General features: G+C 41.7%; 1 protein-coding gene across 1 annotated transcript; it reads right to left on the reverse strand.

The window, feature by feature from the left end:
- Window positions 1-6,405: 6,405 nt before the first annotated feature.
- On the reverse strand, window positions 6,406-28,057 carry ADAM28 (ADAM metallopeptidase domain 28). The gene is made up of 24 exons (XM_059831539.1): window positions 28,000-28,057; window positions 25,115-25,215; window positions 24,404-24,480; window positions 22,422-22,500; window positions 20,585-20,661; window positions 19,317-19,512; window positions 18,791-18,853; window positions 18,298-18,369; window positions 17,549-17,718; window positions 16,703-16,787; window positions 15,335-15,465; window positions 14,337-14,514; window positions 13,714-13,803; window positions 13,098-13,293; window positions 12,336-12,438; window positions 11,607-11,763; window positions 10,871-10,951; window positions 10,180-10,258; window positions 8,838-8,928; window positions 8,359-8,458; window positions 8,013-8,078; window positions 7,608-7,685; window positions 6,540-6,602; window positions 6,406-6,438 (listed from the first exon to the last, which is right to left on the reverse strand). Exons 1-24 carry the CDS (start codon window positions 28,049-28,051, stop codon window positions 6,406-6,408), a joined length of 2,418 nt encoding a protein of 805 aa, XP_059687522.1. The 5' UTR covers window positions 28,052-28,057.
- Between the last annotated feature and the right edge of the window lie 44,032 nt (window positions 28,058-72,089).

Raw genomic sequence — 72,089 nt, forward strand, 5'->3', positions numbered from 1 at the left:
TCTTCCTTCCCAGTGTCTCTGGGACAGGGTGTGTTCACTTTAACTCACCTGTGCTTTGGACAAAAAGGAAGCAATTCCACTAGGCCATCTAAGGTTCTCTGTCCTCATTTGTAGATCTTTTCCTGCCTGCACTCTGCAGTGGATCATTAATATTTCAGGTTTATTTTCCATTCGGCTACGTGCCTGCAGCACACAGCTGATTCTAGCATGAAAAATTCACAGCAAATTACAGCTATCCGGAGGCCCGGTGATTGCCAGATGAGTCAGGCCCAGGGTCCCACTGCGGTTTCTCCCTCTCCTCTTTTTTGGGTGCTGGGCTGCTGCAGTGTACTTGGACCTGTTCAGGGTTATTTGTTTTTCTTTGCAGGGCTTCAGCATAGGGATTGTCAAATAAAGATCAATCCCAGCAGAGTGGTGCGTCGGTAGATTGTGTGTTAAGAGAGTTGGCGGCATCAGAGGTTTTTAACATATGCTTTAGTGTTGTTGCTGCAAGTCATTCTTGCTATTATAGTCTAGAAAAGACCCAGTACAGGCCTCTTTGTGTGGGCTACTATAAAGGCACAAAAAAGAGAGTGGGGATCCAGAAAGGTACACACAGTGTGGAGGTTAGATAACTGGTGTCAATGGGCTCGGCCCAAAAATGGGGTTGGGCATCCCGTCTGCAGCCAGCCGAGGCAAGTGAGGGCCTTCGAGTTTTGAGAGATGAGGCAGATCGGGGGAAGAGGAGCCCATGTCCTTATTTTGAACATGCAAAGCTGAAGCACAAGGAACTTAAGGCTGGAATTGAGTTTCCAGGGGAGTGAGCTTAATGTGGTGGGTGTATGGAAGATGCTAAACTCTTCTGAAAAGCCAACCCTTGATTGCAGCTGCTAAGTGCCAAGAAATCTGACCGCTGGCATGAGAGTCAATCCCATAGCACCGTCTGAGCATCGAAGAGGGACTGTTGCCTTGAAATCTGGCTCGAAGCTACGTGAGCAATGTCACCTAGGCAGTGGGAATTTTCTTGCTGTTCTCAGGTGTGTGTCTTGGGACCGAAGGCGTTGTAAGCAGAGAATGGAGAGGGGTGGACTCGTAACAGAGTTAGATGCCTGCAGCAAAGCATGTAGGCGCTCAGTTGGTGTCTCTGAAGGGGGTGAATCATGTTCTTCTGTTTCAGTACCTTGACTGGGAGATCATGCTATGATTTTTTTTTCTCCTCTGTTCAAGTCATCTCATGGGTTTTTTACTGTTTTGAAGCCTCATCACAGAGTGGGGCTGGGTAGCAGGGATTTTTGGATGAGCTAATTTATAAAACATGTTTAGCAATTCACTGCAGCACTTTAACGGGATGTACCCACTGATGGGATTTAGGGACACGTCTTTCAGTGATAGCTGCAAAAAGTAACATGGAAAATACATTACTCCAGTGCACTTAAGGACATGAAAAAATAGATTCAGTGTGTGGCAGAGAGCAGCTCATTTTTCTCTTCATGAATGAACAGATGTAAGAGAGAACTTTTCTGTATTTGCAGCACAGACTAAGTGCACCTGAGCTCTGTCCTCACCGGTACTGAGGCTTGCTAGAAAAGTTCTCCAGTCTTCCACATCAGTTTTTGACTGCTGAAGTGAGATGTCTCCATTTCTGAAGTCCTGCTGAAGCTGTGTTATTCATTTATCCTGTTTCTTGATGCTGTGCACTCAGATCTATTTTGTCAGGCATGTGACCAAAGTTTCCCTCTGGTCCTGGGTGCAGTGGCTCAGACCAATCCCATGGAAACTGCTTTTCCTTTTTTAATAGCTCTTGCAGACACATCTATCAATATTTCAGCCTCTGCTTTTTTTCCCCTAGACCTTCTAAAGGCCAGGGCCATGCATTATGTGGAATTATTTATGGATCTAATGTCAGTAACAGCCTGTTAATATCTGTGCCACTTTTCTGAAGATTGCTTTAAAGTCATCTGGGGGCCAGGGCAATTGCTGGCAACCCGACAGACACCCCTGCTCCTTTCCCAGGGCCTCCCATTTCCTCAGCACCAGAGGAAGATTAGAAGCATCCAGCAATGCCGTACTCAGGAAGTTATCAATAAACTGATGATTAAAGATTGGCACTTCTCAGCCACTGGTAAATAACACCAAGTAGCTGATGCCTGAGGTTCACATTTACTGATATTATCAGCCAGCGGCAAAGGCCATCATAGCAAGAGCTGTTTGTTGTGTAGCACTGGAGAGCCATTAGGCCCAGCTGGGTGGTAGACAGACAGTAGGGTCTGAATTCTTAGGGTCTGTCAGCTAGGAAATCTTCAATATTTCCATGAGTTTTCACTGATTTGCACACTGCAGCCTTTCATTCACTTACTTGTTAAGATGGTAATGATTTACGCAGTACTGTGAGGCTATGAGAGATCTACTGGCGTAAGGAAGCAAAAGGGGAAGAAAATTCTTACTTTCAAATTGCAAGTGATATTTATTATTCATTTTGATAAAGGCTGGTAGGACAACGTCTTGTTTTCTGGTCAGTAAAACCTGAATCAATTAGGACTGCCTCTTGCTGTGTAGAGCTTAAAGCATGTACTGTCTATGGTGTCATGTTTGAAGGGTTGGGTTAACCTATTTATTAGTTGTCTGGTGCCTCTGTGTCTGAAAATCTGAATGTGCTCCAGTCTCCCCACTCTTCCTGGCTGATGGCGTTCTTGTTAATGTCTCCTGAATCTATAGCACAAGGTCAGAGGATGCAGTAAATTCAGAATTGATTCGTTTGAGGTGATAGCAGTGATCCGATAGCAAGCAAGAGAAACTTCTTTATTGTGCCCCATTGCCCTCTAATGGCCAGTGTTGAATTTGCACAGCAAAGTGGACAATTCAGAGGGCCGGATGGGAACTACTGAGGAAATTGGTCTGGTGTGCTGCTCCAGTGTGTGCCTTATTTTCAAGAACCCCCCGAAACTGTTCGCAGTGAAGATTGGTTGGGGGGTGCAAAGAGCAAAAGGTTTGCTCTCTCTTGGTAGCACCATCCCTCATAGATAGATGGAGGGAGGGAAAAGAGGGATGAAGGAGGGTGGTCAATTCAGAGACTGAAAAGAAACAGAAAAAAAGACATTTTTGTTTTCCCATGGAGTAAGGGGGGATGGGGGAGTGGAGTGCTCACTCCATACTAAAAATCCCCACCCCAAAACCAGTGGTAAACTGCTTTGCTTTTGGGCTGGGAGCAAGACTAGGGTCTGGCACGTGGCTCCTGCATAGCAAATGCAAATTCAGTCAGTGTCAGTTCACTGGTGGTGATTCCACGGTGCCAAAATCCCATCTGTGTCTTACGATATGATGCCAGCAGGTGGGCTTGCTGCTCTGCCGGAGAGTGTGGGTGGCCAATCATGCTGAGCAAGGGACCTTGAACCAGGAGTAAGGGAACAGCTGGACCCGGATCAAACTATTGCAATTCAGTGAAAAGTGTGAGACTACAGGGGGAAAAGCATCTGTTGCTGTACTAGCCTTCTGGGGCTAGGTACGGCAGGCTCTTGACAACTGGGGTGCTGAAGATGTCTTAAGTTTTCTTGGGTTCACTTTCCTCTTGCAGTACAGGCTTTTTAACAGTAGATGTCACGTTTGCATAATGGAACAATAGTTTGTACCTACAGTCGCTCCTGTTTGTGCAAGGCCTGGCTGGAACCACAGAACATGTGCTCCATCACAGGAGGTACTATCACCTGTCCTATGGATGTTGGGGCCAAGAAAAGCTGCAAATCATAAACTGCTATAGGTGTGTGCTCTTACATATTTTTCTTAGGTTTCTACCGCAAGTCACTGCTGAAGATGGGTGCTTGGTCTCAGTACAGCACCCGCAGTCTGCTTGGGTGCTGGGAGGCAGGTATTGCTTACTGAAAGTGTTCAGATATTGAGGACGTTTGAGCCCATACAGGTCAGACAGAGTACTGGTTTTCTGCAGGAGAAAGTAAGCCCAAGCTCCATGGTTTGGGAGTTGAATCTTAGAAAGGTAATTAAGAAAAAGCAAGTCTCTAGACTTTAGCTTGCTTCAAATCTCTATATCCTTGGAAAATTCTTGAGTGCTTACAAAGTGGAAAAGGTTGGAAACCATGAAAAAATAGGATTTTAAGGTGGCAGAAAAATTGAGATGTAGTATCTTGTCAACCCTTATTATAAATTGAATTCAGCTTTACTGGCTAACTTGGCAGGGTTTGGCAACACCTGTGAATGATCTTTTTGGTCCAAATTGGGAGTTTTAGGGATTTGGCAATGTTATAAATGCTCCCACTTTACGCTATTGTCCTGTGTTTCATGTGCAAATGATGATCTTTAAAAAACAAAACAGCTACCTCCAGTTTAGATAGAATACTTCTAATACAGAAATCTTTGTAAATACATTAATTACAGTTCATAAAAAATAAGTTCTGAATCTTTATACCATAGTCGAATACAGATAGATTAAATTCCATTTCTGACTCAAATAAAGAAGCAATTATCCAAAGCGGAAGAAAAATATGCTCTTCCAATAAAATCTATCCTAAAACAAAAAACCCACCTCACTCCTCAAACTGAAGACTGTAATTTCATCACATCTGTGTTTTGCAGAGCATACAGCACTTGATTGGTAACCTCAAAGCAAACCTAGCCCTAAAGAAGTTGGTTTTTTATATGCATTTCTGTATTGGAGATGATGTATCCGTAGCGTGCAGCTGCAGTAACGCTCACTGTAAATAACAAAGCTCTGCATTTGAAAAGTGACTACAGTTATGTGTTCAGTACCCTAACAAGATTACATGGATCAGGATTTCAGCAGGTGTGAGCTGGGTCACGAACTTGAGCAGGAGGTTTCAGGTCCTCTGAGGATCGGGCTTTTTTAAAAGTCCTAATGGGCCCTGATCAGAACCAAGTCCAGGTAAAGGTTAGCATGCGCTATGCTGGCCCGAGGCCCCGGATCTTGTTTTGGTAGTTTGGCAGCCATCTGGTCTTCTCCAGCAAAGCCACTATGCCCAAGGGCTGGAAACTGCCTTCCTGAGCCACAGTGTAATCGATTTGGATCTGTGTTCTGATTTTGATCCTGATCCAAACCCGAATGCAGCTCAAGCTGGAACCTCTGTAAAATCCTGAGTACTTTGGGTCCAGGGCAATTTTGTTTCTCTCTCTTTTTTCTTTTTTTTTCCTGGTAAAATTTTTGTTCCTTGAAAAACACTTCTGTGCGCTTTAACTTTAAAATATTGATGCCAACCACATGAATAATATCAGTGCCAACAGTAACAATAGCCTCAGTGCCAGCACCCTCACAGTATTATTAACATCAATGCCAACAGTATCATGCAGATCTATGCCAGCAGGCCAATAGTGTCAACAATGCTGATGCCAACAGGCCAGAACGAATGAAGAAGCCCTCAGTAATAAACCAGTGTGCAAAGCCTCGTGCTGCGATGCTGTCCCACAATAACAACCCCTGCGCCCAGCCTAGTTCTCATTAGCAACTTTACAATAACACACCCTGGTGCAAGAGCAATTAAACGAAAACACCAAGGTGTGTATATCCTGGAAGGGAGAAATACTCAGATGTTTCTGGAGCTGAGGGGCAAATGAAATAAATGATTAAGGATTTTGTTGACGGTGCTTTTCTAAATTTTTCTGTCCAAGTGCAATGGTGGCAGCTGGAGTGCTTTTTAAACTGGCACAGCCTGAGCTCTGGGAGCACTTGCAAGCAGCAAGTGGTTTGACTCCTGCATGCTTTGCTTTTGAGCATATCTCCAGTTCTACCTACTCAACAGAGGAATCTTGTTTAACAGGTAATCTAAGGATTAATGAGAGAATCCGATCCAAAAGGATCTTTCCAGAATCAATGCACTTCCAGTGTGTAATCTTATTATTCCAAGGCTAGTTCAGGCCTGAGGACACAAACTTTTCTCCAAAGGGTAGGAAGGATTTTTCTTTTTCCAGAACTTGCAATTTGCAGATGAGGGAGAAGGTCTGGTCTGATGCTGAAGAGTGGGCTGGCAAAGATCTAGAAATGTAGCCAAAAGTTTACGACTTACAAACATATAGTAGCCATACTTTCCCTAATCTTCTCAGGTCTGTACCCAGAAAAGCAGTGTAGATGCAGGGCATCCGAGTGCAGCCACACCTTGCGGTGGTGGCCTAGGAGCTAGGATGTGTTAAGCAGCTTTCATAACTTAGTCCCAGTCTACATCTCAGTGCAAGTAGCGATTCTGCTTCGTTTGCTTTTGGACAGTAGCTTGATGTCATCACCAGAGTTCCTCGCTGTTTGAAAACCAAACTTTTCCTTTGCAAGCAGCTGTCAATCAGTCGTTCTTTTTTTTTTTAAGAGAACAGGAAGACTATCTTGGTTGCCTTTGCCAAAAGTGGAGGAATCAAGGGACAAACAAATTGTCCCTGAAAATTTCAGGTATCTTGATCAGCCCTACTTCAGAAGCTTCATACTCTGGGATTAACTGGAGGTTTTAAAGCCTACATGAAAAAGAAAGAGTTAAACAAATTACAGCGTGCCCAGTGCAGTTCAAGGAATTACATCCTGAAAGAATTGCTGTTCACATTCAAACTCGGGTTACCTTTGGTGGAGGTGGAGGTTTGCCTTTGGGAACTGGGAGATGAGCAGGTTTTCTCTCTGGTGCCTATAACAAAAATGTAGTTGAAATGTCATTAGGCTTTCCTGTCTGAGCAGCTGCAGAACCTCCTCAGAGCTCAGCTGCTGCTGCTGCTATCTCATGTATTTACTACAGCATTTTCCTAGTGAAAAAACTAGGGGTGAATTAGATTAATCTGTCCACATACAAGAAGGCACAATAATAGAAATATGCAAGGGGTATAGATCTGTTTCAGAAGACCACTGAGCTATTCTCAGTGTGTAAATTCATCTGTATCTCAAGTAGCCATGTTCAAATAGACTGCTTAGGAAGCTAAAGCTGATCACATGGTCAAGGTGTGTGTTGAGGAAAGCATCTCTAAAGACAGTGGGATTTAAATGTGCCTTTATAATCAAGCTGATATGTGGGGGGTTTTTTATTTTCTTATTTAGTCCTGATCCATCATTCTTTATGCAGGCAGTACCATGCAGTTAGGTTGCTAGTGTGAAAATGGTTTCTGCACCCTTGTATCAGGTGGGCAGGGGGCTCAAATGCTGAGATGGTAAATATTTGAGGGAGGCATTTTCAGTTAAGAGGGTGCTTTGGGTTTATTAATGGCAAATATTTGTATTCTTCTCGTTTCCAAATTTTTTAAAGAAATATATATATACACACATACATACATGCACATTGATGGAGATCCCCTCACAGGTGTCATCTTTAGAGACTACCAGATCTCCACAATACAGGGACCATTGCAGACATCTGTAGTAGCACAAGCCAATCCCTGTTGGTTTGGACTTTGTGTACTATTGCTAAGGAGATGTGCTTGTGATGGCGTACAGGACTTCTTGGCACAGATTAAGAGTATCTTGTGCAGTTTAGGATTGCATAGCAAAAAAGGTGACTCCTACCCTAAAGAATATGTGGTTTGAATGTCTGTGATTTTTTTTTTTTTTTTTTTTTTCCCCAGAAGCTGAAAATACTAATTGACAACTGATAGTCATTTGCAACTCAGATGAAAGATGTGAAAAGCCGCAGGGTCATACTTACAAAAATCTGTTCTGTGTGAGAAGAGGTTGGTTTGGTGGAAGGAACAGGAGGTGGGGGACCTTTTGGCCTTATGGCAGGCTGTAAAAGAAGAGAATATAAAACACATTGACCCTATATACATATTGCATATGTGTGCATCCACATGTTCCCATGGGAACGTCCAGGCTTGTGTTCTATATAAAAAGTGCATTAATAGGGGTAAAAGGATGCATTCATTTCAGAAGCAGGGATACTTTATGCTATCTGGCCCTGAGAGCACATACAGGGCCTTATCCTGCAATGCAGTGATTTCCCCAGCCTTTGAGATCAGATTGTCATCGCGGGTCTCCACCATGGCATGAGCCGGTATATGCTGTCTTCCCCAAACCCAACGTGAAAGGAAAGAAATTCCCTAGAAGTACTTACGCTGTGGAGCTGTGGTTTGTTCTCCTGCAGTGGAGGTACAGGAAGGAGAAGTTTCTTATCATTTGTCTGAAAATAGGGAACAGTTAAATCGGATGGAGCCCTTATCTCGTGCATTATCTTTGCATGCCCCTTTACTGCAGACAGATTACTCAGGGACTTAGTGCCATGTGTTTTCCCCACTCTCTCCTCACAGTGGGATTCACAGCACTGTTCTTTCAGCCCTGGACAAGCATTTTGAAGCCCTTCTGGAAATGTAGAGCACTTTGGCTGATAAGTTTTGATGTTTCAACCTTGCGGTTACACTCCCAGGGAGACTACAGCTGACCCAGTGCCTCCCTGCTCTTACCTTCTGGGCAGGTACTGCCAGGACAGGGTGTTCTCTGCGTCTTTGTTCTTGATCCACAAAGACTTGGTTTGTGGCTCCAGGTCCTCTTCTGGTCTGGCAGCTATGTAAATATTACATATAACTGTAAATCTTACCCTGATTGAAGTAAAAAAACCTGCTGAAGTTGAACGCCTGCCTTGCTCCTATTGGTGTGTTATATAGTCATGTCCTTTCTTTCTTTCTTTCTTTCTTTCTTTCTTTCTTTCTTTCACCCCTTTATTTTAATTATTTAGGATTATTCTTGAGAGCTACAGTTTCAAGTCTTCAGTCCTCTCCCAACTATGGGATTTCTGAAACAGCTTAACAAAGGTCATGAACCAACTTCCTTGGCTTTCCAGTGTCTAATTCCCTTCACCCTCTTTGAAAACCCCAGCTTAAAACCTTTCCAGAAGTTGCTTGGCTTAAGGTGTTTTTTTCCTCAATGGGGGTAAGCATTTTACCTCTTCTTGAATACTCGGAAGCGGATAAGTAACACTGCTGCAGTTGCTGTGACAGCGAGGACAACCAGCACACCGGCAACAATAGCGAAGCCTGTCAGGGACAGAGAACACAAGTTGCTATCTCATAGAGTCATCGACTGGTTTGGGTTGGAAGGGACCTTCAAGATCACCTCGTTCCAACCCCCCTGCCAGGGGCAGGGACACCTTCCACTAGACCAGGTTGCTCAAAGCCCCGTCCAACCTGGCCTTGAACACTGCCAGGGTTGGGGCATCCACAGCTTCTCCAGGCAACCTGTTCCAGTGCCTCACCACCCTCATGGTGAAGAATTTCTTCCTCATATCTAATCTAAATCTACCCTCCTTCAGCTTAAAGCCATTACCCCTTGTCCTATCACTACAGGCCCTTGTAAAAAGTCTCTCTCCCCATTTCTTGTATTTCTTAAAAGATCCCCTATTACTAAGCAGTTTCCCATCATGACCATTGGCAAACTAATTTTTTCCACAAGGTCTAGACCCTATTTGTCCTCACTACTGCTCAAGCTTATGGCTGCTGCTTCTGCCACAAACGGTGATGGAAAGGAATGTATTCTTGCCATTTTTGCCGTATTTGAAGACTATGGTTATTGCCTGAGCTGTCCTTGCGCTAAACAAACGTAGCCGTTTCCATCCATCCTCAAAGATAATTTCATTGTCATTGCTCTCCTCTTTCCCAAACATTGTTACCCAAAACTGAGTACAGGCCTTTGGCATTGTATACAACGCCAGGTTTCACGATCTTCCTTCAACAAAGCTATTCTAAAGCTTCAACCAAGCCACAATGATGAGAGCTGATGGTGCTCTAGTGAGTGTGGAGAGGGGACAAAAATATTTAATAACAAAGGCTTAAAATTTTGTTCCCAAACACATGGAAATCTGTACACAAAGTATTTTCCCTTCAGAGGAGATCAGTTAAAGGCCAGCTCCATGCAGATGATAAAGAAATGAACTTGCCTGCCTCCCTCACAGCAAAGCCTCTGGGAGCTTGCCTCCACTCCAGTTTGACAGTGAGCTAATATGGTGTGCTCGTTATCTCAGGATGGAGAAAGGAAAAGCCTGATACTTACTCTAAATAATCTCCTGGGTGTATCACTTCTGTCAGGTTAGAAATTAAAATAGTGTGCTCTAGTCATTCATACAAGCTGCAGCGACTTAAGGATGTGCAGAAATCAGAGACCTAGCTATGCAATATTTGCAAAGAAACGGTCTGGCACCCAGTGCGAGTTAGGGCTGTTTCAGTGGAGTTAAAGCAGCTCATTTCAGCCAGCGGATGACAGTACCCAGCGTGTGGCCGTACAGCACTTACTGGTCACTGCTGACGAGCTGTCACAGGTTGGAGGTGCCCATCCTTCTTCACACTGGCATTGCAACTCATGGTCGCACACCTAGGGAAGCAAAAAGCCAGGAATATCTTTGACTTGGAAATAAGAGTGAAGCTGTGATGTCATAAAGTTTCAGTGACTCTGGATCAGGGTCCTGATAAGCTTATTGAAGTTAGGTCTGGAAACCCCCTCTTATTTCAATTGGACTAAAATTTAGCACAGAGAGTAGCAGTTTTGCACAGTAGAGGACAGGCCTGGCTGTCTGCTATCGTGTGCCTTTTGCAGGTGTTTCTGCAGCAAAAGCTACAGTACAAGGCACAAAGCAGCAGACTTAGTCTTTACATCTGTAGGTTTCTGAATGCTCAAATAAGATGAGCACAACTGTCTTCCCAAAACAGGAGATGACCTGAAAAAGAATAGCTGTGATAGTGTGGCTCAGAGACAGGGCCAGACACAGAATCTTTGTCCATCTCCTGTCATCTCCTTAGCAAAAATATTGATGCTGTATCAGGTTAGATTTGCTTTCATAAAAATCTAGGAAGCTTCTGACTCCAACTTTTGCAAATTCCTATCCCAATGACTTAAATACTGTCATCAATAAGGTCTGTAGCTGATATGCATAATTTTCTTTCTTTTTTTTTTTTAAGTTAATAGCATCAAATGCTTATATCTTACAGCATGTCCAGTACACTTGGCAGAGCAGTTGGTTGATCTAAAGACATCTTCAGCATAAACACATTCTCCATTGCTGCACACCTGAAATGTACAGGGCAAATGTTACCAAAGTGATTTATAGCTTTCAGAACATGCAGAGCTTGCACATTATTGTGTAAAGTGATGAAGAGTAAAAGGGGGCACAGAAACAGGTCTGCAAATCACTTAAACCTACATTAGGAGTTTGATATGTGGATATAATTTGTCATTTGACCTTTGAGTATTTTATAGCAAAGGGGAGTGACAAAGATGTACAGACATCACTGCTTTCCGCTCCTCTTCAATCCTTCATCCTCCCTGCCGCCCCAAGTAGAAATATATAGCAAAGAAATTGGATATAGCACTCAGTGATGCCTTACACATCCATTATGGAAATACTTAAAAATAGTAATATATGTATGATCTTTTAACCCTTCATACGAAGGCACCTGCCTGCTGCCACATATATTTGCATCACTGAAAAATAATAAGACAACAGTCAAGCATAAGGAAACCAGAACAATAGCAGTTCCTGTTTGCTTTGCTGCTGATTTGCGATAGATGTAAGGCAGAAGGTATGGGAAATCAGATCAGTGGAAGTTTAGTGTCCACTTCAGTCTTCCCTGTTTAAAATCTTTCTTGTCTGCTAAAAGAGCTAACGATACAAGGAAGACTGAAAGAGGGGAAATAATAAGGAGAAAATCTTCTCTCTACTAACCATCCCATTCCCGCACTTTGTTCCATCGAGAATCATCCCTGGGTCTACTTCTCCATTTCTAGGAAAACTTGCTTTGCAGGACTCAAAAGCCACCAGGCTCCCATCCTGAGGCATCTCCTTCCCCCCAGTACAGAACAACTTTCCACACATTATATCTCTGGAAGAAGAACAAGAGCTGCTAGAACAATGGCATGGCACAGCAAAACTGAGCTGGTCTCTCCTCCAGCTTGAATTTGTTCTGTCTGTACAGGAACTCCAAAGAAATAGCTGCAGAAAGGAATTTTGGTTTGTGGTGTTTTCAGGTTGGTTTGTGAGTAGAAGGTGGAAGGTTCTTAATTCCTCTTGAGCTTATTAGGGAGCCCACAGTAATTTGCAGAAAAGAGTATTTGACCCTGTCCTCAACTTCTCAGGGTCACCTGAGCTTCAAGTTCCCTATCTAAAAATCCCTTCCCTGTACTTACCTGCCCATGCATGCACACACATGCAGTCATCCTCACAAGCAGGCTTGCTCATACATATGTACGCACTTGCTCTTTCTCAGACTGATCTCAGGATTTGGAAACTAGTTTTGTCAGAGTTGTCTTTACCACAATATTCAAACTGAACAAGAAGAAGGGACACATGGATGTATGTGCCATCTAAAATATTGCACTCTCTGCTTCTGTCTCTTAATTTGAATAGAAATGGTCTTTTCCCAAATCCCAACAAATTCTGTAATGCAGTGCTTACTTTTTTTTACACGGGACGTGACTACCTTGTTCTTTTCTGCAGTATCCGTAATATACCCCTTTCTCGTTCATTCGGTAACAGGAAGCTGCACCTTCAGTAGCCTCTGTGAAAGAGGAGAATGCAATGGGATTAGTTTAGGTTCTCTGCCTGTGAAAACTGACAATATTTCATTTCCTTTACCTATTTAGGAAATGGCCTTTCCCAGTGAAGTTGCCTGTGGGCCTAAATGTCTCTCTCTGTTACTTCATGCATTAATTCTGCAATGTTACTGTGTACGCACAGCAGAACCTATCCTGTGTGTTCTCTCTATCCACTACAAACCTATAAACCTTGCCTAGGAGAAGGGACATAGTCAGAACTGGAGATGATTTAGGACTGGGAAGAGGGTAAGGCACTACACACCTTCAGAAACATAAAGGCATGCTCAATTTGGACGTTAATTTGAAATACAGACATTTCCTCTTCCTATTAAGCAAGGAATACTCACCCAGCTCCATTCCAAAGTTATCTTAAAAGCATTGTGTGAAAGAGGAATACGCTTACCACTTCCCATTTCTCTAGAAATACATTGCATTGTATGCTCTGAGCTTCAGCTGACATAAAAATAATAAAGTGTATGCTACAAACCAGAACTCATTTATATAGATATTCTGTTCCTGATTTACAAAAGGTCTTTGATGATTTGCTAGCAGACAAAGCCTACCTCTCTATCTCTCCTTTGACTTAGGCAATCTTATTTTTTCAATGCCAACTTGTACTCACGTGGTCCGAAAGCAGCTTTGCACTGGTTTTCTCGGGTGGGACAGTTTCCCATGTAGCAATAGCCTTCGCCATAGTTGCAGGGATATCCGTTCACACGGAATCGATCTGCTGGGCAATTTGCAGAAAAGCCGGTGCACATCTCAGCCAGGTCACAGTCATGCTTAACTGCTCGGCAAATAGCTCCTGATTTTTTATACTGAAGTGGGGGGAAAGCAATGCCACAGTTAAGACGCTGCTCTGGAACTAGAGGGCTAAAATTAGGGGAGACAAATCCCATCCTCGCTGTACAAGTTGCATGAGGGGCGAGATCCGTATCGAATGTAAAGTTGGTTATGTCAATTGACAAGATTTTTGCCTGGTTGTGCCTCAGCTTTTCTTTCCAAGAGAAAATAGGTGATGAAAATGCTCATTTCTGCAGGATGTTGAAAGACTGAGTGAATTGATAGTTGTGATGTAGTTTGGGATGGACAAAGTGTGCTTGTCTTTACAGTGCTATGTCAGTAATTACGAGTAAAGAGGATTGGTTCTTTTGGAAGGTGTATTACTGCTTTTTCATGGGCAAACAAAAAATATACCCTGGAAAATACGAGAAGCTAGAGATTAAAAGGAGTCTTACTTGGCAGTTTTCACAGCACTCCCCGTGCGCACACATGGAACCTGCCGTCAGTTTGCACGTCTCAGGGATGCAGCAGTCGTTTGTGCACTCCTGTGACAGAATTGGCAATCAGAGCTCTGGCACACTGCTTCAGGGTTTGGTCCCTCTGTACTGTGCTCTCAACGAACCATCCTGTACTTGGTTATCAAGGGAGGGAAGGATATCTTGGACCTGTACTTTGCTTCTCTGAAAACCATTTTCACTAGAAGCTATGCCAGCCAGAGTGAGTGAGCGTGTAAAGAATACAAAGCGTGTTTGATTGTGAAAGTGCTGGTAGAAGTTGTGCAGGGAACTTGCTTATTTCTGCTGAGATGATTTCCCATGTATGGCTGTTCCTCACTCTCAGTTCCTCTGTTCACACAGCATGACAAACCATGCAGTTATCTTTTCCACCACTTGGTATGCACATTATAGGGCTGACTACACTGCAGATCAGCAGTTGGATGACCACAGCTTCTACAGAAATATTTCAGCTAGCTTTGAACTAGCTACCTCAGAAACTAACAGAAACCAGCTACTGTACAGCCTGAATAAAACTCTTTGTCTCTTCCAAGTATTATTTTTATTCCCGGTTACGCAGATACCTCAGGAGTACCACAGTCGCATTCCTCTCCTTTTTCCACAAAGCCATTTCCACAGGATGGAGGTGCTATGATGCTGCTTACATCTGGGATGTTAGTTAAGCATTTTGGCATGTCACTCAACATGTACTTCTCAAAACTTTGGAGGCTGCAAGAGCTGAATTTCTTGGGGACAATGGAACTGTATCGAGAAAGCAGGAGGATTTGTGTTAGGATTTGCATAGGCAGGAAGAAGCAATACCCTTTACAAGAGAAATGAAACAAGTGACCATGCCCCAAACTATTTGGTGCAGCCATTTTAAAAAATATATTAATAAATACAATGGCTATCTCTTACTTATAGCAGGAAAAAAAAGTGGAAACAAGCAGATCAGAAGAAATTAATGTACTACATGTTAAACACTGTATATAATAAATCCCACATCTCAAAGGTTTAAGCCTGGTCTACATAATTTGTGCCTGGATGCTTCAGGCATTAGGAGTTTTCCACTGGGCTGTTTAGCAGAGGTTCAGGGTGTTCAACTGGAGGTGTGAATTGAACTAAATTCCTATTTAATGGGTGTTTATTGAAGGTGCAAGCACTTTGTGCGGTTTTCACAGGAGACGTCTGGGTAGAGAACAGAACTATACTTTAGGTAAATCTTGGGGAAGCTCTGTCATCTGAGATACCACAGCAGTTTCATGCTGTCGTCATTTTAAGGAAGAAATGATTTATGGTTTAACGTGAAGGCCCCCACCACACATGCAAATCTAATGTTATGCAAAAGTGACTGAAGTTTTTTTGTTTCAGTTTGGTTTTTTTTTGAGGGGGATCCATCTGGGAATATCTTACAAGGGCCTGGAATGTCTTCATTTTTCTCTTCGTTTTGTATAATTTGAATGGAATAATCTCAGAGGACTAAAATAATTACTACTTCATTTTGGAAACTGGCAGTTTATCCAAAGCCCATCCTTAACTGCCCTGTGCATGAACGCCCTCGCCTTTTCGTCCAAACTCCTACCTGACAGTGTCTGTCATGATACAAACTTTAGCGCTACACGTGCAGGCTTTGGTGTCGTGACTCATGCCAAGGTTGTGTCCCATCTCATGTGCCATGGTAGCTGCAACTGCAATTTCGTTTCTGTTATGATCCTGTAGAGATAAGAACAGGCTATTATTTCCATGAGTATTTTAAAACAAGTTGGAACATCAGAGAAGCCATGTGGCTAAGAAATAGGACAATTTTTCAAGTGAAATTATCCTCACTGCTACGTAAGGATTGATATGTTGTTCAATCCATGCATGCGTCTATTCCACAGTCTATGCTGGGTTATATTATAATAGCAATGAGATGACATCATTAACAAACATGAGTAAATGGGTATAATGAGTTTTTAAACAAACATGAGAAAGTTACGCTGCCAAGTAACAACTGAGTCTGAGGGGGAACTGAACATCTGAAACTCTTAAACCTCTCTCTGGATAGCTGTCTCTGTGCTTAGGGTGATTACGTGGGTGCGATATAACTATTACTCATTACACCAAGTAACGATTGCGCACAGTGTTGTGTGTGCACAGAAAGGAAAGGCAGATGCTGTGCTCCATCTTCGCACTTAGCTTGGTGTTTTGTGCTGCTTGGTGGGAGGGAGGAAAGGAAAAGTCCTGCTCTTTTGAGTGAAATTCAGGTGTATAAACAGCAGGAGGTAGTGGAAATGCATAAAGCACAAGACGCGTACTGGTCATACTCTTCCAGCATGGCATTGTAGAGCAAATAACGCTCTACAAAATGCATCCCCCCACCTTGAAAAGCACTGTGGTTTTACAATCATCCTAGGATTTTCTTATGGTGTGGGAAAGCTGTAGTTTCCTGTGGGTTATTCCTCTTGCCAACAAGCCTGGCCTCTGAAGCCGGGTGCAGCAGTTGTGTTCCTGGTGTTGTTGGTAAAGTTTGGGGTCTGTGTTCCTGTTTAGGCTGAAGTTTAAGTACAGTAGTTCAGGCAGCTGTAATTAAGTGGCCAAACTGATGATATGCATTATGACAGGCAGAACCAATTCCCTGTTCAAAACAGGGAAGCTTAGGGTAGAGGCACAAAATCACTTATGTCTCTCCTGTGACTCTGTTGGGGCCTGGTGCTCCAAATAGAGGTGTCCGAGTTTGATGTTGGCATCTAGATAAAACAGACACCATGCTTTGTATGTGCTTTCTTTACCCTCTGCACTTCATTTAAAATAAAATCTCTGTGAATTTCTACAGTCTAATAAAATAATGATATGAACCAGACAGGGAACTGAAAGTGTTGTACACCCAATAATTTTCATAAATGTTCTTTGCTGGTTGAGTAAAAAACATAGAAAGGCCTTTACAAAATAAAATAAAAATAAATCAGACCTGAATAATACCTGCAGAATATATATCACTGCATATGGATTTTAGAAAGGCTAATCCAATCGTTGTCCCCTCAAAGTCATAGCCTCTGTAAGGAAGAAGAAAGGCAGAGTGAATTGCAATGATGGACCAGGGAGCAGATCCAAAGTCAAGACTGCTTTCTTAACCAGGCTGAAGGTTTGAAGCATATGCTCATTTCCAGCTCCGGTTTGCATTCCTGATCTAATACACTATTTGAGGACACGCTTAAGATCCCTGCAAATTAGAAAACAATTTAATACACTTTTAATTTTAAATTTTTACTTCAATTACGTTGCAGTTCATCAGACTTAAAGCATCTGTTTGAGTGTAAAGACCTTGATGAAGTGCTCTAAATGCAGCAAAGTGCTTGGATGAATCAGGGCCATTGAACATGAGCCAGAATAGTGAAGTGAGTGCTGGTTTAGTTTGGCAACGTGCATTTCCTAGCTGTTAAACTGCATGTCGTGGCTCCTTAGGGCATTAGACTATGCTGCAGCCTTCAGGACACTCAACTGTTCTGTGACCAGGGCAGGGAAAAGGAGAGACTGAGATGTAGCAAAAGTGCACATTGCCTGTTTTTGCAGGGAGTCAGGTAGAAGGATTAGATACTCTGTCCTAGCAGGTAATTGTGCTCCATGAAGAAGATAAAAGCAAGAAAAGAGAGCCTGCATTTATATTTTTGTCCTAGAATTAGTACAATCCAGTATTGGAAAGCATGAAATCTGGTTCAGTATAGACAGCGTCTCTGATGGGTTGGCGACCAATTTTTAAAGAACAAATTCTTTTAACATACTTGGAAATGCAAATAGGAAACAGAATGAGACACACGTGATTAGCTGAGCATTGTCGTTTCTTTTCCTCTTTAATAAATCTGATAGACGCCACTTTGAGAAACTGTCCAGAGTGAATCCTGCAGCATGACTCAAGAGGCATTTATCACCATCTGTCCAGATTTCTAGGCCAATTAAAGCCACGTAGATATTTATGGCCTTATAAACCTGCAGCAGAGAAACAGCGTTGCTGTAAAAATGAAGCACATTATGAAGACTTCTGAAACAAACACTTCTCCTGGTAATTGGTTCACTTTTGTCACTTGCAATATAGTCTACTCCAGACCTGATTTAAGCTTTTCCGCACTTTGAAGTTGCCTCAAAAAATTAAAAAGACAAAACAAAACATGAAATCTTATTTCCCCCCACATTTAAACCAACTATAAAAATGGTTATAAAATACTTGAAAATTCCAATAGTATTTTGGAAGAAATTTGACTTGCAAAAGAAGTCAAGAATCAAAAATAAGTTCATTCTTTTTGAAGGATTTCAATAATTCACTTTAACAGCTGTTAAGAAAATACGTATAAATCTTTCTTTAACAATAATTGAATTTAGAGAAATCTCATATCTGAGGACAAAGAACAGGATAATATGGACAGATCTGTTAAAATTGTTTCATAAATTACAATGAAGTTCAGTTTTCATTCTTTCCTGTATGCAATAATGAAAATTCATGATGTTTGCAAAAGAAAAAAATTATAAATAACTCCTATTTCAGTTTCACTTTGCTGTATTTACTCTTACCGTGTTGATGTAATTGACAATTCCAAATATCCTTTGTCTTACAGTTTTAACATCTTCCTCATACTTCTTATACTAAAAAAGTAAATATAATATGTTAGGAAATGGAGAGGAAAAAAGTGATTTATCAGAAAAGAAGTGTCACACAGAAGATTACATTGCAAACAACACCCATGCCTGGCCTACTTCTTCTTATCTTTTCGATGTACTATTTTATCAGACAATGTATTTCAAGATCAGGCCCTTTTAAAACGTGTATTTATGTGTAGGGTGCAGAAGAGGACAGGCACTGCCTGGTGTTTTCTGAATTCTCGTCGTCTCCTGGTGGGATTTTCAGAACCAATCGACATTTGGAAATCCTATTCCTAGCCAAAGGCAGTGGTAGAATATAGTCTAGCGCTGTGACTGTAGCAGGAGCCCAGGGACGTGAGTAGTACCTGCTTTGGAAAGCTCACCTCTAGCTGGTCAAATGAGAAAAAATCATTTCAATACTCACCAAACTATTGTCTGCAACTATGTAAACTTCCAGATACTTTTTTGCTTTCAGGTATGCTTTCATCTAAAGAAAAGATACATTTAAATGACTTCTAAGGCCAGTTTCAGTCTCAAACCTTGCAATTTCAAACCCAGGTGTTAGTTACGAGGGTATTTCTTTAGCCAAGTCATTTAGAATGGGACTGCCTTGTTTTAAAATCATGACAGGTAGGCTAGATATTAAAATTATTATTAAAATGATGAAAGGTAGGCTAGATATTAAGAAGTATTTAGATGTTTAAAGATGCACATGGGCACCTATTAGTACATGCAGGAGGGCTTAACTCGGGTGGTGAATCTGAAATCTCAGATCTGTGAGATTTTGCACTGGTTTTTAAGAGCTGATTATGATTCACTGTTTGTGATGGCTTCTTTTCTGGAGGTGCCACCAGACAAAATGGGACTTGTGCTACTCACAGAGTTCTCCTATGGCCTCAATTTCTTTTCTGACATGTACTTACTGGACTGTTGTTTAAGTATGTACTTACTTCTGGATTGTTGCTGGATTTGAAGATGTCATTGATGGGGTCATTTGAATCCGATTCCCAGGTATTATTGATTAGACCACAGGTTTTTATGGACTTTTGTTCGAGTTTCTCATACATATAGACTGCATGTTCATCACTATCTGAAGTTCCCAAGGGTTCAATAAGGTACTTCTGACCACGGGTCTCAAAATATCCACTAAGAAAATTAGTTAGACTGTGATTTTTTTGAATCCACAGGACTGAGTCAAGATAGCAACATTATCTCTAACAGCTTTTAGCCCAAGCATATGGACCATTGCACACACTGATGCAATGGAGTAGTTTGTCAGCATGCAGGCAGAGTGTACAACAATTTAAAGGCAGAAATCAACACTGCTGAGTCAATTGGAATATCTGGTGAGTCAGGTGAGGTTTCTGAGTGGGAGACTGTCAGTCAAAAAGAAGCCGGTTCAGGAATTAATTAGATTTAAATTTGGGGCTTTGTGCTAACAGAGGTGATTGAAAACTGAATTTCAGTTCAGTGGGGAATTCAAAGATATGTTTTCATCTTTGAGATGAAAAATGGAAATACTGAACAGAATTAAGAGTTCTGAATCATTTTGAGCAGCAATTGTCAAAATAAGCATTCTGTGTTAGCACGTAAACTCACAAGCTGTGCAAGAAGTGTTCGCAAAGAAAGTCTGGGTTTTGGCAAAACCCCACTAACCACTGGGAAAATGTTCTGCTGCAGCTTCTCAGACTTAACAGCCACCCTCTTGCCATTTTATGTTATGCCACGGTGTCTTCAGCGATCACAAATGAGCAGATTCTTTTACCTGAGCTTTTCATGCAACAGCTTGAACTTTCTGACCCTGTAACTGCTGGAGCACTGAAAATCATGTAGCCTTCTCCTGAAGTGTCAGTGGAGCTTCCTACAGCTTAGAAGCATCAACCCTAAGTGTTTACTGTAAGCACCACCAAATGCTATGATTTACAACCTGATCTAATATGGAATTAGTCATCTAAATGTATTGATATAGTTCTTCCTTTAGCTTCCAGTTTATAAACTCTGGAAATAGAAAGATAGGTTTTTTCTCCCTTCTTCCCCTCTGTTGTGGTTTTGGTGTTGGTTTTTTTTTTTTTTTTTGTAAACTAGTTTTCTTGTAAGTGTGAATAAAAGATTACACTGCTTATTTACATCCTCATTCTATTTAAATTGGAAAATTTATCCTCAAAGAATAGGCATATTCTGCCATCGGTACCCTTTGGGAACCAAACCTCTGTCTTACCTTAAACCTTTGCAAGCACTGATGCTTGCTATGGAATCAGCATCATTCTGAATGTAACCTTCATAATAACAGTGATCCTGTTTAGAAAGAGAAAATACATTGTCAAATTGGGCCATGTCTCACTGACTGCAATGAACTGGCCTAGATCCAGAGATTTCAGGAGACATAGCTACATTTCTGGCTACAAGCTACAACAAGCTATGCTCTCTGAGGAAATCTCCCATTAGAGGAGGTTCTTAAAATGAAAAAAACTGGTGACCATTCCCATGTTTGCTATGGTACAGTTACTGCTATCCTTCAACACAGAGTGACCCAGATTGCGACAAATCCAATCATGGTGGGCTCTGGTCAATGCACAACAGTACATGAAAATAAGAATATGCATATTCACCGCTCGAAATTAAGTTTATACTGATGTGCTTTGCTGAATTAAGGTCCATAACGAATTATTTTATTGTGGCCAAATTTCAGGGAAACACCCTTTAAGATTAACTTGACAATTTAGTGCTTTAACTTCAATGAGATTAAAATGCAGGTATTATATTAAAACATACGATTAGGGGAAAAATTTTCATGACTTAATTGACTTAAGGATCTGAGGTCTAATGAACACTTCTGTGTTCAAAGAGACTTCAAAGTCACTGAGGTATTGTGGAAAATTTTACCCATAGCATTTTCCTTAATAGGTTTCTTGAGAGGCCTCTAACAGTATTCAGACCTGCATGCATTGTGCCTTTTCTTTTCTCATGGATGTTTGGTTTCACTTTACCATTTACTTGGCTTCCTTCCTTCACAACGTGCCAACTTTTTTACAGTGAGAAAGACACCAACAAAGTGAAAATTACTGGAGAAAGAAGTGGAGAATTGCTCTCCATCTTTTGAGGATACAAGAGAAACAACTCCTGAGATCATAATAAAGTCCCCACAATGTAGGAATTCCTTACTCAGCAAGCTGCACAGGTAGGCCTGTTTGAGATTGTCTTTAACCAGGCATAGGTGCTATTTGCTTTTCACAGGATCCATTCAGGGAGTAATTGGAGCAATCAGAAATGGCATCTTTTTCCACAAAAAAAACGAGCCCAGAATTCTTTATGCACATTTATTTCACTCACTATCCTCCGGTTCCTGCTAATCACCCCATGCCAAAGAATATTAGGCTTTGTATTCCAAATTACATGTGTTAAAACACATAGCATGACATTGGACAAAAAGCTTCAGGTGAGAGCTTTGTTGAAGATAAGACCCATGAGCGCACAGTTAATTAAAAAATAACTTCTACATAGACTTCCTTTGTGTCTCGATCTGAATAACTGATTTGTCATGGCTCAGAGAAACCACCTGGGGTAACCTGCAGTGCATTTGCTCTGACCGTGGGTGGTAACGTGAGCCAGTGAGGAAATATGTCTTTATCTGAATCTGTGATCTCACTGAGATTAGGGTGTAAAAGCAAGTCAGGGAGTTGCGCAGAATGAGCAAAGTCAGGAGGGCAAAGTCAGGAGGTAGAAGGCAGTGGAATGGCCCTGGCTCCATTCCCTTTCCTGACAAAAGACAGAAATTCAGCTCAGATAAAGTGCTCATCAGCCATGAAGGTGAAAAGCTTTTGTCTTTTTGAAAGACAAACTGTGTGTCTGATTCTCAAGAGGTGTATCAGTGTAGCTCTGCTGAGGTCACATCTTCCCTGTCCCTTCAGAGGCACCCTAAATTACAGTGCTTAGAACCTTGATTTCAAGTCTTTTCTTTCTGTCTGATATGTGGTGCTATTATTTCATGGACCCGTGAATCTCTCATGGACCTTCTCAAGCCTGCAAGTATGAGGGAAGGAAACGTTTTTAATTACCTTGATCTGAGGATTTGTTGTTATTTGTTGACCGTCATCAGAATAAACTGTTTCAGTATAGTCTCTAGCTAACAGGTGCCTGCAAAGAGTCAAGTGCAATCATTATTCAAAATAAATTGTAGTCATCTAGAAATGAGGCAATTACATAACACGCAAAGTATGTAGGGAATTCATATGATTACTCAGGTTATTAGGTATTACTCAGGTATTGAAAAACTAGGGAAGCAAAGCTGCTGGGTGGGGAATTCTGCCTGTTTGTAATCTTTACTCAGACAAAGGGACATTTCTAAAATAAGAAAGCAATTAAAGTCTACTTATTTCATTGGTATAAACTAATCTCTTAGTAGATCTGAAAGTAAATGTATAATTACATATGCAGTATTGATCCTTTTTTGGCCTCCAATTTGTGTAGACATTTCCACCACTCCACAGTGCATGTGAAATGGTGCCATTCTGTTCTCTTCCCAGTTCACCCCCACTGATTATAAATAGCAAAGCTCTAGGCCAAGGGAAAAGCTGCCTCATCCGTGTCACATGTGCTCGTGCATACACGTATGTGTACATGTGCATACACTCAGAGATTCTGTGAGGAAATCACACTAACATATATTTGTCCAATTCTTTTGCTTACAGCTTTTTTTATAACTTTGCTAGCGCAAGTTCTCATCTTTGTAATCATTCTGTCTGAACCTGATGTTTCTTTTCTGTCTACGTAAAACTCTATTTTTGGACACATATGTGTTCCTGAACCTTCAAAGGAGTCAATTCCATGACTATGGAATAAATTGCTGTATTTCTGCCACCACTGGGAAAGGTGCTGTTGGGTTTCTTGTTAGCATACACATTTATGATTTGCTGTGGAAGGCCAGGTCCTGCAAGGCTCTGTGCACTTGGGCTCCTATGCAGCAGAGCACTAAGCAGATGCTTAACTTCAAGCCAGGGCTGTAGCCTTACTAATGCTAGCAGCAAAGCAAGTCTACATTCACTTCTGTTTGGGCAACTACCCCAAACTGCCACAATCCCATTTCTTTTTAAAGAGCGGGATTTAGTACAATGTAATTTCCCTCCCCCCTCCAAATATTTAGATTAGATTAAAACAGGGGCAAACAGTTAATTATAGTCTATATTTAACATGAACTGATTATAGTACTACTGTATTTACACAGCCATTCAAAAAATACCTATTAAAGCAGACTTGTTTGATCCATGTTAAATATTATGGTGGAGCCAGCAAGCAGAAAATCACAACTGTGCTTTATTTTGTGTTGCTCTGTAGAGTTTTGGACTTCTATTTGTATGCTTTGCTCTGTAACAAAGCTCACTGCTTCTCTGTACCCTCTGCATGGCCTGTTTATATGCTGTTAATGTCTTCAGCCAAGGAGGTGAGCTCTCTTTGCATTCCACTTCCATAAAGCATTTTGTCAGTGCTGGTATATATTAGACTACTCAAAGTCCAACAGCAGTAGCGTTAAGGTAGGGAGTGCTGGAAGCTGAATTATTAAGGATCATTGCATTCCTTATTACTATTTTCCATTTTTGAAAAGCATACAGAGCCAAGACAGATAGCCCCATTTCATGGATATTTCTCTTGTTCTTCTCTGTAGTTTCTACCAGCATAGAACAAATAAATATAACCCATAGACTATCCATGGACACAGAAAACTTGTGAAATAATATGAAAACATTAAACATTCAGTGGATTTAGCCACTTAGGAAATAAATGGGAGAACAGAGTTAGCAGTATAGGCAAATCTTTCCATCATGGTAGTGTCATGTCCGTGGGTAGTTATTTCACATTACGAAAATAGTGACATGATGCTTTCTCTCCCCTCTTCCTCTTTCATGGGAGTTGAAAGGTTGTATTTACCAAAATACCTCTGTCTTATAGGAGCCAGAGTCCTGTTTCTTTGGATCCTGAATGCCCTACAGAGCCATTTACAGTGAGGAATAATGCTCAAGGAAAAAAGTTGAACTGAACCTACTTATTTTTTTGTAGGTGCAGTATGACTTCCTCTCCATTGGCTTTGATTCCGTACTCCATTGTGTCATCGTATTTTGTCTGTAAATAGATTTAAGTGTTAGAATACGGACTGTAACAATTTCTGGCCTCACTATGAGCTGGCTCTTATTGAGTGCCAACTGCATTCTTTTCCTTCTCTTCCCACCAAAAATAAGTATTCTGGCAGTTATAGAATAAGCAGGAGGTCACTCTGTTTCATATTTTTTAATTAGAGGACCAAATTTAACTTTGCAAATTTATTTCCACAATCATAAACACGTACCCTGCATATTGGGGAAGGTGCTGAAGCGGATGCTTAAATTCAAACATTTTCATAACTTTCTTGAAGCATGTAAGAGCATGCTTAGTTTTAAGCATTTGATTTAATTTACTTCAAATTAAAATGCTCATAGGTTATTCAAAATCTGACTAGTATCAAAACCTACATCTTTGCAGAGATACAAGTACAGAAGACCCACTGATGGCATACAGGTACTTCACTGCATACTGAGCACGCTTCACAGCCTGTCTTTACCAGACATGGGATCACTCTTCCAGGTTTTCTCTTTCATTTCATTTTGCAAGATCAGGTGTCTGGCTCCAAATTCTCTTACCCTTGAAAACCAAGGGTACTCTGACTCCAGAAAACCTTCCCCATCTCCCAGCAAAAAACCCCATTATCTCTTTTTAATACCTCTTTGTTTCTTTCTACAGCTCTTTTATGTACTGTGTGCAATTTCCGTGGATAAACTATTTCATATTGCTCAACTCCAGGTAATTTCTTGCTTGTGCTTCCTAGGGAGAAACAGATGTATATTTGTGAAAACACAGTGTTAACTTAATAAACACCATATTTCATGTCTGTCAAGACTGATTCTTTTGGGCTGTGTTCATCTGTTGCACCACTCATTTCTCATGTATTCTCTGCACTGGCTCTGGCATGTGCTCATCTGGTCTGCTAAGCAGTCACCCCCATTATGTGACCTAACATGAGGTTTGTTACAGTCTGGATCTCAGATGAGTTGACATACCTGGCTATTTCCAGGTGTCAAAATATTTTATGTAATTCACTTTGGATTTCTTTTCCCAGCAGCAATCAGTGGTTTCAAGTACCGACATGCTAGACCAGTTATGCAAGGTGCAACCTTAGCCTTCACATTTTGCAGATGACATGAATTTAAGTTACACGGTTCTATGAAATTAGTGATCTCCAAACCTTATCACATAATGACATACAAGTCAAGACTGCCTCTGGATAAGCAAATAAACTTGTACAATTCACCACAAGTCTGGAACAAGCCTAGATTTCTGCTTTAGAAAGCTTTTCAGCTGGTCTTCTCCCATAAATACTTGTGATAGTACTTTAATAGACACACTCTTACCTATTGAATCAGATTGAGGGTGGTTACATACTTGACAGCAGAAGGACTGGAGAAGGCATTTGAGCAAGACTAGGTAAAATAATAGGAGACAGGCAGTAAAGTAGGAAAATCTTGAAGGTGGTAAGGAATCCAGATGGTTCCTTAACTCGCATAACCCTCTTTACTGGTCTCACTTGTAAGGTGTGTTGCGTGTCTGCAGTGGCTATAAAGAACTTGGTGAGGAAATACAGTGCTGATGAAAAGTGTTTCTTTTTGTTTTCTGCTTCTGAGTCTGAGTGAATCTTGACAAAAGTTAATATGGGGCATGACTTGCAGGGGTGGTCAGCACACACGTTGCATCATCTGAAGTTAATAATAGCAGCTGGTGTACAGCATTTGGGAAAACAGGGTCGTACAAGGGATACATTAGTTTCCAACAAGATGACAGCAGGTTTTATATGCCTCTTAAGCTCTTTAATCTCTTACAAAAGGTCATTTCATCTGAATTGGCCAATTCTTGAGGGCTCAGCACCAAGCACAAGAGCCTGTATTTGAAAAAAACCAAAAGCACAACCAAACCACAAACAACAAAGGGAGAGTGCAACTCCCATTTTAATTGTCTGCCTCGAGGCCAGATTTTTACAAGAGTGGGGCATGCAATTACTGTAAGTTTCTATATATGGAACAACAGAGCACATCCTCATGCAAATTGTTCCAGTAAAATAAACAGATTAATTCTTCATAACTGGTTTATTTGATTAAACCCTTTCAAAAAATAATTGCAGAATAAACTTGGTTGCATCTTGACAAAGCTGAGTGCTGTGGAGAAAGGCATGATGCTAGAATGTAATAAGTCCTAAGAGGTTATCTTACATCAGCCGAGCCATTACACAGTACACAGTAACTGTCCATGCACATGCTGTTAGCAAATATCAAGTGCAAGTTTGTTACTGTAATTTACAATGACGTTTACTATTTTATTTTAAGCAGTTAATTATGTTTACTTTTAAAAAATATTTTGCTTTGCAGACTTAGTCTTTCCATGAGCTTAAAGTACGTTCTTACATAATGATCACAGTAATATTTTAGGCCTCTCAGAATGGAGTTAGGTGCTCCGGTTTTATCTATCCACTCCATGATGCAGACTCTTTTTACAAGGCCAGCTGTAGCCCAGATGGTTCAAGTTTAGGCTAGATTTGAATGGAGACTCAGAACTAAACTTAGCCTTTTCCTGCAGTGTGATACAAACAGCATTTCGAGGAAAACAGGTTAGTTTTGTTCTGGAACAAATCATTTCTTAGAGGTAGGTTTTTTTAATGAACTCAGTATATTGTCTTTGTCTTGCTTCAGGCATTGTCTTGAGTCAGTAGCTTTAAGGAGGAAAGAAATTCCTTGGGCCTCATACAACAGCTAGAAAAAATGCTAGTAAGGAACAAACAATTATATACTTCTCCAAGAGCCTAAACCAGGAAGAAAAATCATTAGTGAGGATTTCATTGACAATGAAGGTTTGGTTTTGTCAAGAAACAAAATATGTAACACCTTAAGCGTGAGTACTGTACACATTTTCAGACATTCTGTACAACTAATGAAATCATAAAGATACCTGTCTGAATACAAACTACATGTCTAATTATGTTATAAAACCTGTGCAGGCTTGTGCATGCTAGGCTCTGAAAAAAATCTGTTCCCTGTTGACATGAATTGAATGAAACAATGCACGTGGAAAAAAAAAGTGTGCTCTGTTAAGGTTAAGTCATATGAATACTCATAACCTGAAGTATCACACAGATAATAAGGGTGCTAACTATTTTAATTCAGGTAATGTCATTAATTGAATTCAAATAAAAGTCTTTTCTTTTACAGCCAAAATGCTGTCAGGGTAATAAGTTGTCCCAATTGGATAAATTGTCCGCTCACTTGTAGGGAAAATACTTTCTTAATTGGCTCACAAAACTAACCAGTTCTGGGTCTTTAGCCAATCTATGGCCAGTTTTCACACAAGTAAATAATTCTCTAACTAGAGAATTATAGATAATCGCTTTGAACAGAATGAGAAAAAAGCAAACCTCCCTAACTTCAGCAATACCATTTTTTTCGATGGTTTTAATTCACTGTTCTTCAGTATTATCTACATGTTAATAATTAAAAATTCATAAAAGCTGTACAAAGTTATCCATAGCAACCACTGATAAAGGCTAAAAAAAAAAAGCTGTACCTTGTTGGAGAAAACGTAGCAAAACAACAGAAACAAGAAGTATGTTCGTCATCTCAGTTGCGCTTGTCTAGCAGTGGTCTCCGTGGTCTGGGAAAGCTGGGTTCCCAGGCTGTCTCTGCTATGAGCAGTCCTCTCTTGTGCAGTGAATGAGAGGGAGTGAGTTGTTCAGCTTTATTCTTGTTTCTATATGAGGAAGTGTTTACTAAAGGTGTTGCACAATTTTCAAGTCACAGAGTGTTACAGCAAGCGGAAGTTCCTGCTCGTTAGTTAATGTCACACGAATTGTGATATATTGATTACTTCTTTGAAATAAGTTGCCTAAAGCTGTTCATCAGGAAAAATAAAAAAAAGTTAAATAAATAAAGAGGGAGATTGGAGTGGTCCTAATGCTGTTTTTTATTTATAGTCTGGCTGGTAAAAAGCTACAACAGAAACAGTGGGTACCACTGGTTGCTCAAGGAATGGGAAAGTTTTCAAGAGGTTTAGGGTAAAACAGGTATGCAGGGCTGGTGTTAGAGATGTGTTTCAGTGCTTGCCGATTACCATTTAATCTGTGCGGAAGGGAAGGGCTTAGAGCATCAGTAAAGGTACATATAATTCTGTGTCTTTGAGTCATATCTACAGTATAAACACTGAGTAGGTTCTTTCCTGTCCCTTCCATCTATATTAGTAACGTTTGCTTGAGGTTCATGTGATAATGTCTAAATGAAAGGGGATGCAGACAAGTGAGCAATCAAGGTGATATCTGTCAAATAATATTCTAAAAATCTGTGCTAGAAACTTCTCGCATTGACTTAGCCAATTGTAATAAAATCATACTATGTGCTTCTTAGGGCCACAGCTTGTCGATATAGAGCCGTTTTATAGAAGTTTAATGTTTTATATGTTACAGTAGGTATTACGGAGTACATAGAACTAGAATGGATTGTGCTGTATACTGCAGTATATGAATATAAATTTATATTAGCAATATACATCACACAGTAATATATAGATTCATTTATTACATTCATTTATAAATAAATAAATATATCTATATAAATCTACAGAAGAATTTTTACTGCCATAACTAACACAAGTTCACACTCCGAATATAGGTGTTATTGGATAACAATTTCTGTCTCAGGTGTGTGTTGAAAAGTTCTGATTTTTTGAACATTGAAATCTGAAATTGTAAATTCAAACTTTCCCCTTCGATTTTGCTAAATATCCAGACATTCTGGGGCAGATTGGGAGCTACCAACAAATAGCCTCTGAGCTTTCTTTAAGGATAGAATGATACTAATTAATAACAATTTATGTGCAATGCTGATTGCAATAATCAACTTAGAAATGGTAATTTAATGCTAAAACTTGATTCTAGGACAACAGCCTGATTATCTGTGTGTCTTTGTTTTGTTTAGCCATTTACAGTGAGGCAAAGCGATTTTAAAATGGATGTAAAATGCTGCTGAACAGAAGCAGGAGAGCATCACATTTCTTTGCATTGCTTTGCAGTGCTGTAGTTGATGGAGGCTGAGTGCAGAATGACTCGCTATCATCCCCTGTGAGAGTAGTGTACCCCAAGCGTATTGCTTTGGCTTCGGTTGCTCTGAGGGGTGCTTGGCTGGATGTACATACAAACCCTTTTTGCAGCTTGTCTTGCAATTTAGCTCTTGGGTCTTCCTTCAGCATTTGCGTTTTATGGATCATTTATTCTGGTCTGTTGAAGGGTATGCTCTGCTTTGGAAGTAGCACAACATTTTTACAGGGAATATGGCAGTGTAAAATACTCCTTCACAGGGGTAAGTGTAGACCAGGCACATTGTCTGGCCTCCAAGCCTGCTCTGAGATGTGCTAGTGCAAGTGTTCTTCATGAGTAACATTGGGTTTGAATGGTCTCTGAACGTGTTTGAGAGCCCCTGCAGCAGGATTTAGTGGCAGGAGGAGGGCCTGGGAGAGGAAAAGGGCATCTGTCTGCTAGAGTCCTGATAACTACCCTCAAACCTCTTCTCTGCTGTAGGACTGGAACCCAGGAGTTCTGGTGAGCTGCAGCAACATTATCATAACTCGGGTCAATATTAATCTCCCACCTGCTATTATAACAACACTAATTTTAGCTAGCACTGTGCTCTGACAAAGAATGCCTTTCTAGATGGACCTTCTATCTCCTCCGAGTGCCTTGGGAGCTGAACCTTCCCAGGACAGAGCTGCAACCTGACACTCCTGGGACAGGAATGCTTTTTGGTAGCAACTTCTTTGGGACACTATAGCTTGGAGGCAGAGCGAGCTTACTTTCAGTAGGAAAAGTCACATATCACACCAAACTGTGTCGCCATCCCAGGTTATGAAAGAGCACTTCAGGCAAAGAATTCATTAAGCGTCGTTGTGAAGGGTTTGGACATACCCTTGCAAGGTGGTCATTTCAGTCGCAGCAAGCATCAGAGGGAGCTCTGTAATTTAATTTATGTTGGTGTCCTTTTAGGTCTGTAAAGGTAAAGGTTAGTCTAAAAGGTACACAATTCAGTATTTTAAAGGTTATATGAATGGAAAAAGCAGTGCATTCTTGGACTACATCTTTGCCTTACAAAAATAATTAAGAAAAATAACTGAACAACTGGTTTTAAAAATGAGTGGCTGCTATCCAAGCATTTATCTCAGCTCATTCTCTCTGTGTGACACACTTGAAAACCATGTACTGACCCCACCAATCTCCTAAGCTAATGTTCTTAATAAGCTGTGCTTTCGAACAGTATATGAAGGAGAGTTACTTTATGAATAGACACAACATCCCAACAAAGAGCTGGCATTAAGAAGGGAATGTGATGTGGTGAAGGTGTTGGGCAGACTTGAAAGGAAATTGGATGTAATTTCCTTTTGTGAGTTGAGAAGCATTTGATGTTTCTGCCTTTGCTTCAGCAATTCCGTAATAGTCTGATTGTAGCTTCTTGCCCCGGAGGTTGTCAACGAGGCATCTGCAAGGTCTCAGCTGACAGGGAAGCTGCTTCTGACTTTTTGAAAGCCCTTAACAGTTGTGCGATGTCTAAGTGAGCAGTTTTCATACTCGTGTGTGGAAGGAATTGGATGACAAGTTTGTCACAACATTTAATAACTAGAATATTGGTATTTGTAACTCAAGTGCTATCTGCTTAACTAGAAGAAGGAAGCAGAAAAGGGTGAAATTCACCCCTACATTGAGGGTCTGCACAAATACTGCCCATGTGAGATTAAACTGAGTATTAAAAGTAAAATGACCGTTTTATGCTGGCGCACTAGACTAAGCTCAGGAAAAATCAGGGTTTGAATCACTTCTCTGCTTCTGCCTTGGCCTAAAGTTCACTTTGAACCAGGTTTGCAAAGGTACTAATGCACCTAAGAGCAATTTTCAGGAGTGTGTAAACAAGGTAGGTATCTGTTTCCCCTGCACTTCAATAGATATATGTTCAGCCACAACATTAAGGACACCCATATAACTACTACAGACAGAGATAAGCAGTTGAGAGATATAATCCTGTTCTCCCATGTATCTCCATTTGTTCCCATCTGCTTTCCCCCCATCTAACCCTGGGACAGCGTCAGCAAACAGCTCAGCAGCTCTGCCTCTTAGCACAGTGTCCACATGCTGTTCCTCCTGGGAGCACCTTCAGGGAAGGAATGTGGTATTTCACATGCAGCCGCCACCAGACCAACCATGGGTCTATTGGTTCAGCTCAAATAGTAACCGGCCTTCTGCTTTCCTCCATTTTCTTTTCCCCAAGCTTTAACCCAAGCCAGCCTGAAGGTTATTTTTCTCGGACGTACAAACAAAACCATGTGGCTTTTGCATCTGCTTTCCAGCCCTATGCTCCTGTTTGCTTCCTCCGTCTATTCGCAGCTGCATTCCAGTCTCCCCACAACCTGCCTCTCGGTGCCAGCTCCAGGCCCTTCCCCTCCATTTCCAGAGCTGATCCAAAACCCGTTGAAGTCAACAGAAGACCTTCTATTGCCTTCCAGAGCCCTTGGATCAGCTCTACAATTCCTCTTTAAAACCTACTCTTTACATAAAGCTTTTTCTTGTGCTTGTCTCTGTTGTCTCACACATTCCCAAAGTGAATTATCCTTCTTTTCCTCAGCTACCCGTTTTCAATGTTTTGTCTTTCTTATTTGCCGGGTTTCTGTTGAAGGATATAATCAGATGGCTGCTTTAGACCTATTCAGAGTGTTTGGAAAAGCTACCTCCCTTCTAGCTATTAGTTATTTGCTTCTCAGCTTATGTGCAGCACTTGGCTACACTTGTGTTACCAGGGTTTAATATAAAGTAAAATGCTTTCACCTAAACTGTGATTAAAACTAACTTAGTGAGCACCAGCCAAGTTGTTTTTTGGTGTGACTCTAATCAGATCGCAGACTGTCATCTGATTCTGACTAATGAAACCTTATTACAAAATTTTTACATCTCTGTCACCCTTTTTGTCTTGGAGAAGATCGTAGACATATACGGTATGTTACAAGCATGTTGCTTCCTTCTTTCCTTCCCTTTTCTTCGAAATATAAGACAAAAAATGGTTACTTCATCTTCCTTCTATATGCCTCTTTGTTAGCTGCATTTTGCTTAATTCTCCTGCACCAATGTAATGTAATATATACAGTAGCAATCTAATGCAGACTGTAGGTAGTTAACTGAAGGTACAGGACCTTTTGATATATTTCTCAAGAACCACTAACTTCTGATAACTTCTTAACATGACTTAAGGTGGGTTTTTGAAGGTTAATGCTTCTCAGAAAACACGTGCAACTCCATTTCTGGCTGTGCCGCATGTTGTGCAATTTTGTGCACACGTACAAGCTGTTTAATGTTCTCCATCTGTACAGCAGCAGTGACAATGCAGATCATTGTGAATTAAGCACTGTGGTCTTCATTCCTTTTCTTTAAGGTGTTGCTTATTGTATTGTTTATACTTGTAGTACGTGAGGTCTGGCTCAATTTTGCCGAGGGATGTCGGAATCCTGCACGCTACGACGTGGTATCTAGCACAATTCTCTGCTGGCTGGCATCCATCCGGGGCTCTGCTTGCTGTGCACAAGGGGAAAGAGTGGCTCAATTCTTAGAGCTGGGTTTTAGGAGGGAGGAGGCTCCACCCGAGGCTGTGGGTAGACCTACTAGGCTGTGTTAGAGCTGTGCAAGCAATGTGTGTGCATGACAAAGAATGGATCCACACCTTAGACCTCCACGAACTGAACCTCATCTCTGCCCATCCTCTCCCTCCTTCACCCCGGCGTTGCCCACGGAAGGTCTTGCACCTGCCTGCCCTGCCTGCTGTCCTGCCAGCTCTGCCACAATCAGGCCTTTCAGCTCAACTCCTTTCCCTCACGGGGAATTTGGAGGGGGCTGGCAAGACATGCAGCTTTTTTCTGGCAAACAAGAAAGGGGAAGCAGAACTATTTTACCTGGATGACCTGTCATGGTGTCTCCAGTCTGATGGACTCCAATTGCTTCCCACACACATAGAGTACATAGAGAACATTTTATTGAGTCATCTTACCTCTGCGCTTGAGGCAAGAACATGAACAAAGAAGCAACTGTCCAACCTGAGCTACCTCTGCAGCAGGAGATTTTTCCTGGCGTAGGAAACTTGATGTAGTTACTGACAAAGAGCTCCCAGTGCGGACAGGGCTACCCACCAGCCAAGCTGTGCTTTGGACCAGCAGAGTAAAGGTGCCTTCCGCTTGAGCAAAACAAGCCCTACAGGTACAAGTACGATTGTGTCTGCGTCAGGATGCCGTGTCTAGTACAGCAGTATCTTCTTCACCCCAGTTAACATTTTCGGTAGCTGCCTTTTGCTTTTTAAGGCCTTGATCCTCTCGGAGAACTCCCTCCAAAACACCTTTAGACTGCTCCAACCTCCAAAATGTAAATTTTGTATTCTCCTGATGGCTATGGGAAATGTCTGCAAAAGATATAAAGCAGTCAAAAATCGAACACATTAATGACCTCTCTGAAATTATCCGTCTCCATGATCTCGGCAACGTAACAGCAAGCAGTTAGATGTGTACTCACTTCACACGAATGCAGGGCAGCTGAAGCCATTTCCCAACCCACCTGCTCCAACCCACCTACTCCAAACAAAAAGAAGAGATGTGTGGAAATAAGTGCATGGCGGGCACTCTGTCGTAAACCCCGCAGTCATTTTTTGCACAGTGAGATGCAGTGAACAAGCACGTTCTTTCACACTGAGATGAAAGCATGTGTGCAGAAGTAGCTGAGGAGGGGGTGAGCTGCAGGTTTCCTCTGTACCTTACCTTGCGATAACTTAGGCATATGTGCACGCTCTTAAGGTCACTGAGAAAGGAGGCTAGTGAGAAGGAGATGCCACAGGCTAAGTTGCATGCCGCTTTCTGCTGACTTCCTCACGGAAATGCTTGCTGTGATGAATGTATTCCAAAGTAGAATTTGCCTTTTGTTTCCTAGGTTAACCACTTCCTGCTTTTGCTTCCAGCTACTTGTGAGTCTCAACCCAGGAGAACAACAATGGTGGCTTTCAGCTATTCCCTCAGTTACCTCTGGAGCCTTTGGAAAGGCTGTCTGCTCAGAGATGATCTCTACCCACAAGGGTGAGGAGAGGATTCTCCCCACTCCCTTTCAACTGCAGCCTTCTATAATTATCTGTGGTTTAACTAATCTTCTCTGAAGCAACAGACACGGCTGTGAGTGGCCCCACACACGGTGTGTCTTTGACACTATCCTTTCAAGATCAAAGGGCCACTGCGCAGATGCAAATGCAGTTAAGACCCTCTTACACCTCCTTCTTATTAATAAGAATCAGACCTCAACAGTCTAACAATACCTAGCTTTTATACAATGCTTTTCATCAGTAGGTCTTAAAACACCTCAATAATCAGGTTAATATTTCCCTGTCTTACACGTAGGGAAACCTGGGATGTACAAATTTGGTGGTTTGCTGCAAGTGTCCGTCCAGTCTGGTGGCAACCTTCTGGACCAGATGTGTATCTTTGGGATTGTATGAAACTGAGCTGTAACTTCGCAATGAGCTATCACACCTAGAGACAGAATATGGACAGTGCTGACACTCGGGGCAAGATGTCGATCACCCTGTTTTCTCATATTGTGTTGATGTAAGCAACTATAAGGAAAGCAAAAAAATCCCACTGATGAGCTGCAGCATCTGTGGATACTTTGACTATGTGGAATTGCAATACTTCAACATGTTTTGTTACTTCTCTTCATTAAACGGGTCTTGAAAGTGCCTACTTGGTATTGCTGACAACAGGCAACCTCTAGCAGCGTAATAGGATAGATCAACAGATTGAACTACGCTGTTTCCTTAAAGATGGATATCTGTTCTGCCTTCGCACTTATTCAAATAATCTCATTTTACTTATCTAAACTGCTCTCCTTGCTTCAGCTGCTCTCAAGCAGTACCTGTGCCTTTTCTTAGGTATCAGCATGGTAATGATGTATTTGAAATGCCATACTACATTGGGGATTGTTGGTTTCTTTGCATTTCTAGAGGGATGTGTGAAGGGTGTTGCTTGCAATCCTGGTATTGAATGGTCAAATGTGCCTCTCCTAATGATATTTACGCTGGGATGACTCCACTGAAGCCATAGCAAACTAGGGGGACCAGACAGCTGGGGACTGAAAACCATTGCTCCTCAGTGTATATACAGTACAAGCACTGAGGACAGCGCCAGAAACCCTCCGTGATATATGAAGATGCATCTTTCTTCTGAGAAGGGGGAACCACTTTTAACAACAGCAAGATCAAAATTATAAATGTCTCTGTTTACTGGGGCCTCATCCTGGTAGATGTGAGGCGCAGAGTGCCTGCCAACTCCTATGGTTTTATGATGAGTCTCAGTACATCTATTGCTTTCCCTAAAGTCTTGATCCCTGGAGTCATGTGAATAGTTTGCAGTCTCAGCTTTCAGTTGTTGTTGTTATTATTATTATTTCAATTAAAAAGAAAGCAGTTTTCTAGGTCTCAGGAATCTAGAGAAGTGCTTGAAAACGTGAACCTAAGCCATGTAAAACTGAGAAAGCAAATAAAAAGAATTCCAAATGCATTATTATTTTTTTAATCTCCTGATTTCTTTGTTATTTTTTTAGGCCTGACTGATGGTTTTGAATGCTTGGAGTTGGCAGTCCTGAGTCCTGATCTGAGCCATTCCCTTTTCCGAAGAGGCTGCAGGCTGTCAAAAGACAAAAGGTGAGTTAAAGCATGTATTTAATTCTGCTTTACAGATGTAGTGCTTTGGAGAGTTTGGGACTAAGGATTCAAGGTCTCATAGGAAGTCTTTAGTGGCATAAAGAACTGATTTCAGATCTTCTAAGTCTCAGTCTCCTCTGCAGCAAAGTAGCCTCATCTTGTGATCAGGAACTAATTTTGTGTGGATCATGTTTCTCCTGCCACCCTCCACATGCCCTGTGAGAAGGACAGGCACTGAGCATAGAAGAGAAGGAACAAAGGCAAGGCCTGGTGTGGCTGTTTACTCACTCCACGCACTATTGTCTTCAATCAGATAAGCCTGTGGCCATATGGTGGAACTTTTCCAGATCCAAATCAGCCAGAAAAAAAGTGAGACTACCAGACAAACACCAGACCTCTTGAGTTTCAGACAAACACCAGATGTCTTGAGTTGCGTCTGTCCCAGGTATGTACCTGCCCCATCAAGTCATATGATAGGGAACTGGCTGTGATTCCCATGGAAAGAGTGCCTTCTAGTTTCATCCTGCTCTAAGGTGTGCCTCTTACTGCAGGTATATTTTCCTGCATCAGGATTTTTCCCACTAAGTAGGGCAAACTGGTGAGAGGGGATAAAGGAATCGGGTATCTGGAAGAAAAACTGCATCTGCTGTATAGTAGGTCGGTTGTTGCTTTAAAGCTGCCAAGACATGAGATACAGGAGGGCTACAAGAGATGGGACCCAACCCTGTGAATGACACTTTTGGTGGCTGGGCCTGGCAGGCTGGCAAACTCTTGTGTTCGCTCTCCACAACCACATCTCCAAACAGAGGCAACAGGTTAGTCCGTTCTCCTAACCTGTCCATGCTCAGTGTGTAAACGTTAGCTAATTCAAAATTTACTGACTTGCATTTATTTTTCTTTCTAAGCTGGAACACAGCCAAGCTTTAATTGATGTCATTCAGCCAAAACTTATTTACCACCTTTTCCTGGTTTCCGTGTGACTTTTGGCCTGTTTCAGTATTTTAATTGGAGGCAAAGTAAAGACTGCTTTAAAATTACATTTGTACGGGAGAAGTTTTTAACCATCCTGTTTAAAGAGTACATTTGCTGAGTGCCAACCCAAACATACACAAGTACATTTAATAGAAAAGGTCCTTTCAAATTATTACCTGCAAAAGGTAAAATTCTGAAAATTAAATCAAGTAAAACAAACTTCCAAATGCATTTAATTGAAAGTTAGTCAATTTTACAGAATACCGTACATTTATTAGCTGACTATTTTTGAGATGCTAATCCACATTTTCCTGTTATTGTTGCTGTTTTAATCCTCAGAAAACAATGAAAACTCTTTTTAAAGAACAGACTTAGTAAAATATTTCATAGGGAAGATAGCAAACAGCAGTAGCATGCACTCCAGCTTAGCACAGCTCACGAGCACTGTATGAAATATTTCATATTCACAATGGCAGTAGTTTCAAGGTTAATGCTGACAGGCAGTTGCCATAGAGTGGCTCTTGTTGTCGTGGTCTTTCCTTGTGTTATTACCATTCTTGGCTTCGGTTGACTTTTTATAAGCTACCACTCTTCCTCACCTCATTTATTTGAGGCTCTGACAGCACTGATAGTATCAGTAAAGATTCCCCAAATCCCTGCACTATATTAATGTGCTGTTAGCAATTACTTAGGTTAGCAAATAGTGGCAGAGATACTTAGGTATTTGCTAATGCCATTCAAATACAGGCATAAAAGCATTAATACAAATGAGAGATAAGACCTCAGCAATTCGTTTTCCACTGCCTCAACTCCACTGAAACAGGGTGATGGCTTTAAATTTGCACCACTTTAAAGAAGTAATGGGAGAGAGACTCACGCATTTTGCACAAGAGTTATACCTGTTCCCTATGTGCCACCAGCTCAGAGCCCCACTGTCCCTAATCTCAGCCATTTAATGGTTTCATGCTGCTGAGGATGAACGTCCAGCACTCATCTTTCACATGCAGCCCATGGATTATTCATGTTCGTATCGCAGCCTTCAGGTGTAGAACTACGGGTTTTGACTCATGTGCACAAACGCAGGAAGAAATATTAAAACAAACAAAAAAAGCCCCTTAAATTCTGCTATGTATTTTGGAACACGTGGCTCCTCACTTGAGTCTTCATTATGTTAGCATTTAGAGTCTTGATTTGTGTGTCTGCGTGTAGATAACAGAGGAGGAGAATGTGCATGGGCATAGAGGAGATTACAAAACGTTTAAGTAAATACCCCATGTAATCACTGCTTTTGTGTGTGGCAATTTCTCTAGTGGGTTTAGTTAAACATTTCCAAGTTCCTTTCTTAAAATAAGTCTGATAGATATTTTTGAGCTCTGATCTGATGCCTAGGAAAATTAATGTCTTTTTTTTCTCTTTTTGTTTTCAGTCATAAAAATTTGGGAAGGGCACGGTAACCTTGGAAGCTTGCTAAGATACTAATCTGGAGCCAGACTTTTTGTTGTTGTTGTTTTTAAAGTATCGTAAAACTTCGGGGAAAGTTTTTTTTTTTTTTAATTTTGTTTTCTTCTGAGCATCCTGGCCTTGGTCAATTCTGTGCAAAAAGTGCCAGAATGCCCCAAGAAAGGCTGATCCTGCAGTATTTCCAAGCTCACTAGTACCGTGAAGTAGTAAAGCAAAATTCGTGAGAAAGAAACATCACAAGATTTCAGGAATAAAATGTTTGAGGACACAATTGCCCAAGTATTCTACTAAATGAACACTGTAACTTTTAAGGACTTTTGTCAGCTATAGAACAGAGTAAAAAATTGAATAAAAGCCCTTTATAATGTTTATTCATGTTAAAGGCACCAATCTTACAAAAGATTCTAGGGTGAGTCCAATAAGGACATGAATAAAAGTGGAAAAAGATAAAATGAAATTATGTTTTATTGAATTGCAATGGATTCTTACTCTCTACTACATAAATAACTTCTATGACCTTACTTAATCAGTATGCCCTTTCATTTATATTGCATTTAAAAAGAAAGAAAAAAACATTTTTTGTTTTCCTAAGTCTTTTTATATTCTACCGTAAGTGATGAAACAGTGTTGGCAAAAGCTACATTACTCCATGTGTTTAATCATTGTGGCTGTCAATGTCCATGAGAATTTAAAATCAAGGGTATAGGTTTTGTTATTGTAATCCCTGGGAAATTAGGGCTGCAGCGTTCGGTATCCTTCGAGGAGATTGCTTTGGTGGAGCTAAGAGCAGGCCAGGGTTTCAGGAGCTGTTTCTCAGCCACGTTGCAGAACAGCTGCTGCTGAATGCAGCTCAACACCTGAAGAAGAGGGGTCAGACTGGAGGAGCCAGAGGGGGTAAAGCAAAGGGGCTTGTGGAAAAGGGATCTTCCCTGGGTAATTTATATCCATATTTTGAAAAGATCCTAGGATTTTTAATTACCTAACCTCCCATTTCTTTCTGTGAAAGCCAGATATGTGGTTCATATATGGCTCTCTAAAAGTCTCCGGTTTCTACTTTTGGGAGGTTTTTAAATTAATTACTGCTAAGAGAAGGAGTTTGGTGTAGAAGACAGCTCCTGCAGCATTGTCTGTCTGGTTCAAACCAGAGCTCACAGGACATTGCTGCTTCAAGGGAGCAGCTCCAGGCTGAATTGAACGTTGGCTTTTCTATGCCATTATTCTTTCACCATGCAAGAACATACAGGGGTGGGGGTCGGGGAGGGGAGGAAGAGCCCAGGGCTAGTCATCTACTTTTAATCTCACATAATGTGCTTTTTGTTGGTGTCACTGTCTAGGTCTATATAATCCTGTACTCTAGCAATCCACCTTTATCCTGAGGAAAGGATAGCCCTCTTCTTAGAAGAATGGGTACTCTAATGCACAACGTAAAGTGCTGTCTGTGTTCAATATCTACATTGATAGCTGCAAAATTTAAACAAAAGCTTTTCTGTTATGTGTGTGAGAAAACCTTGTGCTTGTGGTGACATTTGGATAGTAAATATATGGCAGTCTACCCTGTAAACACGGCAGGAACATCCCTAGAGTGAGATCCTTTGCTCCTTGTCCTTTTTACACTGGTTAGGGCAGGAAAATCACCTGCGGATCGTGGCTGGTTTTGCACTATTGATCATTTTCACTCACTTGCTATCTTGTGAAGCTGGAACTGGCATCCCAGAGGGCATACTGCAGCATGCCCTCTCTGATCTGCAAGGCCATCCCTGCCCACGAGCATGCAGTGTACTGGCAGGCACCAGTTACAGATCTCTCAGAAGCTGTCTGAAGGTGGCCTGGGACAGTGGGCAGGGAGGACATGGAGCTTACCAGACTTGTAGCTGTTCTAGAGACCTCTTTCACTGCAGGGTAGGCTTTACTATCAATTCTCATTGACAAAAACCCCTTGGACTGGCAGCCAGCTTCTGATGGGAGGAAGAAGTTGAGAGCCAGGTCACTAAGACAACTGCCAAGATAACAGCTTATCCAAACAGGTCTGTTTATTCTGCAATTTATTCAGTAAATTGCCCTGTCCAAATGAAATCTGATGGGAAATTATTCCAGGCATGGAACATAGCTTAGAATATGTCCACAGCTGCCATGTATCTCCCTGTTTGAATTAGAGCAAATCTGATCCTTAGAAGATGTTATTTTAAAAAGCTGAACTCTATTTAGCACATTTCAGAAAATCTGTCCTGTTGATGAATGCCATGAAAGAAAATTTCTACAATATCAGCACTTGCCAAAAATTTAGGCTATGAGATCTCTGCCATGTCATTGTTATTTACGCTCATTAGAGTCTCATTAGATGCATATTTCCTTCAAAAAGTTCTAGCAGGAAATTAAAATCTTGCCATAGAGGTCAATATAATGAATCTGTCATTCTTTCTCTTAAAATCTTAAACTTCAGTTTAATCCCCAGTACTGTGCCCTTTTAAAAACAAACCCGGTGACTTTATACTTCCAAAGCTTTAGGTAACAGGTAGAATGAGTGTAGAGGGTGAAGCCATAAAAGATCTTCTTGTTACAGTTTGGTAGCCTGTGCTTGCTGACTTGTCCTCATAAATACAACCCAGAGATACACCTGCCTGTATGATAACAGCAGTTCCTGTGCAAATAAGGCAGCCTTGCACTTTGAAATCCATTTTTGGCTGGGCTGCATTTTCTGAACATTTCCTTCCAACTTCTTGCTCACACACAACGCGGGTATACATGAACACACGCTCGCTCGCTTACTTACTCACACAGCGCTCTGCTTCTCACACAAACTGAGCCTTTTTGCACCACTCTGTAAGAGGAAATAAAGTGGCCGTGATTTACAGCAATGTCTTCCTTAGCTCTGCATTGCTAACAGCCACTGCCATACTGGGTTATAGGAGATGTAGTGCGCTTTGGGGACATACGGAGAAACACATGCATGTGCTTGTGGGTGCACAGAGACTAGTAGGTTTCTGTGCATGTGTACGCAGAGAAGGTGTTCATCATCTTGACACAGAAAGCTCTGATTTCTAGGATGAAAAAGACTAAGTAGGGCTTTTCTTCTTCTGTTCAGGAATGTATGTTTAATCCCTCATCCTATGATAATTTTCTGTGAGCACTTCTGAACTTCTCACTCATGGGACCAGGTTTTTTAGCCAAGAGCAATCAGCTGAGGACCTAACTCATTGTTTTACCCAGGAGACTATAAATGTGAGCCTTTGTTACCACACTGCACCTTTTAAAGACACGCTTGCTTTTGTTGTAGCACCAGAATGCTCATGCTGAGCTTCTTGAATTAGTAGTTTAGTAAATGTACCTTTGTGATTAATGGCATAAGCCTGTCCAAGCACTTTGAAAAGCTGCATAAATATTATTAGGTCTGTTTCACAAGGTGGAAAACAGAAGAGCAAAGCTATTACCTGAGTTGTTAACGGTGCTATTGTCAGGTCTGGGGTGGACTGCAGGGCGTACCAATGCTGGGATTGGTAATGAAATCCAGAGGCAGGTACCAGGGGTGATTTGGGAGTGAAGATCAGCACAGATCATTCTCCAAGCTCCCTGCAGTTTTGGTTTCTGTTGGTACTCAAGTTGATGAGGTTAAAGATAGCATCGAGGTCTCTAACTGCACTCTGGACTCAGTCTGCTGTGTAGGCTCAAACACTTCAATAAAGCTTTTAGGCTCAGGTTTTAGAAACGTTACCCGTAGAAACTATTGTCATTCGGGAATTTCAATGATACTCAAGCACTTCGGAGAAGAACAGTTTTGCAAAACTGGAATTTACCCTCTAAAATACTTCAAGGCTTTTGAAAGGCACTCCAGACTGCAACTTTCCTTTCATATATGATTTTGTTCAGTATGTACCATGACAAAGAAGAACAGAGAGTGGAGAGTAAGATGCAGAAATTATTAAAGAGTGTGAACAAAGCCAGTCCCCCTCTCTCTGTAGCTTTAAACATTTTTAAAAGTACATGAGATAAGGATTTATTGCTGAACAGTCTGTCAGCCTATACTTTGCCAGGTTTCACATCGCTGACTAATGCCGTTCAGTTGTTACAAGCCAATGACTCTATATTTGCGTCATCAAAGGACTCAACCCAAATAAGTGTGTAGGAATTCATGTCTGAAAAATTCAATGGAAGACCTTATGGAAGGGAACTTTTATTTTACTTATGGAAGTACTTTTACTTACGGAAATACTTTTATTTTATTTATGGAAGGGGACTTTTATTTTACTTAACTTTTCGAAGGTGTATCTATCCACATTCTCAGACCTACACAGTCAAAACCACCAATATGTACGTGGCCAAGTAGTCTGGGCAGGATTACTTGCGGTGGCGTGGAGAACAAGGGATGCCAGCTACTGTGTCCCCATTACATCTGCTGTGTTCCTCTTGAATGGTGACAATGAATTGGGTATTGAATAGGTCTTTTAATACCCTTTTGAAGTCAGCACTTGTTATGGCAAGAAGAATCTTGTTTACTTTAACCTCCCTACATCTTAGGCAATTGTCTCTTGTTTCCTCATTTTGGGTATCTTACAGCTACACCCCGTTTTCCTGTTAGGGTAGCAGGTACGGTACATACAATTCTCTGGTTTGCCATCCTCCTGTCCTTCAATAAGAAGCACAGGTCTTCTGCTGACAATTCATCTGTGCTGTGTTCTTGATGCAGAAAATACCGTCCTTGATGTTTGCCAGCATAATTGCACTCAATTGTATCCTTAGTTCTCAACGGATGCCAGTTTTTTAACCCGTGCTTATTATTTTTTCTGGTGCTTTCACAAAAGCACATTTACATTCACACCTCATTCTTACCTATGTCAAAATTTCTGACACTAAACTCTAGAAGTGTTACCTATTGCAAGGCTGAAAGAATAAAAAGGGAGCACGAGGAAATGCTCTGTGACTACTAAAAATAGAATAGTCAGGAAAGAGGAAGGACGTGGGAGGAGAAGGAAGATGCAAGAGAGATTCTCTCAAAGCTTTTCCTAAGACTTTTGAACGTTATCTGTAAAAGTCCTGCAAAACAGAAGATTATAGCACCTACTCAGGTCTGTAGCAACATTTCCGTTTTCTCTGAGATGAGTCACTCTGAAAGTGATACTTGTGTCCTCAGGTTTAGAGACCAGTGAATCAGTTTTGTTGGGGGGAAAAAAAATATCGCCCAAGTACCGTGGGCCCTTCCAGTCTTACTTGCTGTGACAACTTGGAACCAACTGCATTTTGGAAACTAAGCAAGTACAACTGATGTTAGATAAGTTTCTTCTCAACTTCCCAGTGTGCTCTTGGGTGTCACATTACTGAGGGAGGTTTAAAGCACTCTTAAAAGGTCACTTCTCATTAAGATATTTCAAGCGGGGAGAGATGGATTCATTTGCTAAGGGCAAAATTTTGACCATTACATAAGAGCAGAACTTAAATAGTTTTTTGGAGAGTGGGTTTTACCTTAAGGCAACCTGAGCATATCAGAGAGCTTCGATATAAACTTTATCACAGTGTAACAGGAGTTTATCCTCATTGGAGACATTACTATTATTTAATTTCTTACTTGGTTTTTATTACCTGCTGTTTGTGACCAGAGCTAGATAGAAAACTGCTGATTACTTATAATCCCATGTTATGTAAGCCCTCCCAGAAACAGTTGTTGAACGATGTTTGAAAAACATGTGTGGAAAGCACACTTAAGATGAAAATACATATTAGCCATATTTGGTTCAACTGCCTTGAGGAATGGAGGACATTAAAGCAGATAATAGTTCCTTTAAGCAATTAGCTGTGTGATTATAGTAGAAGCCCCTTGCATGTTAGTGTTCAGTTTTACTTGATAGGTTAGGGACAGGTGATGCGGTTGGAAGGTGAGACTTGGAGCTTGTACTTTAGAGGTGGCTTGAAAATCTCTTGTTTGTACCATCATGCCTGTGCAATGCAGGTGTGAGGGCTGGGTACACACTGCCTTGCACTGTAAGTGACTGCTTTTGATAGTCTATGTATAAGGTTCATGAGTGGTGGTGTTCTTACAGTAGCGTTGCACAGCAGGGGAAAACCAGGCTCTCCATTGCCCCTTTAGATGCCATTTCTCATGATGCTAGAAAGGTTGCTCAGGAAGTGTCAAACCCATCAGGAATTGCAGAGGCAAGGCGAAGCTGTCTCCTTCAGTTGAACTCATGCTGGGGTACCTGTCTCGGTATTCGGGCAAAGGATGTGAATTTACACCTGCAGCACTGGCGCCAATGATTCTATGTTGTGTGTTGCTGCCATCCAGAGCTCGCTGGAGTGAGGTGCATTTGAAGAAGATTTTCTGCTTGTTCCACACATGCAAGATAAAGGCAATAAATAATAAATGCCATAAATAAAGAATGATTTCCAAAATAGCTTCAGTTTCCAGCAAGAACTGGAAGCTGCATCTGCCACATCTGGAGGAAGTGTGTTTTCATTTCATATTCAGTCTGTTCTCTCTTCTCCCAGACACTGACTTCAATGAGAAGAACGTGATCTCTTCAAAAGAACCTGCAGGAGACCGATGTTCATAGATAAGCATTTCTACAACCTTATTCAGTTACTCTTAAGTGACACTTGATAGTTCTGTATGACAAAAATAGGTGTAACTTTGGCTGCTCATTATTATAAGTGATACATCTCAAAAGTGAAGGGTACAGAGCTACCATTTACATTATTGCATGAGGCCTTCTGACTTCTTGTTTCAAAGAGAACAAAGACTTGAGAATTGTATTCCTGGGAAAATTGCTGTAGGGTCAGACATAGATACTTGAAACTAAAGATGTAACACTGTGGCCCTCATTTCAGACACCAACGACTGTCTGAGACATGGTGGTGTTGTCAAGATACTCTTCTGCCATGGAGAGAGGCTGAGGAAAACCATCCCAGGGAAATTTGTGGTCGGTGAACTGCTTGCACTTCAGGGCATCTTTGTGAGCTCTTGTAATGTCAAGCATCGTTGGAAGGAACCAGCTTCTGGTCAGGGGCTCTAGGTTTTCAGGAGGGGTATTAATGTGCCTTCCTTCTTGCTTATTTTTCAAGTGCTGTTTTTAAATCAAGGGAGTGGAGATCGTGCTCTTACCGATTCCTATACACCCAGCACACTTAAATTCATGTTCTGTTCTGCTTCTTCTCCCCACCCCATCCACATGAAAGTACTGGCTTCTGTGGAGGGGCAGATCCTTGCCTGGCATCAGGCAGCACAACTCTGTTGAAATCAGTACAAATGACCCAAGGATATTGCCTGGAGTGTTTACTGTAGCGTTACCTGATTATACCTGCACAAAGAGGCACTTGTGACCCACAGTGTGACTGGGGCTTGCTGGTTAATTTTAAAACTACTGATCTGGTGTAAGAGAAAGTTCAGCCGTTTTACTGGAGAGCAAGACTTGGTTGCGAGATCGTGCATGAGGAACGGGGAGCAGAGGCAGTGCAAGAAAACAAATACCGAGAAAGTGAGTCACCTGGCTCTTTACTTGAAAGCTCCACACTCCCCCTCTAGCAATATTCCAGCTCAAATCCAGACTGTAAATCACTACCTGCATGAACTCGTGAATTACTCATTCGTCATGTGTCCGGCCAAGTCATGCCAGGCTCCATTGTTTGAAGTGGTTAACCCCCTCGCCCAGGCTGCCTGAGTGCAGCCGTGCAGCCGTCGGTGCGGGGCTGCCAGAGCAGAGCCCGTGAAAGCTGCCGTAGCTGCTCTGCTTGGACACAAGGGAACTGCACAGAAAGCCTTGGCCTTCGGGGAGTGAAGGTCACTGGAGAGGTCTGGCTGTGTTGTAGCTGTACAGTAGGTGTCTTTGGAGTGACAGGTCAATAATTCACAACTCTGGTGACTGATTAATTGGCAGAGCATTAACTTTGTTTGCAGCACAGCAAGACGGTCTGGCTTTCTGCTTCACTTGAAATTTTATAGTGATCAGTATTGTCTCATCTCATTTCCATTTAAATTGGAGGAAATGCAATAGGAGGGACTCTCTGAGTGTCATAAGGAGCACACTTCTCACAGCTTGTTTGGGAGATTCGGGTTCACTCCAAATCTTACTCCTTGAACTGTCCATGAGTTCAAAGAGGGATCTAGAACTGGGCAGAGCAGAGCATGGACACTTCAGCATGGTAAGACAGCCGTGGAGACACAAAGCCTTACTGGACTGTTAGACAAGACTGGAGATTTGAAGGCCCTGCTTTCCTTCCCCTCTCCAAAGGGTCTGAGGTAGAGGCAGGTCAGCCTCCCACCCTCATAAAATCACAGAAATTGGACAACACTGTTGATTCATGGCTGTTGTGTTAAAGTGGAATGATGCGGGAGTGGGTGATGGCATTGCACTGAGACACTGGAGTGGCACTGATAATCTGAGAGGCTGATCCGAGCACACTCAGGCTTGTTTTGGCAGTGAAGGAACGGGAGAGGGCAGCCGTAATACTCCTGTCCTGGACCACAGTCCCCCACGAGCCTTCCCAGCTTGCAGGGTGCCAGAACCCCTCTCAGCTGGAGTTGGTCCTTCTCAGCCTTTCCAGAGCTGCTCAGGCTCTGCTGCCTGTTCTCTCTGGGTGCTTTCTGTTCTCTGTTCCCCATCTCAGGGACAAAACCCCACATTTTTCAGGCAGGGATCAAAAAACTTCCTAACTGCTGTAGGGACCAAGTTTTACAGGGGGCCAGAGCAGTGCAAACTGCTGCAGACGTGCTCCCTTCGAGCTGCTTTCCAGTGCGGTGATGTGGGTATGGTAGAGGTGAGGCTTACGTGCGCTCTGGGTGCCTGTTGGGCTGCGTTTGTTGTGATGTCCAGTGCCATAGCACTGCTGCAGCTCGGGAGTGATCTCAGCATTTTCCACCTTCTGAGCTCCCTGGTTGAGGCAGTCCCCTCTGGAGGTTTTGTTCTGAGGCTCCTGCAGTCAACAGAGCTTTTTCAGTGGAAAGTTGATAAAGCATTTATCCCTATGAAAACCACTACGTGATACTGATAGTGACTTCAGTCCCAGTTTGTGACAGGAAGCTAATGAGCAGGGAAGAAAAATTACCAAGCTTTCACAGTCATCCCTCATTTTTTCCCCAGAAACCACTCCACACTGCTGTTTCTTAGCATTTCACAGTGTTACAAAGGCACAGTCTGGGAAAACTTGCAAGAAGAAAATAGGTCCCCACTTCCCTCCTTCCTTAGCTCCCCCACAGGCAGATGAAGCACCTAAGCTTTTCTTGGACAAAAATCTTGGGCCAGTCCTCCCAGCTCTCTTGGAGAAAGCCTGCTCAGGTGAGACTTAGCTGCCCAGGCAAAGATAGTTTATGCTATCCAAGATATCATGGAAAACCTCCATGAAACACTGTTCCAGTTCCCATTCCAGAAGGTTGTCGCTCTCTGTAGGGGCTGAATTTCCCAGCCTCTTTCAAATATCCTAGAACTTCACATGGCATTAGCTATCTATGTCTTGGCAACTGTTCTTTTAAGTGAAATCTTCTGTAAAACAATACTGATTATACCTCATATACACCAGATTCCCTTTGTCGCTATAGAAACCATGAATCTGGAACTGGGCACACTTAGTCTCCTGTAACAAATTACTGACATACAAGAAAAGGGATGAGGTTTGGAGGAAACTCTCCAGAGAAGCCCGAGGGAGAGCTATCTAAATCACATGGCAAATGCTGTTACCTGCACACTTATTTTTGTGCTTGCAAAGAAACTAGCTGGCAACTAAAACAGCTCAAGCAACTAATCCTGGAAAAAAAGAACATTTTTAAGGATTAAGCAATACAGAGACAGTATTAAGTTGTTGTTTTTCTATGGTTTGCACGAAACATTAGCCTTGCAGTGGCCTAGAGTTTTAGCTCTGTGGGACATTTTCATAGAAAGAACAGGACAGAAACTTCAATTTCTAGTTCTGGGGAGAGGAGCTCCCTTTCCCAGCTGAGCTGGTGGTGTTGGCTGGGACCCACATCAAGAATATCCAGGCTGAGTTCTGAAGAAATTGCACATATTCCTGTTTTTTTTGTTTAAGTGATTAGTAAGGACAGCTAACAAACAAAGAGTTAAAACTTTCTGAGTTTATTCCATTCAGTAGTTGGGTCCTGAATAGGAAATAATCCTGGAAGGTACTGAGTTGAACTCAACATGGAGAGGTAATAGAAAATTACATAGTAAAATCTGAAGCCAGTAAACTGCTTACCTGTATTCACCCAGGTAATACAGCATCGAGCCACCTCTCAGATGCCTTAAACAGCAGAATTTATAAGCTTTGGTTCATTCCTACACAGTTCTCTTGTTTTAAAAACGCTCTGTGCCATTTGCATGTTTCTATGGAATTGCTGGTAATGCTTAAGCTTAGGAAAATCTTTGTTGGCCAAGTGAGCACAGGACTCTGCCAGGGGAAGGGTGGATTCAGCTGTAGCATTAGCTGGTATTATTGTCTTGTTTAAATCAGATGTTTTGGGAGATTAGCAATGCTGATGCCCACAGGAGGGAGCCAAATACATTGCTCTCAAGAAAGAAAAAAAAAAAAATCAACCACCTTTGTCTTTAGTGTCTTCATGAGATGTTCATGTGTGAAAAGGAGTAAAAGCCAGTGGCAACCTCTGAATGTACCAGTGGAGCCTCATACACCATCTCAAAGGGAACTAAAACTTATCTGGGAGAGTATCTGAAAGTATTCAGGGAAAAAAGCATCATGTTGAGATACATCTCAAAGCCGCGATACCCACTTTTAATGATGGAGGTGTCTCACAAGGAGAACAGCCTTTTCTCTAACCTGAGCAGCTGGAAAGAAATGTCTACTGCAAATTTGCTGTGCTCTCACATTGAAGTGGGGAGGGCTGAGACTCTCTCTCGTCTCCCTCTTGCTCCAGTCCTGGGCACATCTGGGTAAAAAGCCCCACAAACGTTTGCAACCAGGGTGGGCCCGTTTCCTGCAGCCCTTATCACAGAGCCATCCACCATCGCAGAGCCTGGGGAGAGGGGAGGCAACAGGGATCTTCAGGAGGAAAAGAAACCCCTCTTTAAGGACGCCGGGCCCTTCGCTGAGCGGCTGCAGGAGGGCTGTGTCAGAAGCAGTGCCCTTGGACAGAAAGTAGCCTGAGATCTGTGAACCTCTTCCTCTGTCTTGTTTTTATTTTTCCCTCTAAACAAAACTTCAGCTTTGGTATGTGGCCTGTTGCTGAATGAGGAAAATATAAAGAAAAGAAAGCTTTCAACTGACTAAAAATAAACAGTGTTTTATGAATATGCTGGCAAATTTCACAGAAGGATGGGATTTCTTCATCTTTAGATTCATTAGAGACACTGGGGGTAACTTTTCCATATTAAAAGGAATTAATTATTATTATTTTTTGTATTTGCTAGATTCCGTGAGTTTTTGAGCTGTTTGCTGACATCTGACATTGTTTTGTGATTGCACTTGGAGATGAGGTAGTGCACACATTTGCTTTTGCTTTGAGGATGGAGTGGCCTTTCCCAGCTCACTGAGGGCTGCAGCCTGGTTCCTTTTATCTGCATCCCAAAATGATAACACCAATAGATAACACCTCCTGCCAATCCACAACCGGGCTAACCGCTATCGTGCAAGTAATGACCTGTTGCTGTTTGTTGTCACCATAACAGAGGTGATTGGAGTTAGGGACTGGAAGTTGGCAAACCTGATTCTTTCCTTCCTAAGTCATCCGGAGGGCTATGAGGAATATTTATAACATCTCTTCTCCCTGAACTGCCTGTGTAATGCTAGTAGGAGCTAATTCAAAATGCTATTTTTCTTTAAGTCGGATGATAAATGGTTTTGTGCCTCTTGTGTGCATAATGCTGGTTAACAGCAAAACCCTATCTCTGAGCTCTTGCTGACAGCGTATCAGTAGTATGGGAACGCAACGCTACAGCAGGATTCTGGAGAGACAAAACAAATGGTGTTTCATACAATTACTTGATCAATGATAAAGAAAAACTTTAGAACAGCCAAAGTACCCCCACACACAAAAAGGCACAAGAACAAATGACGACTAAATATGCTGTATATAATTCATAACAGCTACGGGACTGAAAAGAAAATAGACATGTCATGTGCAATGTTTTTTCATATGTTAAAAGAATACATTCCTTTCCCCTGTGCTGTAGTTATGAATTTGTCAGGGTTCACGTTTTTCCTTTTACTATTTCTCATTGTTAAAGGTCATCAGGCTTTAAAAATACAGATAGTCTGCGTCTTTGCTCTAATCCATCTAATGCACTGTATCCAAAGTTTAAATCCCTGACAGAATAGTGCCAGATGAATGCTCCTCCTCTACCCCCAAGTTCTTCTGTGAGTGGCAGGATGGATTCTGGTAACAACAGGGCCAAGATTTTGTGAAATACACATTATCATTCACAGTAATTGATCATGAGACTTGCAAGGAACAGACGTCTTTGCTTAGTTTTGTACCGCTGTGAGAGTGGCTGCCTTTGGTAAAACAGCGGAGACCAAAATAGCAAGGCAAAGCTGAAAGGTAGGGCTACCAAGCAGGACCCTGTAGCTGCAGGTGTAAAAGACAGTTGTCTAAAACACAGACTTCACTGATGGCAGGAGATGGCTTCATGGAAAATGCCATGAACTAACTAGATGGTACCAATTCAGTGGTAGCTGATGTAGGATCTCTTTCCACCATGCTGACTTACGGTAGATGATGTACATTTGCTGTGTCTGCAAAGGACTGCAAAGGACTGCAAGGCCCCACCCTTTCCCCAAATGTCGTAATCCTACAGACCGTCATAAACCAGGATCGCTTGTCAAGATCATGTCAGAGGTGGCTTTGCCTTAAAGCTGATTCTCCACTGTTTATATTCCAGTCTGACACCAGCACTCTTCCACTGATTTTTTTTAACAGTCCCCATGGGGGTTAAGACAGTGATTTTTAGGAAAACGTAGGGCCTTTGGGACATCTCAATGAAGGGCAGACTTTCTAATGTGCTCAGGTCCTACTGTATACACATTATACCAATTCTGTTTGTAGCTCTAGCCTGGAGTAAATTCTGTTAGCAGATCTCTTGTGCCTTGAGTCCCAGCAGTCATCCCCTCTGACTGTGAGGAAGAACAACGTGTATTCAGATGTCCATATGGTTTGATTGGACATTTTTTTCTAAGTTAGCGTAAGCAGTTTATTTTGCTTTCAGGTAGCATCTCCCTGTTCAAAGCTCTTCTGTGCTGTGGTTGACACCACAACAGTACCAGTTAGGGTTGGTCTGCAGATAATTTCCAGCCTGAGCGTAGGAACATCTACACCAATGTAACGTCCGTTCCTGTGCTTGCTGTAGTCAAATGTTGCTCTGGTTTGATCTGAGCTTGCCTGTGGTGGTGAAGGGGGATACTGTATTCTCCAGCATGGTCTGAATACGCCCTGTGGGACCCTGGCATCTTACTTTGTTTGCTAAATGGAGTCTGCCTAATGAAATCTGTGCTGTGCTGTCTTTCACTTGTTATTAATAAGCTGTCTGACTCAGAGCTTGTAACTTTGCGTCTTTACTATGACAACAGATAAAGTGACAAGCTTTAAAAGAAAGAGCTTGTGTAAGAGGAGGAGGGATTTGAGAACCTTTTGGCCAGGCTGTTTGTTGATTTGTCCAAACAACTGTTTTGTACCAGAAAGTTTCAGGGAAATGTTACCTTCTGGCCCATGCCTCTTCAAAGGCTGGTTATGCACAGATACCTCAGCTGAAAGCTAAAGCCAATACAAGTGCCAGTGCTGAAATCCCATCTTAAACTGTGGAGTAGATGAATGCAGGTTTCACCAAAAATCTACAGGTCCAGGAGTCTCCATCTTGTTATGATTTACATACCAGGGAAAATGCTTACAAACTTGGAGAAGGAATCGTATTCATACGAATGGGGTCATGTTTGTTATTTGAAGTCGGCTAAAGTATGCTGTAGTTCATTTGCTTTATTGTTCTGTTTTTTGTTTGCCTTTTTTTTTTCTCCCCCCAAAGAAAAAGCAAACACTTGCACTGCTGTGTATGGAAATGAGAACACCCTGTCCCCTGAAGGCACAAATACAACCAAGATTAATTTTGTACTAACTCTGTAGAGCCATGGTCCCACAAGGCATGTTCGGTTGGGGAGCCACATTGTAGCTGCACAGGCTTTTTTCCCAGCTTAAGGATTAGCAAGGTGTGTCCAAGCCTAAAATAACTATTTTGCTGCATTTCTGAAACTGTGCAATCTTCCATGTGCTAGAGCAAGAAAATGGGCTCAATCCCCTCTTTGCTTTGGGATTGACTAGATACTCTCCTAGCGAACTAACTGCAGGACTGGCCCAGGCCTAGATATTGGACAGTGCAATAAGCCAAAAATTTTGGGGTATCCTACACTCTTGGGTGGTTATTCTGTGCTTCCTGAGCACTACGGAGAGCCATGTGAAGCAGTCTACAACCAGAGCTCCTTTCCTGCTTCGTCCCTAATCATAAACCCTTGCATTTAGGGGGTTTATGAAGGGGTAGAAGTTGCTCCATAATTTAGTACAGATAGAAATTGCTTTGGGACAGCTGAAGTAAAACACTCTGCTTGCTGCTCCTAAGCTGCCCCATCCCCTTTAAGCAAATGCCCCACAGAGAGAGCACCTGGCCCAGCTTTCAAATAAACTGCCAATTTTTCATTTAACATCCCCAGTGTAAGCAGTATGGACGGTAAAGAATATCGAAGCCAACTTTTAGTTGATGGCAAAATGCCTGTAGTCTTCAATAGCTCGAGAATTGGCCCTAAAGTGCTCACAGCTGAAGAAGAGATTTGAGTTGTAGCTACACGAGGAAAGCAATTGGCTGAATCTTAGCAGTAGCATGCACGGATGCTGGCAGAGCTGCTGAAAATGTGTCTTTTTCTGCAGCGTGCTTTCAGAAATGGGGTATCCATTTGTGTGTTGAAAGGGGTAGGTTGGTCTTGGGAAGCTCAGATGTTTGCAGTGATATAGGGGAGGGAGGGAGGGACAGAGAGATAAGCTCCTGGTCCGCCATCATATGTTGGTAGAGTGAGGAGGCTTTGGCTCAGGGGTCCTCAGGCTTTCCCTCTTCCTCTGTGCATCTGGCCTGGGACCCTGCTCTGCTTTAAACTTTGCTGCAGAGTTGGTATAGCTAGCGTGGCGTTCATACCGCAAGGTTTCTGTAACCTCTTGTCTCAAGATGTGCTATAGTTTTCTCTGCTCAGGGCCAGAGAAATACATGTCATTAAAATAAAAGAAATAATTCATTGTAATGAAATTGTTCATTCTGGAGAAGAGGAGGCTGAGGGGAGACCTCATCGCTCTCTACAAGTACCTGAAAGGGGGTTGTGGTGAGGTGGGTGTTGGCCTCTTCTCCCAAGTGACGAGTGACAGGACAAGAGGAAATGGCCTCAAGTTGCGCCAGGGGTGGTTTAGGCTGGATATTAGGAAAAATTTCTTTACTGAGAGGGTGGTGAGACACTGGAATAAGCTATCCAGAGAAGTGGTGGAGTCACCCTCACTGGACGTGTTCAAGGAACGTGTGGACGAGGCATTGTGGGACATGGTTTAATGGGCATGGTGGGGTTTGTTGGTGGTTGGACTGGATGATCTTACAGGTCTTTTCCAACCTTAGTGATTCTGTGATTATATGTTACCCACTCTGGCAGCCCCTAATCTACACCTGCTAATAGAGGGGCCTCGTAACGTCGAGGAATAAAAACTCTTTTGCCTAAGGATCTTTACTGCCCAACCCAGTATATTTAGACTGACGAGGACAAAGCATTCCCATTCCCAATGGACCTTTAAGCATGGGGAAGATGACTTAGCCAAAGTCACTCAGAAAACTAGTGGCAGCAATTAGATTCTGATACATTTTTTCCCCTTCAAATGCTGATTTAAAACTGGTAGAGCTCTTCATAAGTTTCCCTTCTGCTTTAGAATTTGGGATTGGGAGGGGGTGAAAAATGGAAAGTAAATGAGGAGAGGAAAGGGTAGTTCTGTCTAAATCCCCCAGCATAATTTTTATACTTCTCTGTGGGTTTTAAGTACTTAGTTAAAACAAAAAGCTTTTATACTAGAGGCCATAATGTAAGATATAAAGATGATCCAAAGCATAAAATAAGAGGATGGATTAAATGGAGAATAAAAAGGAACATAAATGAAGAACTTTTGTGGTTAAGTGCTAAGAGCTTTGGAAAATAATGCTCAAATTAGAAGCATGTGCTCTAGAAAGTTACAACATAGGTATTGCAAAAAATGCATTCTTCCCAGAGGATGGGGATGAATTAGTATTCAAAATTATGAAATGAGCTGGGGAAGAGATCTAGCTTTCTGCATAGGAAAACAAAATTTAGATGTAGATCAAACGTAGCTTACACAGGTAATTGTCAAGCCCAATACATGAAAGAAGAGTACTTGTGGAACTCCAGTGGGTAATGTGGTATCCACTTACATGAAATACGAAAGAACTGGAATAGACTTCAGGACTCAAGGGGGCAATTCCTTAGCTAACTAAATGTGCACAGCTAAGAGGTTTAGAGACATCCCCAATTTCTGTTAGCTGAGAAGATGTCTTGCTAAGGATGGGAGTGGGCACTTTTACACTACTGACACAAATGAAGTTTAAATGATTGTGGGTACTCTTGTGATTATTCCTTTGGTCTGCTGTTTTTAGTAACCTTTCTGCATGTGGATAGAGGAGGTACATTAATTGGGCAAGAGAGAGAGTTTATGGCTTATGGGTCCAGAGGTCCCTTGTCTGGGAAAGAGGCCCTCTTCCTACTTGTCAAAGAAATGGCCAAAATCATTATATCTAGATCCGGGACAAATTCTTTGGTATAATTTGCAGGGACCTGCAGCAGTTCCCAGTTGGAGAATTAAGGAAGGAGAAGAGAATTCAAATCTGGAGTCTGGAGATTAAAAACATTAATTAGAAACCTCTGCATGTGGCTGTCTCATCCCTATCCCTATATGTAGAGCTCAAACGGATGCAAAAGCTTATTTCTGTGTCTCTGTCCAGCACTTCTCTCACAGCTCAGATATTCTTGCTGTGCTTTAACAACCAAGCTTCTGAGATATTGTTTCTTGTTAACTGGCCTTATCCTGCACTCTGAAATCTTCAGCAACTCACCCATCGTGCTGTAATATATAACCTTGGAGCGTAACCTTTCTGCATAGTGGACGGTGCGCTTTCCAACTGGCTCATTTACAAGAGACACAACACAGAAGCGAGATGAGCGCTATTCCCAACCTGAAAGAGCCAGCTGAGTTTGAATGAATAAGGAATGGAAGGTTGAAAACACCATAGACAGATTTGCTGGATAAATATGCTCTTAAATACCTACAGCCAGATCTTCAGCCCGTGTAAATCAGCATTGCTCCAGTGAAGCCAGCAAAACCGGCTTTATCCCAGCTGAAAAGCAGGCCGTGTGGTCTCATCTAAACTAATAGTCTCAAAAATGTAGCTGATGGAGGTGTGCTGAGGAAGTGATAGAGAGGAAAATGGGGAGGCATATACTATCCTATACAGACAGTAGTAAGGGGAAAAAAGAACAAAGGAAACAGGCAGAAACCAAAGTAAAAGGGTGGAAAGAGTGGGAAATTCTCAGACCATGACCATTGCTTCAAAGTGTTATGGCTATCCTCAATTGCAACAGCAAGAGCAGAGCCTTGCCGCTTCGTTCAGTGGAGTTGATGCCATAAAAAAGCAAAATACCGTAGTGCGCCCAACTTTCAATCACACAGTATTAATGTAAATCAAAATTACGAGCAATGACTAGACAGGCTGTTCATTTCATTTGCATGTTCAAAGCTGTTCTTATAAGAAAGTGAATTATGCACACAGGCTCTGTCATCAGATGCGGCTGTGCAGATTTGGTCAGCATCGTGGTTGATGGCTGGCACTCAGGAGTAGGTATTATAATCATCTAAGTTTTTCCAACTTCGTCTCTGAGAGCAGATCTATCTGTGATGGAGCTGTCAGATCTTTGAGCCCTAGAGGAAGAAAAGAGCTGGGAAATCACTGTGGTTCCAGTTCTGTGATGGCTGTTACTGACTTCAGGATTTATCCTGCCAAGTACAAGTCCTAGGCTGCGTATAGGTCTTTCTAATTTTATCCCTGTGGAATTCCTAGAAGCCAGACAAAATTGACTTTCACACAAGAATCTCCATTGTTTACACACCAGAATACTCTGTTCAGTCAACGAAACATGTTTTTTATTAGATTTCCCTCGGAAAAAAAGAGACATTTTAAATTAAGGGAAAAAAATGTTTGGTTTGGGTTTTTTGCTGAAATTTGGAGGTGGGGTGGTGGTGAGTGGAGAACGCTAATGCAAGACCAAAGCTTTTTTTTTTTCAATTCAAAGGTTATCAAGTGCCCCAGAGCATTCTCAGCTGAGAATCACAGAGTAATGCAGGTGGGAAGGGACCTGTGTAGGTCTCCAGTCCCACACTCTGCACAAAGAATCTGCAGAGTTAGATCAGGTTAAAGTTCAGACTTTGAATTTCCCTTCGTTTTGGATGTGACTGGTGTGACTTGTGCTATGGCTTTAACTTATAGTGGAGTCACTAGCTTCAAGTTAATGTACTGATTTATGTGTCTAAATCTGTATTAAACAGCAGGGTATTTCTGTGGCTCTTTACAGACATTGAAAAAGGAAGGATAGAAGAAAATTTTCAAGGATATACCTGGCTATATAAAGTGGCTGTTGTCTGCACTTCATACTGTGCCTGTAAACAGAATTCACTCTTTATTACCAGCACAGAATGAACATGAGGAAAATGCATTTGAATCCTGTTACATTGGTGTAAGTGAGCACAGAAGGCAGAAAGCAATGTGGGGGATCTAGACCATTAGTCCTGTATGGAGCAAGATAAGGGGAAAAAGGCTAATGAACCCATGAGAATATGAATGTGTATATATCCTGGCCTGACACTGGAATCAGTGTTGATGTTCATAACAACCTAGGGTATGGATTTGCTGTTGCCAGCTTCCCTCGTGGAAGCAAAATGAATGTGGCCACTGCTGTGCTGGAACTGGCAGCAAATACTTGCTGTGTAGCAAGTAAAGTATCTGGGTGGAAGGGAGGAAGGAAATAAATAAAATAATAGTACTCTAGTAGTAGATTTAAACTCTAGATAAAGAAAATGCAGTTTGCTTTAAATGTCTGCCTTGGTGATTCCTATCTGGGCAGCTGGAACATTACCCGCATTAAGGTTTCATTATGGGAGAGTCAAAAATTTCACTTTTCTGACATTAGAACCCCAGCAACTAAAGAACAATTACCTGTGTATGTCTAATTGCTGGGGTCATAGTCAACTCTGTGCTTTAATTTTCCACCAAGTTGTTATTTCTGTCTCTCTTTTTTTCCTTTTCTCCTTTAGCAATGACATTTGCATTCCTTTTAGCAAAATACCAAGGTTAAACTAAAAATAATTCTGCCCATCAGTTTTAGATTAGGACTAGAGCAGGCACAGATTTACTGTAAATGTGTATGTAATGATTGCTGCATACACTGCCAGGAAATTGCTACAGTCAGACATTTGAAGAATTAGATTAATGTTTTTTAACATAATCTGAAGTTAGTTTTGATCAGTGAGTGGTAACTGCTATTAATATCTGCATGAATCCACCTTCTTCTGTGAGAAATGAAGATATATAGAAATGGTTTCCTTTCCTGAAACTGAGGAGATTTTGAAACTTGTGCCATTCTCATTGGAATTGTTCTGGAAAAAGCAGCAGCACACCCCTGAATCCCAGTACCCTTGAAATTAATGAGCTAATGCTTATTTAACTGCCTTGTGTTTGCAAGGTTTTTATTTCCGGTTGCGAATGCGAGTTACCTAATGCAGTTTTATAAATACGCCCTTGCTTTTTCCTAGGGAAAGCACAGCTTTCGTGGTTTGGAAGTTCAGTTTCTGTGTTTGCAGGGCTGGACACAGGAGACCATGTAAGGAAGTGTTAATGCCCCCTCTTCCAAAATGCAGGCATTTAAAGGAAGGTGATACAATATGTAGTCCCACATTGTTATTAGAACCAGCTCTAATTATGAAATCAGATTCTCCTTCAAAGGCCTATTACCCCGGAAGGCCAAAGACTATGGAAAGTAATCGGTTTCCCTGTGACCCTTGCAAAAGGTCTCAACATCCAAAGTATGAGATTATTTTTGATCCCTGTGGCTGAGATAAAATCTGCAGCTTGCTTTCACTGTCATTTGAGATCACCAGTGAAGTCACATAATTGTCTTTTCCTCCTCAGTTTATCCATTGACCATGTTGTGCTCTTCTTGACAGCTGTAACTTGAACAAACTCATTTTGATGTAATGGCTTATCATAAAGAGGATCTATGTGGGATCTTGATACTCTACTGAGATGTATTTTAGGCAGCCAGTCTGCATGACCCAACCATTTAACACCATGTTAACACTAAAAACCACCAACCCAATGCATTAGCTGGAATGAAACAATATTCCCTTGACACACTGTATATGTTCTGCTCTCCAGACAGCCACGGTATTAATTTCCCTAGACTAGCCTCTGAACTAGCCTAAAACCCAGGGGACAAAACCAGCCTCTGAACAGATGTTGACTCTTTAGGCTTGAATGGGATAAAGCATCGTTGATGCTTACAGAGTTCTGGCTTAATATCTTAAATTAAGAGAGCTTCACATGACCCAAGATTCAGAAGTTCTGCTTGCTCCAAACAATGGCTCGAGGCTTTAATTTATGAGCAGCAAGAGCTTATCTTGGGGCAGTGGTGTGGGTCCATCCTTTCATCTGTCTGTCCATTAGCATTCCTACTTCACTGCACGGATGTCTCAACTCCCTGAAGAGCTGCTACCGAATGGCCACAGCTTACTGCTTGGCACGGTCAGCACAAGCTCAGTGCTCCTTCTCCCATCTTTCTCTCCTTGCTTATAAACTAACCGAGCAACTGAGCTGTACTGGAAGCACATCTGCTAACCTGCCTTCAGTTTGAGTAGCTGTAGCTGTCCCTGTTCGTTAATTGGAGCCACATGCAGGAAGCACCATGATTTGACCATCGCTGCTTCTGCAGCTGGTTTACTAGCTGAGTGTCAGTCTCTCTCTCCTCCATCATTAATGGATGCAGCATTGTTTAATAACTGCAAGTGATTCAGACACATCAGGTGTATTCAGTCCCAAGGCACGCAAAGTTGCTGAGACTGCAAATGTTGCTGCAACTGTTTGTACAGATGGGTAAGTTAGCACATATCTGAGAGAAGTCACTGTTCGCATTCCCAGTCGTGAGCTCTACTCACTATAATTTATCACAAACCTTAAAGAGAGACAGCAACATTTGTTTGACATTTATTAGTGTGGCTATAAAACTTCCATCTTATTTGCAATGGCTTTGGCTAATAACAGTGGATATTTTAGATAGAGACATGTAGTTGGAACAAAGACAGTCTGTGAGATGTTCTCTCGCTGTCTTGTTTATTTTAAATCTACTGCAGTCTTAGCTTTCTTCACTGTAGGTGGTAGAATATTTTTACACGCACTTGCAAAAAGATCTGAGTATTTAAATTTTTTCCAGTGCAATGGGGCCATGTGTAAATTTGTGAATCAATTTCTTAACAACGAATGCACTGCAGACTAAAAAATCCCTGTGCTGAACTCCTCTCTAGAATTGCCTGACCTTTTTTGGAGACCAACGGGTTCTCCTTCCTTCTGTAATTGGTCCTGGGTCGGCTGGTTTTGTGTCCTCCGTCTGGTTTGACTGATCAGTGACACTTGTCTTGTGAAGCTCAGCAGTGATTTATGATCACAGTAAGACCTAAACCACATAGCTGAACTCTAGCATTCAGTGCTATTCTTAAACGTACGTGTTTCTTATTGAAGACGCCAACTCTTGAGGAATCTGACTGTGCGGTTAACAGGCCCCAGTTACCAGGGAGTTGTCAGAGCCAAGCTACACCAGGAGCTTACACTGTGTCCTTCAAAGGAGAAAACTCTCATACAGTTAGGGACAAAGTCTCTTCCATGAAGGTCACAGTTATCTTGAAACCTGGCTGGTGTGTGATCACTCAGAGCTGGTTTCCCAAGTCAGAGCTTTTCACAGGAAGATTTTAGGCTTCTCCTGGAAGGCTTTGCCGTGTGAGGTGATATATGATTTAAAGACAGATTTTGCTCTGCTTCTCAAGAGCTGGATGATTCATTGTAGCTCTTGCTGCTCTACTCCATCATCTCAAATCAAATGAGAGACCAGTGAAGGCTTCACTAAAGTCATGGTTTTAAAAGCCCTGGGCCAGAGAGGAAGGCTGAGAACGTAAGAAAGGCCTGAATGCAATAAGAAGGCATAGTATGAGATCCTTGCCAGAACCAGCCAAACACCTGATCCCACATTTTCCAGCAGGCCTAGGAGACTATTTTGTTTTGAAAATTATTTCTATTTTTATGTACTTTATGTTCTACCCACTAGGAATTGATTGTGTTTGCTACCAAAAAAAAGATGCACTGTACAATTATGTACTGGTTTCACAGGCTTAAGTAGTTTTAAATAATGGCTTTCATACTTTGTATTTTTTGTGGATTATATATCTACAAACCTTGATTCATGTGTATTGCTTCAGGGTAGCTTGCTTGCATTCTCTGATTGCACCTGATGGCATTCCCTGTTATGGATGCTCCTGTGCCGCATCCAGTCACAGTCTTCAACGTTGCTATCACAGCTACGCTATTCTGAGTTACAAAAATAGGACAATTAATGTTCTACCTTTGTGAACGTCTGCAGGCTCAATACTTACAGTGGGTACTTGTCATCTAGAGCTTGGTAACACTGAGTATTTAGGTTCTACTTACACAGGGCTCACAGAGTTAAAGGACTGCTAACAGTTGATTAACTGCTTTTAGAGACTTAATCCTGTAAGGCAATTAATTACCTACACTTACTGGCAATACTTTCAGCAATGTGTTTATGATCATTAATAACATCTTGAAGGGATGTGTTCTTATCATGTGATGTATATTGCTGTCTTTAATGGGCTTATCTTCAGTTATTAACCTTTTGCAAGCCACTTACACATGCAACTGTAATACAAAATATGGCTGAAATAACTTGCAGTCAAAATTACCTCCTGTAATACGTCCTAAGACAAGCTGAAATATTTGACTCTCAAACAGAACTTTTAAAGAACTCCCTGCTTCCTTTGGCTTTGAGGAAGGGAAGTTGTAAATTTGATTTTGGAGTTGTTCAGCTCCGGAACTTTTTAAACATTTACTTAAGGTTAAAAAAAAGTTTTGATGTAGAGCTATTGTGATTGCTTTTACATACACTTGCATATGTGTGTTTCTTCCTTATGAGTATGGAATGAGGAGTGGAGAAGATACATCATAAAATTAATTCATGTTTTCAAAGCTCTTTGCCTATAATAGGAGCAGAAAAAGTTGACCTTAAAAAAAAAGGCCCCGAAAAGTATCTGCCAAGGAGAAAGCTTGCCATTCATTCAGGATTCAACATATGTTTTTTTCATTTACTGGCCCTAACAGCTGACTTTAACTGTTAGCTAATTACCTAGTGACATTTAATTGAAACCTAAAAAGAGCCCAAGGGGCTAAAAATAATCACAAACCAAAAGTGAACACACCACTTGTTTGAAATTAACACTGAGCAGCAGAGTGATACGCTGTTGATAACAACGGGGGTTTGAAATCTCATGAGGCAGCAAATACCTCTGTACCTTCCTGGGATCATCCGTCTTGTTGCACTACCTTGGCCTCAGTCGTACAAGGGCTGTAAGCATTCACTAACGTACTTGGGTATCGGGCTTCCAATGGCTATATGAGCTTCATTCATTAAACGTGCACTTCAGCACTTTCTTGAATCTTTCCCCTGCTTATTGAGGGAGGACGTGGCCTCCTGTAGAACTGGAGATGTTTCTCCATGTGCTTACCTTTGCTAAGTGAGTCGTGCCTTCTATTTACTAGGATTAATTCAAAGCATGTGTACGTCTTGCAGGATCAGAACTAAATGCTGAAGTAGATGTGTTGTCTCTGTCTCTTTTTTCCCTCCTTTTCTGAAAAAATTCAGCTTTCTGATGAACTGGTAGGCTCTTTGTTTTAACTGAGTTCAATGGGTAGAATTTTTACTGTTCTACTGATTTTAAAGTACAATGTCCCAACTCAAGCGTGTAGAGTGAATCGGAGCCCATCATAATGCTACTCACCAACAGAGCTCACAAAGGTGTGCGTTACTAACTCAGCCAAAAGACAGAGCAGAAGTGCTGTACCCAGGCGGTTCAATCTGAAGAAGGGCATTCAGGCTTTAGGTCTTAATGCACCTTTCCTAAAGTGCTAGAGAAATAATACTGAGGCTGTGCCAAAATAGGAGAAAAAAATCAGTAAGACCATTTCCTCCTTTAGTTTGGGGCTATCTGTATACTTTTGAGAGCTGGTAAACCTTTCCAAGAAATCGGGTTGTTGATCTGTCCTACATCTTTCCTACTACATCTTATCTACTATACATAGACAAGTATTTATTTCCCAGTTCCTCCCGGTGGCATTAGAGCAACAGAATGCATACTCTCTAGCTCTAAATGGAAAGCAAGTGAGCTGGACCATCAACTTTGAAAGTCTGTGAACAGTAGGCGTGAGTCTAACAGGAAGCATTGACACAAAAAAGGCACCTTCTCAAGAGACACCACCTGCTCTCTGTTGCACCTTGATGGTTCAGTTCCCGCTCCCAGACACTCAAGGCGCATCAGGAACTTTACTTATGTGAGTAGTACTGTGAATTTCTATAGGATGTCCACTGCGTTGGTGTTTGTTTTTTACAGTGGCTGCCTTTGCAAGGCCTCACTGCAGAGTATGAATTCAATTTCCTATATACTTTTATGAACATAAATCAAGGCAGTGGTCCTCATGCCAGGAAGTTTAGCTACAACAATGGATGGCAGATGGATACAAGCAGACAGAAAAACACAAGGAAACAATTGTGCACTGGTGCTCGGTCTGATGGACAGTGGTCTCAGCCCAACAGCTGTCTGGCTGGCTCTAGGAGAAGAGCTACTTGCATGCTTCTGTATTTGCAAGGTCAAGGCCTTCCTTCTCAAAAGAAGCTTTCACTCCCACCAGCCCTGCAAAGCCAACTTCACTTGAAAGAGAACCCCTCAAGGCTGTTCTAGTTCATGCCTCTCTGACAAACAACGTCAGCAAAGTTTTGATCATCAAACACTCTCATTCAGTAACAGTAGAGATGGAAAGACGGCAGTTCTGCTTGGGCAATGCTTGCTCTGACGGGGAGGATGTGATGAAATTGCTATCTGATTTGTAAACTAAACCAAGGAGATCTGGAATTACTGAAAAAGAGTAAATATGAATGGCCCTTAACAGTGCCACTTGTCTGAATATAACCAGACTTAGAGCTGTTGTGCTGAGATCCCCCTTCCAGATTTATATCTGGATACACAGGGCACATCTAGAAATAGAGCTGGGGAGGAAATAGCTTTCCTGTTCTGCAAAATTTTTTAAGATTTCAAACCTTTTCTGTTTCGCAACAGGATGAAACTGAGATCTTTTGAAGTATTTAATGGAAAAAACTGAGAGGGATTCCAAAATAAAAAATAGCTCAGGGACTAGATCACCTGGGATGTAGAAAACCCACATCCCTCTTTTGCCTGAAATACACAAGAAACTTGAACCTACACTGTTTGCATCTGAGATGAATATTCAAACTTCTAACCTGTATAACCCATCAGTCACCCTCTTGCATTGAGTCTTCTTGATGTGTAGCAACAAAGGTATATCCTTAGTGTGTCGTTTGTCAGCTGATGATCTTTGCAGTCACTATGGATTAACTGTGACTGAAAAATTTTTGCTAAAATGTGAGAGATTATCCAATGTCGGGCTAAAGCATCCACCTTGAATCACTCCATTTTCAAAAAATGGCCATGCTCTGCCTCTGAAAACTCCTGTCCTTTGATATGTGTCATGCCGTGAACCTCCTGTAGAGCCGTTTTATGCTTGAGGCTGTGTACGTATTGCTGTATCTAAAGCAAATCAGTGGATCCTGTTACAGCAGAAGCATATAAAAACTTACAGGTATCCTTTGGGCATACGGTCTTGTATGCATGCTTTCCCATCTAGTGTCTGAATAATAATCTGAATTATAGGTGAACCCTTCTCTATTGCTTGGAGGTATTTATCCTGCAAACACTGCTAAGCATGTTGAGACAGGACACAGTAGTGTACTTTAGGTCACCCAGGATGACCGTGACTGGTCGTCTGGCATACTGAGGTACCTTCGAGGTCCAGAGCTTCTCTGTCATAAGCAAGAGTCAGATTTTCTGTCGAACAGGGCCTCTTCTGTGTGTTTTTGCGGTTTATGGTAAGGGACCATGTGCGAGTACTTCAGTTACAAGCGTGTTCAGTCCAAAGGGAACAAAATGTAAGAGTAAATTTTTTAATCCTATAGAATTCATTACTTCAAAATGCCATTGATTAAAGGACCAGGCAGTGACTGAAGATTAAAATCCTTAAAACAAAGCTGTCGGGTGATTTGCCATTTTTAATTTGTCTGGTTGCCTGGACTGAGGATTAAAGGGACTTCCCTCCCTTCTCAGTACTTGCTTCAGGTTTGCAAAAGGCAAACCTTTACAGATAGGACGTCAAGGACAGAGGTCCAATTTGAGTTATTTCCTTTTATACAACATCACTAATTTTATAGTTTGCTCTGAAAACAATATGCTTTTTAACTTGATCCACAAGGTATCTAATGAGCTATAGGCATGCAATCCCAGCAAGCCTGAATATGAAAACCAGACACCCCAGCGGAAAGCTCCCAGGGTTTCAAGCCTGCAGAACCTATTTACTCCTCTGAAACTTACAGTTAGACTGCTTCTGCCCTTCACTCATCCCTTCTGCAAATGAAGGGCAGAGAAGAGCTGTGTGTGACCCTGTATGTTAGGAGTTAGATGTGGTTTCAATCGTTTGTGATTCCTCTGTTGGCCCTCCACAAAGATAATAATTGCACCCATAAAGCATAGTCCGATCTAGGGGTAGTTAATGACTGAGTCCTGGACCATTTACATAACTGGTTTGGTTTTAATACTTGTCCAATTTCGGAGTCTGGTCTGAGTCTGAAACCTCAAGGTCTCTCTGACTTTTCCCATTGCCCAGTAATTAGAGCGTAGTATTAGCCAGGAAGGCATTGGTTAAATTCCCCAGTCCTTCTTGATGCAGAATACATTATCAAAAGGAGAAGGGAAAAGAAAACGTCGTGTTGTCTGGGATGAACATCTTAGCCTAACTGCTGCTTAAACATGGAGCTTGGAAAAGCTTCATTTTGAATCAGGACCTCTAATGCAGATAAATGGCAGCATATTTCTGGCAGACTTCAAGTTCCTGCATTCCCAAGCAGAACATCCTCTTCTGTGTCCTTAAACACCTCATTGCAGGTTTGAATTCAATACATGGAGAATTTAATCTTGACCGCATCAAAACAGCTGTTAGCTCTCTTTGACATTGCAGACCCAGGAATTGTTCAGCTAAAGTGTTGGGGTTACAAGGAGTTATCTGAATCCTGCCAAACCTCTTTTATATTTTTGCTTCTGGATACAGGATGAGAAAATCAATGTCCATTTTAGAGACTCCATATGCCCCAGCATATTAAAAAGTATAGTCAGTGTAATGGAGCACTAGGCATGTGTCTTCCCAAGCAGATCAGCCAATTCTAGGTCATTTTAACCTATGTCCTTTGTTAATTGTTGTTTGTGGATCAGATTTTCATTTGCGCGTTTCTCTGCGGGTTATGAGAATGGCTGGTATCTCAAGCCCATTACAGGCTGTGTCTGTCTCTCTCTATTCAACAATCCAGATGTTTTTTACCATAGGCATTTTATAAAAGCCTAAAACAAATAAATACATGGTCCGATCCCTTCACCTCTCTTGGGATTAAATATTCCCAGAGTGTTATTAAGGCTAATGCGTGTTTTCCTCTCTTAAACAGCAGCAGCAGGGAACGGCAAATTCACACAGATACCATTGCCGACTTGTACATACCAGTGCTTGAGAATCGCAGTCGTAATACAGCCTGGAGACTGCATCCTCTCCCCCCCGCTGGGACCCTGCTCCAGTGTGCATCTCACAGCTGATGTAAGGGGCCAGTGTGTCAGCAAGAAAAACCACTGCACTAGAGCCCTTGGCCAGGCTGGATGTGCAGCACATAAAGTAAACAAGATCTTCTCTCCCTCCTCTGCGTCCCCTTCCCACCACCACCAACCAACATTTACAAATGAGATGATTTGTAGCTACACCAGTGGAACTTTAAAACAAGCGTTTCCCTGGCAGATTCATTTGAAATACCAAGTGGTTTTATAATGGGAAAAATTAACCAAGAGGTCTTACATTTCTTTTCTGTTGTTGTTTATAATCACGGTCGACAGAAACGTCATCTTGTAATACTTCGCCCACTTATCTTGCCACACAATTATTCATACCAGAAGTGGGGATGGGAGGAAAAGAGGCTTCTGTGATTGTTATGTTTTGTAACCTTTATGTTTAAAAGGAATATAGTCCAGAACCAAACTGTATGGGTTTAACTCAGCCCAATGTCACCTCATTGCCAACAGAACCTTTGTTAATTCTCAGGGGTTCTGTGTGTATAATTAAAATAGCCTCAGAGCTGCTCTAAAGTATGCTCCTCGGGAATTAATGATGCAGAGTCCTGCCAGGCTTGCAGTGTTTTGCTGCCCTCCCCGGCCAAGCTGTCTGTGCTGGGAAGGGACCAGGCTGCTCTCCATCTTTTTCCCGGTAGTGAATTGTTTTGCACCAGCTTGGGCTAGAGATACAAGTCTAGTCCAAGATTATCCTATACCTGATCAGTTTAGCTATAGGGCAACGCTGGGAAATTTGAACAGTCCTTTTAAATGATGGGTTAGAGAGTCACAGAAATGAAGCAGGAGATTAAGGAAACTCTTGTGGTAAATGTTGATGGGTGTAGCTACATGACCAGAGCTATCTGCTCATACAAAGAATAAGGGGAATGGTTTACTGTCATGGCCTAATAGCACGCTCAAGGCGTGACCCTTAGGCTTGAAAAATTAGATTCTGATTCATCCATACGTTGCTCTGTTGGCTGCGATGCAGCCTGAATGCTGAACTTGCTTTCCAAGGATTCCCTGCACCAACCAGTCGCTGAGGACATAAGGACTGTTGATATCCATTTCTGAGCTGCACAACATGGTAGAAACCCAAAGGGCAGCAAGATGCCTTACACCACAAATTTGGAATATCATAATGTTAAATCAAGTCCTCAGTCTTAATTTTTTTTATTCTGTGTCTCATCTAGGACTAATGACCGGGGGACTAATTAGTGCCAGTGAAAGAAAAGAGCTTAAATGCACACATAACCACAAAAAATAGATTGAGATTTCCCAAAAAAAATTTAAGAAAAGCCAGTGAGTATAAATCAGTTGCTGGAAAGTTTAGCTAAGTCAATTGTGAATTGCTTTGAAGACAGTGTATGTAAACAAATATATACATAATTATTTACCACCACATTATTTAGGAATTTGCATGTGACAAAACACCAAGCTATTCAAGACACATTTCTTCCACTTTATTATTGTTTATAAATATCTCCTAGGGTTCCCAGGAAAAATAAAACCCCTATCACAGAAGACATTATGTAACTAGATAATAGAGGGAGCATTCTGGTTAGCGAGCTAGGTATAACATGGGAGAGGAAGAAGTATGGTGAAATGGAGTCACACAGTTAATCAGTTGCAGACTCGTTAGTACAGCTCATTCCCATGAGTGTCTTTCCATTGAGAAATTCTTCTTGTGGCTGCATTTACAGACACAGGCAGCCTTCGAGCTTTGGCCTGTTGGCTACCATCACCTAGTAAAGTCCATCATTTTGCTGAGCTAGCTGTCCTTGAGAGTTCAAGGAGAAGAATTAGTCTGTGTGTTTTGATATCTCCCCTTGAGGGACAGTGGTGAGACTGTTCCCAGAACTGGAGGGGGTTTGTGTTGCCTCTGAAAACTGAATAATCTCTATTTCACTGTGCTGTGAGGTCCATTTCTATGGGATTTGTTGCTTTATGCATGCCAGCTTACACCTCTGCAGCTCTTGCGAGCGTACAGTCTCCCACACAAGTAACTAATTAGTGTTTCTTGCTCCAGGCAACTCTGTGGTTCTGCTGTTCTTATACACCTGGCAATTATCAACAGCAGCATCCGGTTATCTGCAGTGGGTTTTAATGTCTTGTGTATGAATCTGTTCTTAAATTACACCAACCATCCACCCTAAAATAAGAAATAAGACCAGTGCATTATCTGTATTCTGTGCACAGGATGAAGTGTAATGTCTCCAGTGATACAGAACAGCCACGGGTCTGTCATGCTACTGCACCAGACAGTCGTGATTGGAGCATCATTACTGGACAAGCAAGAAGGCAGAAGAAGGTAATTAAGGGAATCTGGAACAAATTCTCCCCATAGGAGCTGATGATGTGAGGGTGACTTATGCCAGCAGAAAAGCTGGTCCGCTGAAGCTCATCTAAGATTTTGGGGTTATTGAGTTAAAAACTACTAAAGGTATATTTTCACCTTCAGCTGATAAGGGGATGGATGCTCTGACTAATTATCCTGACTGAAGAGCTTGTTTGGAATAAATAGATAAGCTTTCATAAATCTAGAATTATACGTGATATGACCGACATCTTGCACTTAGCCTGGCTTTAATAGTGTTGTGTTGGAGGAGGTAGGGAAGAACAAAGCACACAGAACCAATGACACAAGGGTGAAAACTACGTCTCCCTTCTTGTTTCCACCAAGGCTAATGGGAGCTTGCCTCATGTTTCAGCATACATAGGATAAAGGTGCTCAATTCTGATTCCACCTGGATCCATGGTAGTGATCCTGGTTAAGTCAGTCCTGTTTCTGATTAGGATAAGCAAGATCAGAGCGCAATTCCTAGCAAAGAAATTCAGAAACAGCTTTGGGACCTGAAATCCTGCTTCCCCCACCACCCAAGTTTCACAGAATCACAGAATCGTTAAGGTTGGAAAAGCCCGGTAAGATCATCAAGTCCAACCACCACCCCAACCCCACCATGCCCACTAAACCATGTCCCGCAGTGCCATATCTACACGTTCCTTGAACACCTCCAGGGATGGTGACTCCACCACCTCCCTGGGCAGCCTCTTCCAGTGCTTCACCACTCTCTCAGGAAAGAAATTTTTCCTAATATCCAGCCTAAACCTCCCCTGGTGCAACTTGAGGCCATTTTCTCTTGTCAGCTGCATGCTTCAGGGTAGGATAGGACAGGACAAACTAATAGACTGGGCTCAGGTCTGTCTTCCATTTCTGATAAATCCTTTCAGTTCCAAAGCACTTCCAGCTTACAAAAATATCAGCTCACATGCATACACAGCTAGGGCTGTAAACGGCTGTCAGTGGCTGTCATAGAATCATAGAATGGTTTAGGTCGGAAAAGACCTTTAAGATCATCAAGTCCAACTGTAAACCTAACACTGCTAAGTCCACCACTAAACCATGTCCCTAAGCATTAAAAGGACATTTTGCCAGAATCTTTATTCTTCCATCCAGTGCCACCCAGAATGGATTGGTCATTTTTTGCTCATGTCATTTAAAAGACTTTGCCTTGGAAAACTGTTCCAACCCATTTTAATCTCAAACTATGAAGGCCAGATGGGCCCCAGCACCATGCTTCCAGGGAGCCGGGGTCTGCAGCAGCTTATTTAAGGATTTCAGACAGTGGCAAAAGCTAACTCTGATCTACAGCAATGTCTCCAGTGAGCAGGTTTAGAACTGCACCTCACACACTTTCCAGAAGTGTAGCAGGTTTTAAAGGATTCGCTTTTGCTCTGATGAGGGAGGGAGAAATATTGGGGTGTAGAAAGAAAGGGCTACCCCTCAATAAATGACCTCTAACTGGTAGGTCACAGTTTTCCCATTCCTTCATGATTTCACTACTTACTTTCTTCTCTGGGACAAAAAAGCAGCAGCTCATAAATTGATCATTTGAAAGGAAAAAAGTGAAAAACCAGTGAGATTAAAAAATGTGCATCAAGGCACTTGAAACACTATGTTTCAAGCATTTTGAAATATCCTGCTTTGATCTAATAGTAAAAGTTTTACAAATTTGGTTTAGTGGAAACTAATATTTCTCAAGTAAATTATTCAATTTCTGGAAAAAAGGAAATTTATGTTCAGTTTGAAAAACTGAAAAGAGACAATTCAAAAACTGCATTTTTCAGGCAAGGAAGTTAAATTAAGAGAAGATTTGAAACCAGAGGAGAGACGTAATAAAAATGTTTCCCATTATGTTCCCATATGTGCTGAAAGCCAAATTTCCGAAGTTTTTAACCTAAAGGAGACAAGGTAAATGCATGCTGTCCCAGCCAGACTGCTATATGAATCTCTAATTTTTAAATGGAAATCTGTTATAGCCTGAATTCTGAGAAAGGAAAGGATGCTGCCTAGCAAGCAGGACATTCTTGTTTCATTGGGGAGAAGAAAATAACTGACAAACCTCCAACAAAAGACATGTAAAAGGAAATATTGCACGTTTTTAGACAGGATGCAGTTGTAGTGGCTTAATGACAAAGACCACTGAGTTTATGAGGAGGCACATGTGAGACATGGGGAGAAGATTTCTCCAGAATCTTAAGGATATTGTGACCTGCAGATTCAACACCAAACTCCTTTTGTACAATGTGGTGCTCCCTTCATTTTTTCTAGTGAAATTGCATCTGAAAAATTGGTTGGGCCTGCAAAGTTTCTTCCACTTGCAATGAAAAGCACTCACTGGGTGAGTCAGGGCTGGATCTGAGCCCCAGCTAGATTACTGTAAAGTAACTTGCCACGTGTGCTTATTGCTGCTCTCAAACACAGGGCACTCTTGTATTTTTACACATGAAATAAAAGTATGGCTCCCACCAATTCTGTAGGCACTGGTATCATAACCAGCACTCTGTAGACCTGTTTAGACCTGTATTGTATTTATTACCGCTCCTGTGTTTCTCCGTCAGTGGAAATGGAATTAGTTTTTCAAGTCTTCAGCTTTTAATAGTAGCACAAACACTTGTCTTCTATCAGGGAAATACCCTACTGTTTCCATTCAACGGTATTGTTTGCAAATAAAGACAGTCTTTGTCTTGGTTTGCATTATGGATTTAAACAACTTCACTAGACTAACTAGGAACTGTTTCTCATTTTCATTTCTGCCAGGATTCACAACCATCTCTCTGAATGTTCAGCCCGAAGAAGGTTAGAGGGATCCCGCATCATGAACTGAAACACCAGGGCAAAATGCGTCATGCACAGTCTGAAAGGTAACGTTAAGACATAACTTGAACATCTAGCAACAAATGGCTTTTGCAATGTACAAGTTTCATCAGTTCTACAAAATATGGGGGTTTGATGCTTCTATCACTCCTACTAAACTAGATGATAGCAGGTTAAGCGCTGTAAAACTGCAGTGCTCTGGTTACTCCTTCTACCTCTTTTACAACTTTCCTGCATGTCATCACCACCCAGGGGAAGAAACACCTAAATTTAA

Source organism: Gavia stellata, chromosome 31 (genome assembly GCF_030936135.1).
Source record: "Gavia stellata isolate bGavSte3 chromosome 31, bGavSte3.hap2, whole genome shotgun sequence".
Taxonomy (NCBI): Eukaryota; Metazoa; Chordata; class Aves; order Gaviiformes; family Gaviidae; genus Gavia; species Gavia stellata.

Bases quoted from the DNA above. Each gene is read 5' to 3' on its own strand.
- ADAM28 (XM_059831539.1), bottom strand. From the start codon at position 28,051: ATGACGAACATACTTCTTGTTTCTGTTGTTTTGCTACGTTTTCTCCAA. The intron at 25,216-27,999 runs GTACAGCTTTTT...GTTTCTCCCTAG, and splicing joins GCTACGTTTTCTCCAACAAG to GAAGCACAAGCAAGAAATTA. The intron at 8,459-8,837 runs GTAAAATGCTTA...ATATTTACATAG, and splicing joins TTCCGAGTATTCAAGAAGAG to CTGCCAGACCAGAAGAGGAC.